This window comes from Oncorhynchus gorbuscha, linkage group LG03, assembly GCF_021184085.1.
Source record: "Oncorhynchus gorbuscha isolate QuinsamMale2020 ecotype Even-year linkage group LG03, OgorEven_v1.0, whole genome shotgun sequence".
In the NCBI taxonomy this organism is placed as follows: domain Eukaryota; kingdom Metazoa; phylum Chordata; class Actinopteri; order Salmoniformes; family Salmonidae; genus Oncorhynchus; species Oncorhynchus gorbuscha.
Window position 1 is genome coordinate 12,716,261 of NC_060175.1, and position 72,089 is coordinate 12,788,349.

General features: G+C 43.1%; 2 protein-coding genes across 2 annotated transcripts; both read left to right on the top strand.

Moving 5' to 3' along the window:
- Positions 1 to 30,901: 30,901 nt before the first annotated feature.
- On the top strand, positions 30,902 to 41,270 carry LOC124016366 (protein-glutamine gamma-glutamyltransferase 2-like). Its single transcript, XM_046331929.1, has 12 exons — positions 30,902 to 30,917; positions 31,196 to 31,447; positions 32,892 to 33,010; positions 33,347 to 33,475; positions 36,572 to 36,749; positions 37,031 to 37,166; positions 37,253 to 37,362; positions 37,528 to 37,770; positions 38,051 to 38,344; positions 38,978 to 39,141; positions 39,758 to 39,891; positions 40,786 to 41,270. Exons 1-12 carry the CDS (start codon positions 30,902 to 30,904, stop codon positions 40,976 to 40,978), a joined length of 1,968 nt encoding a protein of 655 aa, XP_046187885.1. The 3' UTR covers positions 40,979 to 41,270.
- Positions 41,271 to 67,365: 26,095 nt separating this feature from the next.
- LOC124018506 (ankyrin repeat domain-containing protein 60-like) lies at positions 67,366 to 68,592 on the top strand. Its single transcript, XM_046333840.1, has 2 exons — positions 67,366 to 67,711; positions 67,991 to 68,592. Exons 1-2 carry the CDS (start codon positions 67,456 to 67,458, stop codon positions 68,146 to 68,148), a joined length of 414 nt encoding a protein of 137 aa, XP_046189796.1. The 5' UTR covers positions 67,366 to 67,455; the 3' UTR covers positions 68,149 to 68,592.
- The last annotated feature ends 3,497 nt before the right edge of the window (positions 68,593 to 72,089 follow it).

The window sequence follows — 72,089 nt, forward strand, 5'->3', positions numbered from 1 at the left end:
TAGAAGGCATCATGTTAATGTTACTACTTAGCTTCGGCTGTTGGAGGTCCTGACGAATCGTGTCCAGATAAAGCGTCCGGAGTGAAAAAGTTGAGGAAAAAATACATAAATATATGAACGGTAATTAAAAAGTGAAAACCGTTGGTTATTACTGCATTGTCGGAACTAGAAGCACAAGCATTTCGCTACACTCGCATTAACATCTGCTAACCATGTGTATGTGACAAATAAAATTAGATTTGATTTGATTTTGACTTGTTTTAAGGGCATTACATCAAAGTTGGATCCGCCTGTAGTGTGGTTTTCCACTTTAATTTTGAGTGTGACTCCAAATCCAGACCTCCATGGGTTGATAAATTTGATTTCCATTGATAATTTGTGTGATTTTGTTGTCAGCACATTTAACTATGTAAAGAAAAAAGTATTTAATAAGAATATTTCATTCATTCAGATCTAGGATGTGTTATTTTAGTGTTCCCTTTATTTTTTTGAGCAGTGTATATTTAGTTGGGCCTGGACCCCAGGAATAGTAGCTGAAGCCTTAGCAGGAACTAATGGGGATCATAATAAATACAATACATGTCGTCATTATTAAATGTTTCCCAGTCTTCCTCTTCATCAGGATGGTGAGAAGCTTGCTGAATGGTAAGAAGCATGTAGGAATGATATTACAGGGATATACAGTACCAGTCAAAAAGTTGACACACCTACTCACTCATTCCAGGGTTTCTTTATTTGTACTATTTTCTACATTGTAGGATAATAGTGAAGACGTCAAAACTCTGAAATAACACATATGGAATCATGTAGTATATTTAAAAAAATATTTTTTTTACATTTGACATTCTTCAAAGTAGCCACCTGTCACGTGTGCTCCCTCCGGCCTCTAGGTCACCAGGGTGCTCGATATAGCGCACACCTGTCACCATGGTTACACACACCTGCGTGTTGTCAAACTCACCTGGACTCCATCACATCCCCGATTACCTTTTCCAACAGTCTTGAAGGAGTTCCCACATATGGTGAGCTGCTTTTCCTTACATGTCGAACCCCAGTTGCCACTGGCATCAGCTAATGAGGATCCTAATAAAATCAAATAAAACCTGTTGTGCAGCGATAGCCAGCTCCTCATAGCTGGTTGATGCATGGATTGAAATAAGAGTTCCTATAAACCCATGTTGCACAACACTTGTATAGGCTAATTGCATGAGAAAACAGGCCTCACTTTACAACCGGAGTAGCCTACCTGGCTGGCATTTAAATGAACCACGCCCTCCATTTGCTATTTAAGTACATATGGATTATGTGTATTTTTCCCCCTCCCCTGCACCTGTTCTGACAGGTGCTTGATGGCTTATTCTAAACCAAAACGAATTTAACACATCTATTACGTAATATACATAACAAGATTAAACTGAGAATATAGTCTGATGGGGGACAATATTAGCACTTGTAAATGATGCCTAGTGTCTGCAGTCTAAGACATGCATTTTTTTTTACAACTTTTTCAAATCATAGTGGCAGGCATCATGTCATACATTGGCCTTCATGTTCTAATGTTTCTATCACAAAGTGGCCAAATTATTCTTAAGGGTAGCCTATAGCCTACAATAGCCTATAGTGCTTAGAGAAGCCCAGTCATTTGCACAATCGCGTGTGAAAACTGGCCACTATGTTGAAGAGGATACCAGCTTTCTCTTGCTGTTATATTTATTGATCAAATGTTGAAATGAAGCACATTAATCCGTCTTTACAACCGGAGCAGCCTATCTGTCATGCAGGTGAAAGAGGACCCAAAAGCGACTTAACAGAAACAGAGTTTATTCAAGTCCAAACAGGGAATAACAGAAATCCTCTAGTCTGTAGAGGGGAATAACAGGAGAAGCGGCCACAGACTGCAGGTCGCTTCGGGTAGGCGCAGGCCGTAGTTGACAGAGACACCTGCTCACACGCAGCATCTGATGAAGGCAAAAAACACGACAGGACAGGGCGATACACAATCACAGCAAAAACACGACAGGACAGGGCGAAACGCAATCACAGCATGGTGAATACTAAACAAGGAACCGACGGGACAGGAACGGAACACAAAGGAATAAATAGGGACTCTAATCAGGGAAAGGATCGGGAACAGGTGTGGGAAGACTAAATGATGATTAGGGAATAGGAACAGCTGGGAGCAGGAACGGAACGATAGAGAGAAGAGAGAGCGAGAGAGTGAGAGAGGAGGGGGAGAGAGAGGGATAGAAAGAGGGAAAGAACCAAATAAGACCAGCAGAGGGAAACGAATAGAATGGGGAGCACAGGGACAAGACATGATAATAAATGACAAACATGACAGTACCCCCCACTCACCGAGCGCCTCCTGGCGCACTCGAGGAGGAATCCTGGCGGCAACGGAGGAAATCATCGATGAGTGAACGGTCCAGCACGTCCCGAGACGGAACCCAACTCCTCTCCTCAGGACCGTAACCCTCCCAATCCACTAAGTATTGGTGACCCCGTCCCCGAGAACGCATGTCCATGATCTTATGTACCTTGTAAATAGGTGCGCTCTCGACAAGGACGGGAGGGGGAGGGAAGACGAACGGGGTGCGAAGAAAGGGCTTAACACAGGAGACATGGAAGACAGGATGGACGCGACGAAGATGTCGCGGAAGAAGCAGTCGCACAGCGGACAGGATTGACGACCTGGGAGACACGGAACGGACCAATGAACCGCGGAGTCAACTTACGAGAAGCTGTCGTAAGAGGAAGGTTGCGAGTGGAAAGCCACACTCTCTGGCCGCAACAATACCTTGGACTCTTAATCCTGCGTTTTGGCGGCTCTCACCGTCTGTGCCCTGTAACGGCAAAGTGCAGACCTCACCCTCCTCCAGGTGCGCTCACAACGTTGGACAAACGCTTGAGCGGAGGGAACGCTGGACTCGGCAAGCTGGGATGAGAACAGAGGAGGCTGGTAACCCAGACTACTCTGAAACGGAGATAACCCGGTAGCAGACGAAGGAAGCGAATTGTGAGCGTATTCTGCCCAGGGGAGCTGTTCTGCCCAAGACGCAGGGTTTCTGAAAGAAAGGCTGCGTAGTATGCGACCAATCGTCTGATTGGCCCTCTCTGCTTGACCGTTAGACTGGGGATGAAACCCGGAAGAGAGACTGACGGACGCACCAATCAAACGACAGAACTCCCTCCAAAACTGTGACGTGAATTGCGGGCCTCTGTCTGAAACGGCGTCCTAACGGGAGGCCATGAATTCTGAATACATTCTCAATAATGATTTGTGCCGTCTCCTTAGCGGAAGGAAGTTTAGCGAGGGGAATGAAATGTGCCGCCTTAGAGAACCTATCGACAACCGTCAGAATCACAGTCTTCCCCGCAGACAAAGGCAGACCGGTAATGAAGTCTAAGGCAATGTGAGACCATGGTCGAGAAGGAATGGGGAGCGGTCTGAGACGACCGGCAGGAGGAGAGTTACCCGACTTAGTCTGCGCGCAGTCCGAACAAGCAGCCACGAAACGGCGCGTGTCACGCTCCTGAGTCGGCCACCAAAAGCGCTGGCGAATAGACGCAAGAGTGCCTCGAACACCGGGATGACCAGCTAACTTGGCAGAGTGAGCCCACTGAAGAACAGCCAGACGAGTGGAAACAGGAACGAAAAGGAGGTTACTAGGACAAGCGCGCGGCGACGCAGTGTGCGTGAGTGCTTGCTTAACCTGTCTTTCAATTCCCAGACTGTTAACCCGACAACACGCCCATAAGGAAGAATCCCCTCGGGATCAGTAGAAGCCACAGAAGAACTAAACAGACGGGATAAGGCATCAGGCTTGGTGTTCTTGCTACCCGGACGGTAAGAAATCACAAACTCGAAACGAGCGAAAAACAACGCCCAACGAGCTTGACGGGCATTAAGTCGTTTGGCAGAACGGATGTACTCAAGGTTCTTATGGTCTGTCCAAACGACAAAAGGAACGGTCGCCCCCTCCAACCACTGTCGCCATTCGCCTAGGGCTAAGCGGATGGCGAGCAGTTCACGGTTACCCACATCATAGTTGCGCTCAGATGGCGACAGGCGATGAGAAAAATAAGCGCAAGGATGAACCTTTATCGTCAGACTGGAAGCGCTGGGATAGAATGGCTCCCACGCCTACCTCTGAAGCGTCAACCTCGACAATGAATTGTCTAGTGACGTCAGGAGTAACGAGGATAGGAGCGGACGTAAAACGTTCTTTAGAAGATCAAAAGCTCCCTGGGCGGAACCGGACCACTTAAAACACGTCTTGACAGAAGTAAGAGCTGTGAGAGGGGCAGCAACTTGACCGAAATTACGAATGAAACGCCGATAGAAATTAGCGAAACCTAAAAAGCGCTGCAACTCGACACGTGACCTTGGAACGGGCCAATCACTGACAGCTTGGACCTTAGCGGAATCCATCTGAATGCCTTCAGCGGAAATAACGGAACCGAGAAAAGTAACGGAGGAGACATGAAAAGAGCACTTCTCAGCCTTTACGTAGAGACAATTCTCTAAAAGGCGCTGTAGAACACGTCGAACGTGCTGAACATGAATCTCGAGTGACGGAGAAAAAATCAGGATATCGTCAAGATAGACAAAAACAAAAATGTTCAGCATGTCTCTCAGAACATCATTAACTAATGCCTGAAAAACAGCTGGCGCATTGGCGAGACCGAACGGCAGAACCCGGTACTCAAAATGCCTAACGGAGTGTTAAACGCCGTTTTCCACTCGTCCCCCTCTCTGATGCGCACGAGATGGTAAGCGTTACGAAGGTCCAACTTAGTAAAGCACCTGGCTCCCTGCAGAATCTCGAAGGCTGATGACATAAGGGGAAGCGGATAACGATTCTTAACCGTTATGTCATTCAGCCCTCGATAATCCACGCAGGGGCGCAGAGTACCGTCCTTCTTCTTAACAAAAAAGAACCCCGCCCCGGCCGGAGAAGAAGAAGGCACTATGGTACCGGCGTCAAGAGACACAGACAAATAATCCTCGAGAGCCTTACGTTCGGGAGCCGACAGAGAGTATAGTCTACCTCGAGGAGGAGTGGTCCCCGGAAGGAGATCAATACTACAATCATACGACCGGTGAGGAGGAAGGGAGTTGGCTCGGGACCGACTGAAGACCGTGCGCAGATCATGATATTCCTCCGGCACTCCTGTCAAATCGCCAGGTTCCTCCTGAGAAGTAGGGACAGAAGAAACGGGAGGGATGGCAGACATTAAACACTTCACATGACAAGAAACGTTCCAGGATAGGATAGAATTACTAGACCAATTAATAGAAGGATTATGACATACTAGCCAGGGATGACCCAAAACAACAGGTGTAAACGGTGAACGGAAAATCAAAAAAGAAATAGTCTCACTGTGGTTACCAGATACTGTGAGGGTTAAAGGTAGTGTCTCAAATCTGATACTGGGAAGATGACTACCATCTAAGGCGAACATGGGCGTAGGCTTCTCTAACTCTCTGAAAGGAATGTCATGTTTCCGAACCCATGCTTCGTCCATGAAACAACCCTCAGCCCCAGAGTCTATCAAGGCACTACATGTAGCACCCGAACCGGTCCAGCGTAGATGGACCGACAAAGTAGTACAGGATTTTGATGGAGAGACTTGAGTAGTTGCGCTCACCTGTAGCCCTCCGCTTACAGATGAGCTCTGGCTTTTACTGGACATGAATTAACAAATGTCCAGCAACTCCGCAATAGAGGCACAGGCGGTTGGTGATCCTCCGTTCCCTCTCCTTAGTCGAGATGCGAATCCCTCCCAGCTGCATGGGCTCAGTCTCAAAGCCAGAGGAGGGAGATGGTTGCGATGCGGAGCAGGAAACACCGTTGATGCGAGCTCTCTTCCACGAGCCCGGTGACGAAGATCTACCCGTCGTTCTATGCGGATGGCGAGAGCAATCAAAGAGTCCACATCTGAAGGAACCTCCCGGGAGAGAATCTCATCCTTAACCACTGCGTGGAGTCCCTCCAGAAAACGAGCGAGCAGCGCCGGCTCGTTCCACTCACTAGAGGCAGCAAGAGTGCGAAACTCAATAGAATAATCCGTTATGGACCGTTCACCTTGGCATAAGGAAGCCAGGGCCCTAGAAGCCTCCCCACCAAAAACTGAACGGTCAAAAACCCGAATCATCTCCTCTTTAAAGTTCTGGAACTTGTTAGAGCAATCAGCCCTTGCCTCCCAGATAGCTGTGCCCCATTCTCGAGCCCGGCCAGTAAGGAGTGAAATGACGTAAGCAACCCGAGCTCTCTCTCTAGAGTATGTGTTGGGTTGGAGAGAGAACACAATCTCACACTGCGTGAGAAAGGAGCGGCACTCAGTGGGCTGCCCGGAGTAGCAAGGTGGGTTATTAACCCTAGGTTCTGGAGGCTCGGCAGGCCAGGAAGTAACAGGTGGCACGAGACGTAGACTCTGGAACTGTCCAGAGAGGTCGGAAACCTGAGCGGCCAGGTTCTCCACGGCATGGCGAGCAGCAGACAATTCCTGCTCGTGTCTGCCGAGCATGGCTCCTTGGATCTCGACGGCAGTGTAACGAGCGTCTGAAGTCGCTGGGTCCATTCCTTGGTCGGTTCCTTCTGTCATGCAGGTGAAAGAGGACCCAAAAGCGACTTAACAGAAACAGAGTTTATTCAAGTCCAAACAGGGAATAACAGAAATCCTCTAGTCTGTAGGGGAATAACAGGAGAAGCGGCCACAGACTGCAGGTCGCTTCGGGTAGGCGCAGGCCGTAGTTGACAGAGACACCTGCTCACACGCAGCATCTGATGAAAGAGGGAAAGAACCAAATAAGACCAGCAGAGGGAAACGAATAGAATGGGGAGCACAGGGACAAGACATGATAATAAATGACAAACATGACACTATCTGGCAGATGAACATTTGACCACAGGAAGTGCTTACTCCATTCTCTGTTCCAGTGCAGGCTAAAGATTACTTTTTTTGTGGGCCTAAATAAATAAATAATTCCACAAATATTAATACTATAGCCTATATGTAAAGACTAGATTAAACTGAAAATAGACTGATAGTAATATGATCAAGTGCTTGTCATATTGTGAGAGACTGGGTGTGCAGCCTGTGGGAGAAAAGGCAGAATACATTTCTTTCATGCAACTTTTTTCAAATCATCGTTAAAGTCGCCTCATGCAGCTATATGTTCTGATTTCTAAAACATTCTAAGGTTTGTATAACAACTAATGTTGCATAAATAACTCCATATCAAGCATATGGGAGGACCTGTTTAAAATGATCCCTTTGTTAACCGCTCAACACAGCACTCCCTCTGAAAATATCCTATTTTATTCAGCTACGGTATGTTCAATTGTATTATTCTTACTATAAAAGAATGCCAAATCTAAGCAAATCGTATCTGCTAAATGAACTAGTGTAGCCCACAGACATATGGCATAGCCAGATCAGGGCCTAACATGTGGAAGACTCAGGACATGATATTGTGTTCTAGATTTATTTTGATGGTGTAGGCTATATTAAATGGATTCATTTGACTTGATAAAATGTACATGTTCCAAAGGTCTGCATCTGTGGCTTGTAAATATGTTTATGTTAATTAATGGTCAATTACCGTGAGACTGGTGCACAAAATGACATGACTGCCCTATTGCCATAAGGATAAACTCATGGCTGTGCCCGTCGTGTTCGTTCATCCAGAAAACCACTGCAAATCAAATCACATTTTATTGGTCACATACACTTGGTTAGCAGATGTTTATGCTAGTGTAGTGAAATGCGTGTGCTTCTAGTTCTTGTCTATTGTCCTATAGCCCATCCCAGCCTTGTGCAGGTCTACAATTTTATCCCTGATGTCCTTACTTACCTCTCCGGTTTTGGCCATTGTGGAGAGGACGGAGTCTGTTTGATTGAGTGTTTGGAAAGGTGTCTTTTATACAGGTAACGAGTTCAAACAGGTGCAGTTAATACAGGTAATGAGTGGAGAACAGGAGGGATTCTTAAAGAAAAACTAACAGGTCTGTGAGTGCCAGAATTCTTACTGGTTGGTAGGTGATCAAATACTTATTTCATGCAATAAAACGCAAATTAATTACTTAAAAATCATACAATGTGATTTTTGTTTAAGATTCCGTCTCTCACAGTTGAAGTGTACCTATGATAAAAATTACAGACCTCTACATGCTTTGTAAGTAGGAAAACCTGTCAAATATGCAATGTATCAAATACTTGTTCTCCCCACTGTATATATGAGATGAGTAATGTAAGATATGTAAACACTATTAAAGTGGCACAATTTAAAATGACTAGTGATCCATTTATTAAAGTGGCCAATGATTTGAGTCTGTATGGAGGCATCAGCCTCTCTGTGTTAGTGATGGCTGTTTAACAGTCTGATGGCCTTGGGATAGAAGCTGTTTTTCAGTCTCCCGGTCCCAGCTTTGATGCACCTGTACTGACCTCGCCTTCTGGATAGTGTGATACTGGATACTGACCTCGCCTTCTCGATAGCCTTCTGTCTGTGGGTGTGGACCATTTCAGTTTTAAGTTCAGTGAACTTAAAACTTTCCACCTTCTCAACGACTGTCCCAACAATGTGGATAGGGGGTGCTCCCTCTGCTGTTTCCTGAAGTCCATTATCATCTCCTTTGTTTTGTTGATGTTGAGTTAGAGGTTCTTTTCCTGAAACCACACTCCGAGTGCCCTCACCTCCTCCCTGTAGACTGTCTCGTCGTTGTTGGTAATCAAGCCCACTACTGTTGTGCCGTCTGAAAACTTGATGATTGAGTTCGAGACGTGCATGGCCTTAAAGTCATGGGTGAACAGGGAGTACAGGAGGGGGCTGAGCATGCACCCTTGTGGGGCCCCAGCGTTTAGGATCAGTGAAGTGGAGATATTGTTTCCTACCTTCATCACCTGGGGGTGGCCCATCAGGAAGTCCAGGACCCAATTGCACAGGGCGGGGTTGAGACCCAGGGCCTCAAGCTTAATGATGAGCTTGGAGGGTACCATGGTGTTGTCACGACTTCCACCGAAGGTGGTTCCTCTCCTTGTTCGGGCGGTGCTCAGCGGTCGGAGTCGCTGGCCTACTAGCCATCACCGGCCTACTAACCATCACTGATCCATGTTTCCTTTTCCGTTTGTCTTTGGTTCATTCACACCTGGTTTTCATTTGCTTTCATTTCTGTGTGTATATTTACCCCTGTTTCCCCGCTTAGGTTTGTGCAGGATTATTTTTCTTGTTGCTTATGGAGGCTTTCCTCAGTGTATTTCGCGTGTGGTTATTATAGTTAGATCCGTTGTGTTTTTGCACCTTACTATTAGTACTATTAGTTTCCATTGCCTTGTTTTGGGGTATTGTACTGTACTGTGTTTGTGGACTTGCCCTGATTAAAATATACGCTACACTGACATCCCTGCTCTCCTGCGTTTGACTCCTCACCCACCTTCAGTTCATAAATGCAACAGGTGTTGAATGCTGAGCTGTAGTGAATGAACAGCATTCTTACATAGGTATTCTTCTTGTCCGGATGGGATAGGGCAGTGTGCAGTCTGATGGCGATTGTATCATCTATGGAAATTTTGGGGTGGTATGCAAAATGATGTGGGTCTAGAGTGGCTGGTAAGGTGGAGGTGATATGGTCCTTAACTAGCCTCTCAAAGCACTTGACAGAAATTAGTGCTATGGGGCGATAGTTCAGTTATCTTTGCCTTCTTGGTACAGGAACAATGGTGGCCATCTTGAAGCATGTGGGGACAGTAGACTGGGATAGGGTGCAATTGAATATGTCCATAAACACACCAGCCAGGTCTGCGCATGCTCTGAGGACACGGCTAGGGATGCCGTCTGGGCCTGCAGCCTTGTGAGGGTTAACACGTTTAAATGTCTTATTCCTGTCGGCCACGAAGAAGGAGAGGGGGCCTGCAGTCCTTGGTAGCGGGCCGAGTCGGTGGCACTGTATTATCCTCAAAGCGGCCAAAGAAGGTGTTTAGTTTGTCTGGAAGCAAGATGTCAGTGTCCGCGACGTAGCTGGTTTTCTTTTTGTAGTCCGTAATTGCCTGTAGACCCTGCCACATACGTCTCGTATCTGAGCCGTTGAATTGCAACTCCACTTTGTCCCTATACCGACAATTTGCTAGTTTGATTGCTTTGCGGAGAGAATAACTACACTGTTTATATTCTGCCATATTCCCAGATATCTTACCATGGTTGAATGCGCTGGTTCACGCTTTCAGTTTTGTGCGAATACCGCCATCTACCCCCATGGTTTCTGGTTAGGGTAGGTTTTAATAGTCACAGTGGGTAAAACCTCTCCAATGCACTTCCTTATAAACTCACTCACCGTGTCAGCGAATAAATGTATGTTATTCTTAGAGGCTTCCCGGAACATTTCCCTGTCCGCATGATCAAAATAATCTTGAAGCATGGATCCCGATTGGTCCAGCATTGAATGGTTTTGGCTCACTGGTACATCCTGTTTGAGTTTCTGCCTATAGGACGGTAGGAGCAAAATGGAGTCGTGGTCAGATTTGCCGAAGGGAGGGCCTTTTATGCATTGCGGAAGTTAGAATAGCAGTGGTCCAGTGTATTGCCCGCACGAGTGCTAGAGTCAAACCGCTTTGTTAAAATCCCCAGCTACAATAAATGCAGCCTCGGGATATATGGTTTCCACTTTACATAGAGTCCAGTGATTTTCCTTGAGGGCAGTCGAGGTATCTGCTTGGGGGGGATATACACAGCTGTGACTGTAATCGAAGAGAATTCTCTTGGGAGATAATGTGGTCGGCATTTGATTGTAAGCAATTCTAGGTCAGGTGAACAGAAGGACTTGAGTTCCTGTATGTTCTTATGATTAAACCATGAGTCGTTAATCATGATGCACACACCCTGCATGTCTGTGCCTGTCGTTGTCGTCCAGCCAGATAACCTCCATGTCTGTGCCTGTCGTGTTCTTCCATCCAGATAACCTCTGCATGTTTGTGCCTGTCACGGTTGTCCATCCAGATAACCAGGCAGCAGTGCTGGGGCTCTTGGCCTCCCATATCGGGGTGGTGAAGGATGCCATAGAGGAGATGGAACTGGAGCCCTCACTCTCTCACTAATGACATATTGATTTTACTTCTCACCAATTTTCCTTCAGGAAAATTACCCTTTTCTAGCTGTAGTTCTTGCTAGCTAAGAATGGTTGTACACTTTTGACATTTCTACATTTGTATTTTCACTGAGTTCCTGCTGTCATCTCATCTCTCCATATGTCCATTTGTATCCTACTATTCTCATGTGCATCCCAATCATTTCTTATATTGTCTGAAGTGTACACTCATTCACTACTACTCACATATCTTCTTTAAGCATTGTATTGGTGGAGACAAGGGCTCGATGGAGTGTTCTTATACCAGTAATTTTATGCTGGTGAGTCTCTGATAAACTTCTACGCAGACGACACCATTCTATATACTTCTGACCCTTCTTTGGACACTGTGTTAACAACCCTCCAGACGAGCTTCAATGCCATACAACTCTCCTTCCGTGGCCTCCAACTGCTCTTAAATACAAGTAAAACTAAATACATGCTCTTCAACCGATCGCTGCCTGCACCTGCCCATCCGTCCAGCATCACTACTCTGGACGGTTCTGACTTAGAATATGTGGACAACTACAAATACCTAGGTGTCTGGTTAGACTGTAAACTCTCCTTCCAGACTCACATCAAACATCTCCAATCCAAAGTTAAATCTAGAATTGGCTTCCTATTTTGCAACAAAGCATCCTTCACTCATGCTGCCAAACAAACCCTCATAAAACTGACCATCCTACCGATCCTCGACTTCGGCGATGTCATTTACAAAATAGCCTCCAACACCCTACTCAATAAATTGGATGCAGTCTATCACAGTGCCATCCGTTTTGGCACCAAAGCCCCATATACTACCCACCACTGCGACCTGTAGCGCTCTCGTTGCCTGGCCCTCGCTTCATACTCGTTGCCAAACCCACTGGCTCCAGGTCATCTACAAGATCCTGCTAGGTAAAGTCCCCCCTTAACTCGCTGGTTACCATAGCAGCACCCACCTGTAGCACGCGCTCCAGCAGGTATATCTCTCTGGTCACCCTCAAAAACAATTCTTCCTTTGGCCGCCTCTCCTTCCAGTTCTCTGCTGCCAATGACTGGAACGAACTACAAAAATCTCTGAAACTGGAAACTCATCTCCCTCACTACCTTTAAGCACCAGCTGTCAGAGCAGCTCACAGATTGCTGCACCTGTACATAGCCCATCTATAATTTAGCCCAAACAACTACCTCTTCCCCTACTGTATTTATTTAATTTGCTCCTTTGCACCCCGTTATTTTTATCTCTACTTTGCACATTCTTCCATTGCAAATCTACCATTCCAATGTTTTACTTGCTATATTGTATTTACTTCACCACCATGGCCTATTTTTTGCCTTTACCTCCCTTATCTCACCTCATTTGCTCACATCGTATATAGACTTATTTTTCTACTGTATTATTGACTGTATGTTTTTGTAACTCTGTGTTGTTGTATGTGTCGAACTGCTTTGCTTTATCTTGGCCAGGTCCCAATTGTAAATGAGAACTTGTTCTCAACTTGCCTACCTGGTTAAATTTACATTTACATTTAAGTCATTTAGCAGACGCTCTTATCCAGAGCGACTTACATAAAGGTGAAATAAAATTAAAATGAATAAAAAAGGATTATTGAACCAGTTCTTAAAAAATAAAGACTTGATTCTATACAAAATAGCCTTATTGTCCCATCCTATGACCAATAAGCATACTATATACTCAATTCACATCACAAATAGTACAGTTAGTGCGGTTATTATGGGTATTCGACACAGCCAATCATCATTCATTCCGTTAAACCTAGTTAGCAACTTCCTTCAAACTGCATGCAGAGACATAAAACTGGTATCCATGTGTTCATCTGACTCTGGGGAAGTAGATAAAGGGCTTCATTGTGAAAATCCCCCAAGTATCACTTTAAGTTTCAGTTTTTGCTTAAAAGGACGACTACACTTCCTGATTTGGTCTCGTTTTAGATTTGGTTCATTAAGAAGTATTAGCGGCCATGACTGAATTTAAAAATGAGTTGGTTTCAGGGTGTGGTTTGATGTGTGTGTGTGTGTGTGTGTGTGTGTGTGTGTGTGTGTGTGTGTGTGTGTGTGTGTGTGTGTGTGTGTGTGTGTGTGTGTGTGTGTGTGTGTGTGTGTGTGTGTGTGTGTGTGTGTGTGTGTGTGTGTGTGTGTGTGTGTGTGTGTGTGTGTGTGTGTGTGTGTGTGTGTGTGTTCCCAGGAGGGAAGAGTTAGCAAAATAATTAGCTTCAGCCAGTTGGTGTGCAACCGTGGTAGAGTTGGTTTGTCAAGCTCCGGGGCAAGTTAGGGACCATCAATAAATTACACAATGGAAATTGGACAGTATTTTCATGTTGCACACCTTTTAGTTGTCTCATTAAATGCTTTCAATATTTGTATATACATTTCTACAATTTATAGTTGGTTTAAGGTTTTTAAGTCAAAGTTTTTCAATTTGGAGTTATTGACATAAAAAAAATTGTAGCATGTACATTGTGTAATTTACTGATGGTCCCTTGCTTCAGTGGCTTGCGGAAGTATTCACTCCCTTGTCATTTTTCCTATTTTGTTGCCTTACAACCTGGGATTAAAATGGATTTTTGGGGGGTTTGTAACATTTGATTTACACAACATGCCTACCACTTTGAAGATGTGGAGGTCCTGGATTGGCGTGGTTACACGTGGTCTGCAGTTGTAGGGCCAGTTGGACATACTTCCAAATTCTCTAAAACGACATTGGCGGTGGCTTATGGCAGAGAAATGAACATTCAATTTTCTGGCAACAACTCTGGTGGACAGTCCTGCAGTCAGCATGCCAATTGCACGCTCCCTCAAAACTTGAGACATCTGTGACATTGTGTTGTGTGACAAAACTGCACATTTTAGAGTGGCTCTTTATTGTCCCCAGCACAAGGTGTACCTGTGTAATGATCATGTTATTTAATCAGCTTATTGATATGCCACACCTGTCAGGTGGATGGATTTTCTTGGCGAAGGAGAATTGTTCACAAACAGGGATGTGTAAACCAATTTGACATCCATGTATATTGTGGGATCTTTTATTTCAACTCATGAAATCAACACTTTACATGTTGTTTTTATATTTTTATTCAGTATAGATTCTGTTTCTATGACATGTCCTACTAGTAACTTAGGAACGATACACTCTGTCTGTTTGTCATCATTGCAGGTGTGTGAACTGGCTATGGTGCTGAAGGGAGTGTTGGGTATCATAAGGTGAGTACAGTAGTGCTGCTTAACCCACCTGTTTGTCTGCGTGTCAGCCACACAGGGACTTGTGTTTTTAACTGTCGCCTACTGAATCATCCACTTGGTAGGGCGTATCTATTAATCCTCTTCAGGAAGGACATGACAGAACTGGCTAGTAGTGTCAGACAGTACGATAACAGAACTGGCTAGTAGTGTCAGACAGTACGATGACAGAACTGGCTAGTAGTGTCAGACAGTACGATAACAGAACTGGCTGGTAGTGTCAGACAGTACGATGACAGAACTGGCTAGTAGTGTCAGACAGTACAATGACAGAACTGGCTAGTAGTGTCAGACAGTACGATGACAGAACTGGCTAGTAGTGTCAGACAGTACGATGACAGAACTGGCTAGTAATGTCAGACAGTACGATGACAGAACTGGCTACCAGTGGTGTAAAGTACTTAGGTAAAAATACTGTACTTTACAATGTATATTTTTGATAACTTTTACTTCACTACATTCCTACAGAAAATAATGCACTTTTTACTCCATACATTTTCCCGTGACACCCAAAAGTACTCGTTACATTTTGAATGTAAAATGGTCCAATTCATGCACATCAAGAGAACAACCCTGGTCATCCCTACTGCACCTGATCTGGTTGACTCACTAAACACAAATGCTTCATTTGTAAATTGTGTGTTGGAGTGTCCCCCTTGGCTATGAGTGTTTTGTTTTTTATCATAAATATTATGCAGTCTGGTTTGAAATTATTTCAAATTTTACTTTTGATACTTAAGTATATTTAAAACCAAATACTTTAAGACTTTTACTTCAATCCTTTTCTATTAAGGTATCTTTACTTTTACTCAAGTATGACAACTGGGTATTTTTCCACCACTGCTGACTACTACTGTCAGACAGTACAATGCCAAAACTGGCTACTACTGTCACAGTACAATGGCAGGCCTTGGATGAACAACAGGCTACAGAAAGCCAGTAGTTCCTGTTGCATCATGGTTGTGGGCAGAAAGCCAGCCATTGCACCCTCATGAGCGAAATAATGAAATCACATCACCTCTCACTTAAACTCTGGCCGTGTCTCAATGTAATTTTAGCCTTTTGTTTTCCTTCAAGGTGACACTCTTCTCCTCCTTCCTCTACTGGTACACAGCCCTCTCCCTCTCTCTTCTCCTCCCTCTATTGGTACACATCCCTCTCTCTTCTCCTCCCTCTACCAGTACACAGCCCTCTCCCTCTCTCTTCTCCTCCCTCTACTGGTACACATCCCTCTCCCTCTCTCTTCTCCTCCCTCTACCGGTACACATCCCTCTCCCTCTCTCTTCTCCTCCCTCTACCGGTACACAGCACTCTCCCTCTCTCTTCTCATCCCTCTCCCTCTCTTCTTCTCCCTCTACTGGTACACAGCCCTCTCCCTCTCTTCTTCTCCTCCCTCTACTGGTACACAGCCCTCTCCCTCTCTCTTCTCCTCCCTCTACTGGTACACAGCCCTCTCTCTCTTCTCCTCCCTCTACTGGTACCCAGCCCTCTCTCTCTCTCTCTTCTCCTCCCTCTACTGGTACACAGCCCTCTCTCTCTCTCTCTTCTCCTCCCTCTACTGGTACACAGCCCTCTCTCTCTCTCTCTCTTCTCCTCCCTCTACTGGTACACAGCCCTCTCTCTCTCTCTTCTCCTCCCTCTACTGGTACACAGCCCTCTCCCTCTCTCTTCTCCTCCCTCTACTGGTACACAGCCCTCTCCCTCTCTCTTCTCCTCCCTCTACTGGTAGACAGCCCTCTCCCTCTCTCTTCTCCTCCCTCTACCAGTACACAGCCCTCTCTCTCCTCCTCCCTCTACTGGTACACAGCCTTCTCCCTTCTCCTCCCTCTACCAGTACACAGCCCTCTCTCTCTCCTCCTCCCTCTACTGGTACACAGCCCTCTCCCTCGCTCTTCTTCTCCTTCCTCTACTGGTACACCAGTGGAGGCTGGTGACGTGATCAATTTAGGAGGATGGGAGATCTACGGTATAGGTGCTGAATGCACAGAGATGTCAAAGTGTGTTTCAAAAATCATCAAAGAGTAATTATTTTAATCTAAAACATTTAATAAAGACATTTTATAGTACAATATTATTGGGATTTTGATGAGAGGGCTACTTACAGTGTTTGGAAGGGATCACAGCAGTGATTGAATGAGGGTATGAGGCATGAGTTGAGGTGTTCAGAGGCTTGACTTCAGTGCAGGACATGATTTGTCTGGGAATACAAAAAAACAATAACACAACACACGACACAGTTCGACAAAAGAGCTAAGAAAGAGTTAGTCCAAGCAAGGAGTAAAATCATTGACATATAATACTGTGATTGTGTTTGTGTATGTGATGGACTCTACATACAGTAATGAGAGAAAATTGACAGGGGTACTCATAGTGCTTGGAGGGGAAACAGTCAATGTGCCAGTGGATGAGCGGGGCACATGAGACATGGCTTCAGTTCTTGTCAGGAGGTAGTTGACAATGGTAGTGAAGGGGTCATCACCTCTTAAATCAGGGAACAGGAGGGGACTTAGCTGGAAATACAAATAGCTGATACGTTCCATTACAACTGCGCCATCATAGGTTTGGACAAGTTTCTCCGTGAAGTTAAACACAGAGTTGGCATCTTGCCCACTTGACACATCAAAGTAGCCCAATAAACATTCCTGAATAACGCCCTGACCCACACCCTGATCATCCACATACCTGATGATAACTGACAACTGCAAGCAGGCTGGTGGCACCATAGGTCCCAGATTGGGGGGGGGGGGGTTCTCCCCTAGGGACTGGAGTTTTTCCTTATCTGGTAATCTAACCAGGAAAACTCTGGACCCTATGACAGTGATTAATCAGTTGTAAAAAGGTTTTATCTGGGTTATGATTGGACCAGTGTTTCCTAATCCCGTCACATGGTTTTAAAAAAACTGAAGGAAAAAAACTCCTGGCCTTTCATCCTGGAGCGCTGAACACCCTGTCAAACAGCACCAACCTTATACTTGTTCATATTCATAATATTTAGACTAGATTAGGAAGGGGATTTCCTCTTCACAGACACAGAGACAACAACTGATAGACAATACAACTCACAGGACTGAGCTTGCTTTATGCATGTTGCAATCATGCAGTTCTATGCAATTCTAGGCCTTATTTTTAAATGAGCTCATGTATGTCATCACTATTATGTTGATTGATTCATTCCAGTAAATAATTTGGGATTGAAAACGTATAGGCAGCCTAGCCAGCCCAATTTTGAATATAAACCAAATTTGATCACATTCACATTTTCTCCTGACACACAAATGGACTATAATAATAATAATAATATATGCCATTTAGCAGACGCTTTTATCCAAAGCGACTTACAGTCATGTGTGTATACATTCTACGTATGGGTGGTCCCGGGGATTGAACCCACTACCCTTGCGTTACAAGCGCCATGCTCTACCAACTGAGCTACAGAAGGACCATAAATGCATAATGTTACCAATTAGTTTACCCTGAACAAATGGACAGCGCACATAGGCTGTATGCATCTGCTCTTATTAGTAACCTACAGATCATGAGTTTTTGCGTTTTCATCTTTGTTAAATAAATACCTGAGGAAAGTGGAAAGCCTACTTGAGCGCACACGGAAAAAAAGCCACGCATCAACCTCTTTTTAATCAAACTTTTAATGGATAATGCGATGGAAGCTATAAAATCATTCGTAATTGATTTCGACATCCCAGAAAAGAGAGTAGAAAAATCGATATGTTCAGCAAGTAAAGTTACGTGCAATTACCTCTGCAAGCTCATTGTAGTTTCCCTTGTCGGCGGAACGTTCCCTCTCGTAGTGTCCTCTAAAAGCACATTCTTTCAGGCCCCCAAAAATGCAGTGGTGTTGATAAACCGCTTGAGAACATCCCTGTTTCTTCTAACTTTCTCGATGTGTCGCACAGTTTGAATATGCAGACCTCAGTCATGATCGATGCACTTTTTACCCCAAAACTTGAATCAGATGTGGGCATTTATATGCTGCCTTCTGAACGATCAATGTTCTTCAGGTCGCTGTACCCCTCCTTCGCCCAAGGCTCAGCAAAGCAATTTTTTTATTTTTTTATTTAACCTTTATTTTACTAGGCAAGTCAGTTAAGAACAAATTCTTATTTTCAATGGCGGCCTAGGAACAGTGGTGTCATGGTCTTCCTCCTCTTCATCTGAAGAGGAGAGGCGAGAAGGATCAGAGGACCAATATGCGGCGTGGTATGTGTTCATAGTGAATTTTAATAAAGAGAACACTGAACACTGCAACACTATATAAAAGAGTAACAAAACAATAAACCAACGACGACCGTGAAGCTACAAATGAGACCTGTGCTGAAACAAGCCACTAACATAGACAATCACCCACAAACAAACAGTGCAACCCAGGCTACCTAAGTATGATTCTCAATCAGAGACAACTAATGACACCTGCCTCTGATTGAGAACTATACTAGGCCAAAACATAGACAATTACAAATCATAGAAAATCAAACATAGACTGCCCACCCAACTCACGCCCTGACCATACTAAATAAATACAAAACAAAGGAAACAAAGGTCAGAACGTGACAAGTGGGTTAACTGCCTGTTCAGGGGTAGAATGACAGATTTGTACCTTGTCAGCTAGGGGATTTGAACTTGCAACCTTTCGGTTACTAGTCCAACGCTCTAACAACTAGGCTACCCTGCCACCCCAATAAAGGTGGGTTGATGAAAGACTTCTTGTTTAGCAGCTAACGTTATACTTTTGATACCAGTTGGTATTGAACGCCATGCACCTCTTCATCCTTCTTCAGGAAAGAGAGATCACCCCTCGCTTTTTAATTTGCACCGTGTATCCCAGAGAATGAACTGGGTTTTGTTTGCCTTGCCATATTATTCAACCATGCTTTTGAACATCTTGGCACGTTCTGTTAGAACCCTCACTAATTCTCTGATTGGATGGCACAATCCCAAAACAACTTTTTCCTACCAGGTTCATGCTGTTTGGGGTTTTAGGCTGGGTCTGATCCAAATTTGCACCGTGTATCTATGATTAATGCTCTGTGGCACAATCCCAAAACAACTGGTTCATTCTCTGACAACATGTCAGTTTATACTGCAAAAGTTTTGATTGGTTGGAGGACGTTCTCCGGAAGTGGTCATAATTACCATGGTTGTCTATGGAAAGGGGTGAGGCCTTCAAAAGGTTTTGTATTGAAGTCAATGTGGGCAGAGGAGGACTGAAGATAGCTGTCACCCGGCTACACCAAGGTGCTTCCCCAGATCGTGCTGTTGAAGTTACTGCCGACCTTCATTGCAAAACAGTGTATTTTAATCAATTATTTGGTGACATATGAAAACCCTGAAAATATTTTTTACAGTTTCATCTAAAAAGGCTAACTTTTTTCAATGACAAACATACATTTTGCTTCATGAGTGTATGTATATTTACAGATTCATTCATCTTTTATTTTGTATTTTAGTGGGACATACAGCCAGATACTAACAGTGGCATAAGCCTGTTTGGAAAACTTTCTTTGAGTAACAGACTTGAATTCTGAAAGAACAATAAGTTAATCAGGATATTTAAGCAAATTATGCATTTTATTTTATTTGACTATTTAAAATGCATGAAGAAGCCACACCACTCAACAATACATGTACCACAATTACAGAGGATCACATAGACAAAGTCAAGCCTTGTTCCCATTGTGGTCCATTATGAAGGAACAAGATTTCTGTGTACTTCTGCTGCCCACACTTGAATCACTTGACTTTTTGCAGATTATTGTTCAACAATTTGACTATCAACAGTAATAAACCACCATGCTATATAAAGTGATTTTATTAAATCTCATTGAAATGCACAATGTATCAACAACAACAAATATGTACTGGCCTTAGCCTTACTGTACTGGCCTTAGCCTTACTGTACTGGCCTTAGCCTTACTGTACTGGCCTTAGCCTTACTGTACTGGCCTTAGCCTTACACTCAAACATAGTGGGTGGAGGATATAATGGAATTAAACAGCATATAATTAAAGGACAGGGATTCGTGAACTTTTTCAGCCTGGGATCCTAATGAGAAATTCTGTGTTTTCCTAGGACCCAAGCTTATGAAAACATGCTATACGTAAATATCGGTACATTTAATTTCCCTTATGCCTAAAACAAATGCAATATAGACAAAAACAAATAACAATGAAATTAAATACCCATATAAATAGCCATTCATGTTTATTTTTCCGCATTAAAAACTCTCTTACATATCTGTCCTGGTTGGAAATGTTGCTGTTAAAATACAATAAAACTCATTGATCACATCACACAGATGTATAACATAACACACACAGGAAGATGTACAGAAGGCCTGATCATTTTTCATCTGCACTGTTACTGAGGGTTGCACTATCAAAAAACCTGTAGAAAGTACAGTTGAAAAAAAGGTCTAGGTTGGAACTGTTGCTGTTAAAATACAATAAATCATTTTTATTCTGAACAGATGTAGACCAGAAAAAATACACAGTCCTAATGAGAGGTTTTCAACAATCATGTCTATTCTGGGATAGGTTTTTGACTGTGCAACCCTGAGGTCATACTCAGCATTGAGTCTGTTTCTGAGTTGAGGTATGTGGTGCCAAACTGGACCAGAACATCTACTGTTTTCTCAGTCAGGCAGGAAACCTCGTCCTGCTATCGCTGAGCAACCCAGAACTGTGTTTGCCTCAAAAAGCATCTTGCTTCAATCAGTTTATTCCAGTTAAGAATAAAAATGATTACTTGTATTTTAACAGCAACAGTTCCAACCTAAACTTGTTTTCAACAATAATTTAAACAGTAGGATGTACAGTAGGCCTGATAATTTAATCTTCATAGTGAAACTCGGCATTGTAAGCAATAATGTATTTATACTGAATGTAAGTGTCATTTTAACACCTCAAAGAAGAGGATTTCACTTCAGGTACCGAGACCCAAAAGTGCAGTTTACCGTGACCCGTCGAAGAAAGTCAAGTTCAGTCTTGGTGCCAGGCTGCGTGAAACGGGAGAGATGTTCGTTGTGCCCGACTGCCACCACAATATGAGCATCAGAGAGCTAAAAAAACACCATGGAATTAGTGGTTGGGATTCCCACAGACTTCCAGAGAGTATGCTACCTGGATAATGGTAAAATAAATACCTTTGATGTCATTTGCTGGTTTAACTGTTGACATATTTTAATGAGAACTGGGGAGATGTTGTCGATTAATTGATTAGATATTTATTCATAGATTTTTATTGGGTTTAATGAAGTTAGAATCACGGACCTTATGTATCTCAAACGTAGGCTAGCAGTGACAGGCCCGTCATGGTGAACATTTTATTGAGGGTGTTTTCCAGTTAGACTAATTATTTAATGATATGCTTCTCTGACCAAAAAGAATGGGAGAAACTCCCCAAATACAGGTGTGCCAAGCTTGTAGCATGATACCCAATGATAATCGAGGCTGTAATTCCTGCCAAAGGTGCTTCAACAATGTACTGAGGAAAGGGTCTGGTCCTTTAACGAGAAGAATGCGAGGAACTCCCCAAATACAGGTGTGCCAACCTTGTAGCGTCATACCCAAGGAGACTCGAGGCTGTAATCGCTACCAAAGGTGCTTCAGCAAGGTACTGACTAAAGGGTCTGAATACTGATGGAAATGTGATATTTCCATTTTTTATTACAAGCAAAAATGTAAAAAAATACCGTTTTTGCTTTGTTGTTATGGGGTACTGTGTGTGGATTGATGAGGGAAAAAAAGTATTTAATCAATTTTAGAATAAGGCTGTACCGTAACAAAACGTGTACAAAGTCAGGGGGTCTGAATCCTTTCTGAATGCATTGTTTACGACGACACCACTATTCACTGTAATGACATCGTCCCTGGAACTACTGTCACCCTGATGATCTGGCCTTATGATGGATGGTCTGAGCTTGTGATCGCTGCAGCTACTGGGGATGTATTCAAGGTGATGTGGCTTGAAAGAAGAACCTAGAATAGTCTACAGCAGTCCTACACAGAGACTCTCTATGTCTCAGGTCATTATTGATCATAGTAACAAAAAATAACCATCATCACCTAATAACAATAATGCATTTCTTTACCAGACTTGCTGAAAGATCCTCCTTATTTGATCTAATGTGGCTAGCCTGTAATTACTGCACATCTAAACAGCATCTCACAGCTGTTATTACAACCTGTAGACCTTATTTACTTCAGTCTTCCCTTTTTTTAGGATGAACATTTCCATCGACTTTTCACACATATAAATTATCTTTATTTCATGTAGCTCAAGAGTGTGATGTCCAAACCAGCACCGCCACATTCCTCCCATCTCAGTGCTATGGGTTCTATGAGTGGATCTCCTTCCTGGCTCTCTCACCGTCTCTTCTCTGCTCTGTTCATCAGTGCCCACCATGGACACATGCCCTCTGTCCGCTTCCTGCTCCAACAAGGTACCCACCACCGTAGAGGCAAAACATCTGGATATCACCGGCACACTGGAAAAACCTTGTATCTCACTTGGGGTGATTTTGATAAATATTATTTTGACATAAATGTAGACATCCCTCACAGAGGCATGATGCCAATATGGGGCACAGGGGCAGGTGCCCCCTCAGATATTTAACAAATAAACATGTAATACTCTCTGTTATACTACTAGCCACTTAGCAATTTTATGAAGTTGGCTTTAGCTAGCACAGATAGGTTCCCGATTTCCCAGCTTTCAAGAAGCCAATTCAGCCTATCAATCAAGTAAGAGTAGCTAGCTTGTGTACTGTAACTATCTTAGCTGGCATGCCTGCTGGCAAGGTTGGTAGACTTCAGAAAAGGAAGCAGTAATAAAACAAATATTAATATAATTAATATAAATCATTCTAAATTGCCTAGTGAACTACAATTAATGTATAGCAATAGGTCTGTTATTATTTTTAATTCCTGGCAATTTAACTTTTTGGAGATACAGGGTTTTCCCGGTACGCTGACAACACCTGGGTCATGTTAATTAGGCGGAAAACGTTTCAAGCCAGTCCCTCCTTGTTTCAGACTGGTTTCTTTCTTCCTGCCAAACAAATGTGACCCTGTTATCTCTGTCGGGACCCATGTTAAGGGCCAGACTCCCCCGGGGCGCGGGGCCCTCCACGTGGCCGCCACCGAGGGCCAGTTGCAGTCCATCCAGGAGCTACTGGTGCCCCACACCAACTGGAGGACGCTGAGGGCATGACGGCTCTGAGAACCGCCATGCGCTGGGACCAGAGGAAGAGCACCCGTCAGCTCTTCCTCTTCCACTGGCAGGAGCGTGCACAGGGTCGTGCGCCTCAAGCCTCACCTGGATGAGACAGAGCTGTTCGCCCTGGGGCGCTGTAGCTGTGGGGGGGGGGGCAGGGTGGAAGTCAGACAGAACACAGCCATGAGGGCCCAGGCAAGGAGGGCGTGGATGGGGGATGCGTGACCAGAACTGCCTGTCAAGATTATGGCAGACGGCCAAGAGTCTGGTCCTGGAGAGCCGTGTACACAGGATTTTATTCCAGCACAGCACCAACACACCAGTTCCTGACTACTCTGGATTGAATCGTATGAGCAGTCGGATCATTTGAATCGGATGTGTTAGTGTTGTGTTGGAACAAAAGCCTGCTAACAGACAATGTTTCCCCCTTGTTCATTTAGTCAGAAGTTTGCCTACCTCTCCTACGTCGGACGTTGAGTAAGTGCTTTCGCAATGGTTCCGAGCAGCAAAACTCCCTTCATGAAATTATCAAGAAGCAGAAAAGTAGATGAACTGACATTTATAATCAAGATAAACCAGTGAAAAAAAGGTGCAGCAAAAAGGTGTAATCACATTAGTCAGAGATGGGGAATAAGATGTCTTGAGCAACCTGGATGATAGAATGTGACACTGCTTATTGGTGAATACAAGTAGAAACCAGAGAGATGAGAACAAAGTACCTTTAATGTTTAAAGTACCTTTAAAAAAATGTTTTTTTTAAGTTTAACGTACCTTTAACGTTTAAATGATTGTAGTTATGAACTGTTCTATCAAACAAATGTATTGCCGTTCCACCATGGCAACATTCAGTGCCTTCGGAAAGTATTCAGACACCTTTACTTTTTTTCACAGCCTTTTTCTAAAATGTATTAAGTTCTTTTTTTCCACATCAATCTACACACAGTACTTAATAATGACAAAGCAACGTTTTGCAAATGTATTTTAAAAAACAGATTCCTTATCTGTAGGTACATAATTATTCAGACTCTTTGCTATGAGACTCAAAATTGAGCTCATGTGCATCCTGTTTCCATTGATCATCCTTCAGATGTTTTTACAACTTGATTGGAGTCCCCCTGTGGTAAATTAAATTGGACATGATTTGGAAAGGCAGACACCTGTTTATATAAAGTTGACAGTGCATGTCAGAGCAAAAACCAAGCTATGAGGTAGAATGAATTGTCCGTAGAACTCGGAGACAGGATTGTGTCGAGGCACAGATCTGGGAAAGGCTACCAAAACATTTCTGCAGCATAGAATGTCCCCAAGAATACAGTGGCCTCCATCACTCTTAAATAGAAGTTTGGAACCACCAAGCCTCTTCCTAGAGCTGGCCAACCGGCCAAATTGTGCAATCGGGGGAGAAGGGCCTTGGTCAGGCAGGTGACCAAGAAGCCGATGGTCACTCTGACACAGCTCCAGAGTTCCTCTGTGGAGATGGGTGAACCTTCCAGAAGGACAACCATCTCTGCAGCATTCCACCAATCAGGCCTTTATGGTAGAGTGGCCAGACAAAAGCCACTCCTCAGTAAAAGGCACATGACAGCCCACTTGGAGTTTTCCAAAAGGCACCGAAAGGACTCTGACCATGACAAACAAGATTCTCTGGTCTAATGAAACCAAGATTGAACTCTTTGGCCTGAATGCCAAGCGTCACATCTGGAAGAAAACAGGCACCATCCCTATGGTGAAGCATGGTGGTGGCAGCATCATGCTGTGGGGATGTTTTTCAGCGGTAGGGACTGAGAGACTAGTCAGGATCGAAGCAAAGATGAACGGATTAAAGTACAGAGAGATCCTTTATGAAAACCTGCTCCAGAGCGCTCAGGACCTCAGACTGGGGGCAAATGTTCACCTTCCAACAGGACAACGACCCTAAGCACAGTCAAGACAACGCACGAGTGGCTTCAAGATAAGTCTCTGAATGTCCTTGAGTGGCCCAGCCACAGCCCGGACTTGAACCTGATCAAACATCTCTGGAGGGACCTGAAAATAGCTGTGCATCGACGCTCCCCATCCAACTTGACAGAGCTTGAGAAGATCTGCAGAGAAGAATGGGAGAACCTCCCCAAATACAGGTGTGCCAAGCTTGTAGCGTCATACCCAAGAAGACTCAAGGCTGTAATCACTGTGAAAGGTGCTTCAACAAAGTACTGAGTAAATTGCTAAATACTTATGTAAATGTGATATTTGTCACGCCTTGGTCATTGTATCTTGTGTTTTTGTTATATGTTTGGGTAGGCCAGGGTGTGACATGGGTTTATATGTTGTATTTCGTATTGGGGTTTGTATTAATTGGGAGTGTGTATTATTAGGGGTGTGTCTAGTTAGGCTTGGCTGCCTGAGGCGATTCCTAATTGGAGTCAGCTGATTCTTGTTGTCTCGGATTGGGAACCGTATTTAGGTAGCCTGAGTGCGCGTTGTATTTCGTGGGTGATTGTACCTGTCTCTGTGTTAGTCACCAGATAGGCTGTAATTAGTTTCACTCGTTTGTTGTTTTTGTATTTTCAGTTATTTCATGTACCACATTATCTTCATTAAAAGTCATGAGTAACCTACACGCTGCATTTCGGTCTGACTCTCTTCAAACAACAGACGAACTTCGTTACAATATTTCAGTTTTTATTTATTTATACTTTTTTTTATAGTGTTTTTGCTTTGTCACTATGTGGCATTGCTTGTAGATTGATGAGGGGGAAAACAATGTAATCCATTTTAGATTAAGGCTGTAACGTAACAGAATGTGGAAAAAGTCAAGGGGTCTAAATGCTTTCCGAATGCACTGTATACAGGGAACTGAGACTAGTATTCATCTTTGATGTGTCATTTGCCCTGTGTAGAAATCAAGATGTATATAGATTTCAATAGTGTCTATTTCTGATAGTCACAATACTCTTGCATACATGTTAATATATTCTGCATGTCAATACATTGTACTTTAAAAAATGTTTTGTGTGTTTTTATTTTTATGACATAGTAGCTAGTACTGCAACGTTGAGGAAGAGAATCCAAGCAAGCATTTCACTGTACTGTTTACACCTGTTGTATTCTGGACAGATACACTGATTGGATCTGAAATAGATGCCACTTTGGCAAATAGGAGGTCTAAATGTCCATTTGAGCCAGAATCATTGAAGGGGAATGACGTTAAGGTCTGAAAGGCATGAAGATTATGATCACTTGCTCAAACATTTTAAATAGCTATTTTCACCTATACACAGGGGAGGAACAAGAAAGACCAGACTACTGCAATTATTTGTGTTTCGGTTATCAGTAAATACAAATCCCCTCCCCAATGGGGCAACCTCAGAGCAGGCTCAAATTGTGTGACTGCTCAAGTCTCTTAGCCTGGGCAATAGCGTAACCCTTAATTTCAATCCCAAATGTACGATGACTGTATCCTGTTTTGTATCAGTGTACTGTGGGATAACCACCTTTGAGCCTCAAGATGACACTCATGATAGTAGTAGTCACTGGTGCTGGTTCACTGCCATGCTGATTGTCTGTGGTTAAAGGCACCACATGAGAGAAACACACACTGAACAATGTAATACAACTCACACAGTCAAGAGGGTGCTAAATACAGCAGTTCAATCCCAACGCAGCACATAAACTCACATGTCTGGTTTAACGTAGATGCTGATGTAGTGATGATGACTATCTAATGACACATTTTCCTTAAAGTAAAAAAAAGGTGTGTACATTTGTAACTGTGTGATGTTTGAGACATTCTTATGACACGGGTAGGGCTCCCTTTAAAAGCCCTGGCATCCTTTCATTACTTACACTACTGCAGTACTACAACAAGCAACTCAATCCACTTACCAACACAACCACATGAGAGACAGCTTCAATGGGTTTTGGTAAGTCAATTAACACTGCTCGTTGCAAGATTTTTCAGATGCTGAAAAATGTGGATATTGCATTGTCAAGGTAGCCTATGTCATGTTTAGTGACAGAGGGTAATATAGTACAGTGAATGGGTAATTGGGTAACTTGACTTGTAGAATGGAACTTTTTTCTTACAAAGGAAGATCATCCTTGTTGTTGTTTGTTCATCTGTTAAATTAATATGATTTCTGACTGCTTTTATTATTCATGAGTCATTAAAGAAAATATGAAAAGTTGGCCTGTAATGTAATGCATAGATCAGGTATTCCCAAATTGGGGTACGCCAAAAAAAAAAAATGTGATTCACATAAAAAATTTAAAAATACTAAAAAATAACATTTTCAAACAGTACATTTATGTTTTCCAAAAGTGCTATTCATTTGGGTGAGGTTTTTTTCTCGGCTAAGTAGCCTCGTTTCACTGCCAAAAATAAAATTAAACCATCTAGTGTTCAGCGAAATAACAACACAATGTCAAATACAGGTAGCCTTGTCAAATAATTAACATCCAATCACATTAACTGTTACTCTCTTGCGGGAAACCTTCACTCTTGTGCAGACATTTAGAAACAAAACATGACAATTTGAAAAATAAGCCACAGGAGTTTTTTTGAGTAGTTAGACATGTATAAAAGCAACAGATACGATGAATAAGAAGAGGCTAGAAGCGTTTTATATGGCGAGCTACCAAGTGGCTAGGACAGGATAGCCCCATACTATTGTGTAGGACTTAATTCTTCCTGCTGCCGCGGATATGGCTGGGACAATGCTGGGGAAAAAAGCCCAAAAAACTGTACAGACAATCACTTTATCAAACAATACTGTTTCACAACGCATCAGTGACATGGCAGGAGATGTCACTGAGACATCACAGGGGCAGGGTAGCCCAGTGGTTAGAGTGCTAGACTAGTAACCGGAAGGTTGCAAGTTCAAACCCCCAAGCCGACAAGGTACAAATCTGTCGTTCTGCCCCTGAACAGGCAGTTAACCCACTGTTCCTAGGCTGTCGTTGAAAATAAGAATATGTTCTTAACTGACTTGCCTGGTTAAATAAAGGTAAAATATATTTTTTTAAATTACTGTTTCACATACAAGCCAGTGAATTATATGCGTTACAGCTGGATGAGTCAACAGACGTAGCGGGCCTGGCACAGCTCCTGGTATATGTCTGTTACAGCTGGATGAGTCAACAGACGTAGCGGGCCTGGCACAGCTCCTGGTATATGTCTGTTACAGCTGGATGAGTCAACAGGCCTGGCACAGCTCCTGGTATATGTCTGTTACAGCTGGATGAGTCAACAGGCCTGGCACAGCTCCTGGTATATGTCTGTTACAGCTGGATGAGTCAACAGGCATGGCACAGCTCCTGGTATATGTCTGTTACAGCTGGATGAGTCAACAGGCCTGGCACAGCTCCTGGTATATGTTCATTACGTTTATGGGGGTTCAATTAAGGAATACATCCTCTTCTGCAAACCACTGGAAACCAGGACAACATGAGAGGAAATGGTTAACTGTGTTAAAGCAAGGCCCCTGAACTCTTGTGTATTTTTTGCATTATGCAATGATATGGGCAGCGACCATGTAACGCTTTTACAACATACAGAAGTGCGCTGGTTATCAAGGGGCAAAGTATCTACATGTTTTTTTTTTAAATTGAGAGACAAGCACTGCAAGATTTCTGGATAGGGCTGAGCTCAGAGTTTCTTGCCTTGGCAAATCGTGCTGTTAAGACACTGATGCCCTCTGCAACCACGTACCTATGTGAGAGTGGATTCTCAGCCCTCGCTAGCATGAAAACTAAATACAGGCACAGACCGTGTGTGGAAAATGATTTAAGACTGAGGCTCTCTCCAATACAACCCAACATTGCAGAGTTATGTGCAGCCTTTCAAGCACACCCTTCTCATTAACCTGTGGTGAGTTATTCACAGATTTTGATGAACAAATAAGGTTTTATATGTACGATGGCTAAATAAAGAGCACAATTATTGATAATGATTATATTATTATTTGTGCCCTGGTCCTATAAGAGCTCTTTGTCACTTCCCTCGAGCTGGTTTGTGACAAAAACTCACACTCATTCTTATGTTTAATAAATGTATCATATAGTGTGTACGTGGCAGGCTTACAATGATGGCAAAAAACAACATTTGAGAGTGCGCTGCCCTTGGTGCTAGGGGGTAACAGATGGAGGTTGAATGTTTGAAAGGATACGGGAATATAAAACGTTTGGAAACCACTGGCAAAGATAAGCAAACTAGAAAAATAGATGTTTCACTTGAATTATTGTCATAGGTTCCTCATACCATTTCATACTGGCCCATCGTTGTCTTTTACATAGAGATCATATGGTCTTTCGCCTATTTCTTTCTGCATATTTATTATGCATTCTGCATGGTGAAAGGCTACAAGTGTTTTTTCTATGTGATCTAAACTAGCCCAACTGACAGTCTGTTTCTGCTATGTTGCTGTCAGGCAAAAATGTGATAAACAAACATTGGGCAAGAAAACGTCAAACATAGAAACAGACACCCACACTAGAACAACAACAAAAATTTATATTAATCAGGAAAAATTGAAAATCAGGATTTTGACTAAGGGATAATTCAGTTTCAAATCTATATATTTATTTATTTATTTATTTCTTGCAGACGTTGGTAAAATAGATCTCAACTGTGAGAAGAACAACACAGCCCACAACACCAATGACATCTCAGTGAACAGACTGATAGTCAGGAGAGGCCAGTCCTTCCTGGTCACCTTTGAACTCCATGACCCCTCAAGGCCCACAGCAGACTTACTGGAGCTGACGGTGGAGACAGGTGAGCTATCTAGAATATAACATTTTATTTATCGCTGCTATTTATTAGGACAGTATTATTACATGCTGTAATAATGACATTAGAACTAATCCTTGTATACGTTGTACATACCTGAGTTGGGGTCAATTCAATCTAATCTAAAGACTGAATTGCACCACTGACAGGATTTGAGATACCTCCACTTGAACTGTATATGTACTCCTGACATCAAAGTTACGCTGACAGAAAATATTGAATCTTATTGGACAAATACACAGTGTACATAACATTAAGAACACCTGGTCTTTCCATGAATAACGCTACACTATGATCCCTTATTGAATCCACTTCAATCAGTGTAGATGAAAGGGAGGAGAGGGTTAAAGAAGGATTTTTAAGCCTTGAGACAACAGAGACATGGTTTGTGTATGTGTGCCATTCAGAGGGAGAATGGGCAAGACAATAGATTTAAGTGCCTTTGAACAGGGTATGGTAGTAGGTGCCAAGCGCACCGGTTTGAGTGTGTCAAGAACTGCAGTGCTGCTGGGTTTTTCACACTAAACAGTTTCCCATGTGTATCAAGAATGGTTCACCACCTAAAATACATCCAGCCTACTTGACACAACAGTGAGAAGCATTGACATTAACATGGACCAGAATCCCTGAGGAACGCTTTCGACACCATGTAGTGTTCATGCCCCGACGAATTGAGGCTGGTCTGAGGGCAAATGGGGACAACTCAATATTAGGAAGGTGTTCCTAATTCTTTGTACTCCCAGTGTATAGGTCATCACTGTTTCTGAAAGTTTTCATCAATTTAATTCCTACTGAACACAACCCACAACATTCTCCCTTCTCCATCCAGGACCCCAGCCTTCGGAGGCATTAGGGACCAGGTCAGTGTTCGGGCTACCTGAGGGCTGTGGGAAGGGTTCCTCCTGGAAGGTCAAGGTTCACCAGGGTTCAGTGCTCCCGGCGGGTTCAATCACCCTGGACATCACCAGCCCAGCAGATGCCCCAGTGGGAGAGTACAGCCTGTCTGTAAAGACCAGCGCCACCGCCTCAGTGGGCAGCAGTCTGGGAAAGCTCCTTCTGCTGTTTAATCCCTGGTGCCAAGGTAAAGACAATTCAATTCAAAACAGCTTTATTATCCCACATGGGGCATTCTGGGACATATAATGAAGTATAAAGCATTCCTAAAAATGTTAACTAGAACTGTGATAAATTCATCTTTTTAATCACATAAAGGACAACAAATGTGGTGAATGCATCAACACAGCCATGGTAACACACAGTCATTATTTGATACAGTATCCAGAGGGTGTCAAATGCTGCATTCCTGAATGTTCTTATCAGTTTAACTGCTGGAAATGGCTAACTTTACAGAGAGCGTTGTAACCCATGTCTCTGTATGGGTTGGAAAGACGCCTCATAACTGTTTTGGGACATAATAGAACACAGATACAAACAATGGGCCACAACATCCAGAGCCACATTATATGAATGACAGTCTGTGGTTATGAATGCGGTTCTCTAATATCAAAATGGTTGCATTGCTGTTGAAACCATGTGATGAGTTCATTGGTAGCACAGCCTATTAGCACAGCTTGGTAGCACAGCCTGGTAGCACAGCTTGGTAGCACTGCCTTGCATCACACCCTGGCAGCACAGCTTGGAAGCACACCCAGGTAGAACAGCTTGGTAGCACAGCCTTGCAGCACAGCTTGGTATCACAGCCTGGTAGCACAGCTTGGTAGCACAGCCTTGCAGCACAGCTTGGTAGCACAGTCTGGTAGCACAGCCTATTAGTACAGCTTGGTAGCACAGCTTAGTAACACATCCTGGTAACAGCTTGGTAGCACAGCCTATTAGCACAGCTTGGTAGCACAGTCTGGTAGCACAGCCTATTAGTACAGCTTGGTAGCACAGCTTAGTAACACATCCTGGTAACAGCTTGGTAGCACAGCCTATTAGCACAGCTTGGTAGCACATCTTATTATAAAGGCTTGGCAGCACAGCTTGGTAGCACAGCGTGGTAACACATCCTGGAAACAGCCTGCTAACATCCTGCTAACATCCTGGTAACACAGCTTGGTAACATTCTGGTAACACAGCCTGATAACACAGTCTAGTAACACAGTCTGATAACACAGTCTGGTAACATCCTGGTAACAGCCTGGTAACATCCTGGTAATATCCTGGTAGCACAGCTTGGTAGCACAGACTTGTAGTACAGCTTGGTAGCACAGCTTGGTAACACTTCCTGGTAACACATCCTGGTAACAGCCTGCTAACATCCTGATAATACAGTCTGGTAATATCCTGGTTACACAGCTTGGTAACACTACATTCTAGCATAGGAGACAGTGGTCATAACACAGTAACAGCATGATAACATGTTAAAGATACTCGCAATTAAAACATTGTCCAGACACCCTTTCATTTAACAATAACAAATAACAATGTATTTTTTATTTATCCTTTATTTAACCATTCAAGTCAGTGGAACAAATTCTTATAATTGATGTTTTAAAACGTCTGTATTTTGATGCGGGCTGTAGAGGACTGGGTGCATCTACCTGAGGAGGAGGAGAGGCAGGAGTATGTGATGAGAGAACAAGGCCTGGTGTACAAAGGTTCTGACAAATACATCAGCTCTATGGCGTGGAACTTCGGACAGGTACACAGAACAAACAAAGCAGTATTGTACCGTTGAAAAGTACTAGCTAGCTGCTCATAACATATAGGGCTTGTTTCCTGGATACAGATTAAATATATTCCTCAACTAAAAAATGTATTTTTACTCAGGAGAAGTCCAGGACTAATCTGTTGTCCAGGAAACCGACCAAGTGTCACACAATATCTTTGTCTTAGTCTACATGATTGACTAGAGTCCTGTGTGGCTCCATTGGTAAAGCATCTGTTAAGTGACTAAATTGTAAGTTGTTATAGACAAGACATTTTAGAAATTGTTGTCGGTTGCTAGCTACCCTACCCTAATGTATTGTTTCTCCAGTTTGAAGACGATATAGTGGACATTTGCCTGAAGCTGCTTGACGCGAATCCTAAGTGTCTGAGTGACCCCGCCAAGGACTTCTCTGCTCGTTGCAACCCCATCTATGTCAGTAGGGTGGTCAGTGCCATGGTAAGATTGGAGATCTGACCCACACTAGTAACAGTGACAACATTATTTAACCCCACTAGTAACAGTAAACAGGTTTCCATCCAACCTTTTTATGCAAGTAAAGTACATGTCAGATAAAACATTTTATGACATTTCATGAAAGTGCTGATGGAAAATGTGTCAGTCAACTTTACGAAGGTACACACAGACTACATTACATACATGTTCATTAAATACAATTGATGGCCATAATCACCCCCAGACACTGTTATGCAGGTGAATGAGGACCCAAAAGCGACTTGGCGAAAACAGAGTTTTTAATCCAGTAAAGATACTTTACAAAACAAAAAGCATAATACTCCTCGTAAAGACGAGAACAGACTGAAGACTGGATCAAGAACTGCAGGTTGCCTCGGGAAGGCACTTGAACCTAGCAGACTCAGACACCTGCTCACCACGCAGCATCTGAGGGAAACACGACACGACAGGGCAATACATAGACACAGCACGGTGAATATAGACAAGGATCCGACAGGGCAGGAACGGAAAACAAGGAGAGAAATAGGGACTCTAATCAGGGAAAAGGATCGGGAACAGGTGTGGGAAGACTAAATGATTGATTAGGGGAATAGGAACAGCTGGGAGCAGGAACGGAACGATAGAGAGAAGAGAGAGCGAGAGAGTGAGAGAGGGAGGGGGAGAGAGAGGGATAGAAAGAGGGAAAGAACCTAATAAGACCAGCAGAGGGAAACGAATAGAAGGGGAAGCACAGGGACAAGACATGATAATCAATGACAAAACATGACAGACACACCTTCTAATTTGATGGGTCATGTAATAATCTGGCCGAAGTGGAGACTTTTGTTTAGACATGTAGCTAGCTAGGTAGCTTGCTAAACAATGCACTAGTATAACCCCAACTCAAACTACTACCAATACAAACATTGTCATAGCTGTAGAATGAATCTGCAGGTAGCTAAAGCTAACAAAATAGGTTCAATGTTAGCTAGCTAAAAATAGGGTATAATTAGCAATGCAAATGGATTTCTGATTTGAATAAATTTACTATGCAGATTATATACATAGCGTTGCTAGCGAGCCAGCAAGCTAACGTTTAGTAGCTAACTAACAGAACGCTTTAACTTGCAACGACAACAACTTTATTACAAAATTAGAAAACTTTTTCTGGGAAATGTAGCTAGACTCTTACCCATATATATGGATGAATGCTTCACGGCAGACCCGAGACATTTAACTCGGTTATGTTTTTAGCTACATCTTGTTTGGCCAGATTTGTGTCAAGTCAATCCAGTTCACACTGACAGTGGCGTATACAGTAAGTCGCCCATCACTTTTCCTACTGACCTGGCGATAGCGCCTGATAAATTCAGGACATCAATGTTGTTGAGATTTGTAGTTCTCAAAGGCTAACATTATATGTATCAAAAACGGTGCAGTAGAAATGACTGTCAACACATTCTGAACAGCTCATGTCATAGACAGAAGCATGCTACATGGCAGACCAATCCAAGCTCAGGTCCAGCCCATATATTATCTAAGCCAATCATGGCTAGCGTGAAGGTTCCTGACTTTTTCCATGGCTAAACCAACTGGGCTCGTAAATTAACAATTGTATTCGTATTTATGGATGGAATACAAGTTTCTAATTAAGGAATATGAAAGTTCACATGTTCTAGAAGTAATTTCTGCCCCCAAAAATGTATTTTGATAAAACAAATTATGTTTACGTTAAAATGCTGCTACTGTGAAGTAGTGACGTGCGACATGCACCAAGTTTCCTGAAACGAGTCACAATGAATTTAACAGCAAAAGTTTTTTTTTTTTATCTCATCACACACATATTATTATCTGAAAGAAAAGTCAATTTAATGGAAACACATCACTGGTGGGAAAATGCGCGCATATTGTTTTTATGCTTTTATGATTAAAGAAAATGTGCATTAATATCTGTCGCCAATTGGATGGAAAGCCTAGCTAATGCCAACATTATTGATTTAACATTGACAATATTATTGACCCCCACTAGTAACAGTGACAACATTATTGAACAGCACTCGTAACAGTGACATTAATGAACCCCACTAGTAACAGTGATAACATTATTGAACCAAAGTAGTCAGTGACAACATTAATGAACCCCACTAGTAACAGTGACAACATTATTGAACCAAAGTAGTCAGTGACAACATTATTGAACCCCACGAGTAACAGTGACAACATTAATAAACCCCACTAGTAACAGTGACATTATTGAACCCCACTAGTAACAGTGACATTATTGAACCCCACTAGTAAGAGTGAAATTATTGAACCCCACTAGTAACAGTGACATTAATGAACCCCACTAGTAAACGTGACAGCATTATTGAACCCCACTAGTAACAGTGACAACATTATTGAACCCCACTAGTAACAGTGACAACATTATTGAACCCCACTAGTACCCGTGACAACATTATTGAACCCCACTAATAACAGTGACATTCGTTGGGGCGGCAGCGTAGCCTAGTGGTTAGAGCGTTTGACTAGTAACTGGAAGGTTGTGAGTTCAAACCCCAGAGCTGACAAGGTACAAATCTGTCGTTCTGCCCCTGAACAGGCAGTTAACCCACTGTTCCCAGGCCGTCATTGAAAATAAGAACTGACTTGCCTGGTTAAATAAAGGTTAAAAAAAATAAAAATCATCATTTACATTTAAGTCATTTAGCAGACACTCTTATCCAGAGCGACTTACAAATTGGTGCATTCACCTTATGACATCCAGTGGAACAGCCACTTTACAATAGTGCATCAGCTCATAGTTCTGTTTAAACAGCACAAGAAAATCCATTGGTTTATTTCTGGCCTTGTTCACTATAAATGGGTCCAGTGCCACTAATTAAGGCATTGTTACACATATAGGACTGGTTTCCCAGACCCAGATTAAATCTAGTCCTGGACTAAAAATAACTTTCCATGCTGAACATGCTTTTTAGTCCAAGGATATGCTCAATCTAGATCCAGGAAAGCAACTACATTTTAGATTGTACAAAAACACATTCACTCAGCCAAATGACAGTTCTGGAATCTAATTGGAACATTCTTTTCCTTGCCCAGATCAACGCTAACGATGACAGAGGTGTCCTGATGGGGCGGTGGGATGGTCAATACGATGGTGGCATGTCCCCCACTCACTGGAACGGCAGTGTGGAGGTACTAAGGAGGTGGCTCAAATATGGTGGTAATCCAGTCAAGTATGGCCAGTGTTGGGTGTTCGCCGCTGTAATGTGCACAGGTAGGCTATCACTGTCCAATCTCTCTTCAATTATTATTTTAGTCAATCAATCAATACCATGGTATTTAAATAGCACTGACTATTGCATGCACTCAGACCCAGGGCTGTGATTGGTTTTTGAGAGGGATGGCAAGATTACCCACCATTTGTGTACGATTCACCTCTGACCAGAGGAGAGAGGCTGGTGTCAATGCCTTTGATGTGTTTATTTTAGTTAACAAATATGCTTTGAACATGCTGTTTCAGTTAACCAGTATGCCTGAAATGTATTTCCATGTCAGTACTGAGGTGTTTGGGAATCCCATGTCGAGTGGTTACCAACTTCCAGTCAGCCCACGACACCGACAAAAACCTGACAATTGACGACTTCTTCTCCGACTATGGAGTCAGACCCAAACAGAGCCCCGACAGTGTATGGTAAGTGCAACGTGAGGTCATTGTGGCTACAGTATGAAGAGTGATGCCAATAGCATGAAGTTTTGAAGACTGTTTTTTCTGCTCAGGAACTACCATGTTTGGGTGGAAGCCTGGATGACACGGCCCGATCTCTCAGCAGGCTCCTTATACGATGGCTGGCAGGCTGTGGACCCCACTCCTCAGGAGAAAAGCACGGGTACGGTCCAACTTCCATCTCATCTCACGCCATCTTACATAATAACACAGGTTGTATGTATTGTATGTTGTGTTATTGTGCAGATGGTTCTGAGTTTGTATCCTGGGTCTGGGAGACATGAAGGGAACTCCCTGTAATACGCTCATGTTGTTTTCTCCCCCCCAGGTGTTTACTGCTGCGGCCCTGCTCCAGTCAAGGCCATACTGCAGGGTCACGTTGACCTCAAATACGATGTGCCCTTTGTCTTCGCCGAAGTCAACGCCGACCGTGTAACCTGGATGGTGTTCGCTGACGGCTCCAAGAAAAATATCTTCACGGACAGTGTGTCCGTAGGCCAGAGCATCAGCACCAAGGCAGTGGGCAGTGACAAGAGAGTGGACATCACAGCCAACTATAAACATGCAGAGGGTTGGTATTGAATGAACCGAGAGTCTGACTATATCAAGATTGAACTGTTATCAGTTGATTTCGGAAATAATGCAGCATTGCAAGGGTTATGCCTATCATAAGGGTATAAGTGTATTTTATATATTTGAGAACTACGGTTGGTCTGGGAAAAAGTTCTGTACTTTTTTAAGAGATGAGTCAGAAAGGTGCTGTGTCTACGTGTCACGATAATTCTCCCAGGTGAGTGAGAGCAACTGCTTGAGTCACCAGGTACTCATCCAAAATGTTGCATTTCAAACAGGCACGGAAAAGGAGAGGGATGTGTACAATCAAGCTGTCAATCAAAGAGTCAATATACCCGAAGAGGATTCAAACGGGATCCATGACGACAAACCTGCTGTTTCCATGAAGATTGTGGAGCTGACCAAGCCGGTCAGCGGCAAAGACATTGACCTCGAGCTTGTACTGAACAGCAATGACAATGAAACTCGGACACTAGTGATCAATGTCAACGTTCAGGCCATGAGATACAACGGGATCCCATCCTCCCAGATACAGACCGAATTGAAAGAACAGAAGCTCCTTCCCAACCAAGGTAGAGTGAAAATGTTTCAAACTCTTTCCATGAGTAGGCCTACAATGTTTAACTAACACAGTAGTGCACACAGGGAGGGATTTAGCTATTCACCTTCATAATTCTTGGTCAACATCCTTGGTATGACGTGTATATCAGTCTCAATGATGGTTGGTGTGATTCAGGAGTGCATATAGTTAGAGTTTAACTGGTCAATTTAACAAAGCTGTAAAGTCTCATGTATAGCTGCCATAGTGTTGTAGCAAATCAACTGACATTAACTCTTATGGCTGATCAGGTTGCTAATGTTGAACTGAGGACGCTACAGAATGTTAGGGTTGCTAACGTGGTACTGAGGATGATACAGAATGTTAGGGTTGCTAACGTGGTACTGAGGATGATACAGAATGTTAGGGTTGCTAACGTGGTACTGAGGATGATACAGAATGTTAGGGTTGCTAACGTTGTACTGAGGATTATACAGAATGTTAGGGTTGCTAACGTGGTACTGAGGATTATACAGAATGTTAACGTTGCTAACGTTGTACTGAGGATTATACAGAATGTTAAGGTTGCTACTGTTGTACTGAGGACACCACAGAATGTTAGCATTTGTGATACCTTGACAATCAAATGCATTGTCTCTGTTGGCAGATCTGACTATACCCATCCACATCCCCTTCTCTGTGTATGGTGAGAAAATGCGGGAGAGCAACAGCATCAAGGTTTCGGCTGTGGTCACAGACAAGGACAAGAGTGGGGCAGTGTACATCACAGAGAAAGACCTTGTGCCAGAGAGCCCTTTGCTCACCATCAAAGTGAGTACAGCATATTCCCAACATTGTCATTTCGCAGTCTGTCAGATCCTTCAGCCACTCCAATAACCCACTTAGAACAGCTCAACTTTCTCTGAGTGACATTCATTGGGGCCATTAGTGAACGAGCCCCAATGGTTTTTACATAGTCTTGGGTTACCATTTTAATTTATAGGTGGCAAACACACTATTTATTTATTTGTTTATTTTTAACCTTTATTTAACCAGGCAAGTCAGTTAAGAACAAATTCTTATTTTCAATGACAGCCTAGGAACAGTGGGTTAACTGCCTGTTCAGGGGCAGAACGACCTTGTCAGCTCAGGGGTTTGAATTTGCAACCTTCTGGTTCCTAGTCCAACTCTCTAACCACTAGGCTACCCTGCCGCCCCAAGCGAGAATAGCAATTTGCAAGGATATTAACGGTTGCCCTGTGAATAAACGTGTTGTGAAGATGAAAATCTAAAGTGTTAGATTGTCATCTGAACAGTTGATCTATTAAATACAATGTCAATATCAGTAACAGCCATTAAACTGGAGATGGGGTTCATTCAGTGTGATAGTTCCAATATAATATACTACTTAACAACTGTTTTTATCTGAATGTGTGTTCTCTTTTAGACCATTGGATCTGAATTGCAGTATAGTGACATGACGGCAGAGGTTGTGTTTGAGAACCCTCTATCCGAAGGTCTAAGAGACTGCTTCATAACAGTGACCGGCAGTGGCTTGCTGACTGAAACAATGGAAGCCAGGTAGGCCCTGACATTTCTCTGATGTCCTTACTAGCCGGTTTCAGTTTGTCATAAAACCTGAAACCATCCCACTGTGCAAAAACTGGTTGAATCAACATTATTTCCATGTAATTTCAACCCAAAAAAATCAGTTTGATGATGTTGAATCAACATGGAAAACATTGGATTTAAAAGTCAACTTTTAACCGTTTTTGTTGATTTCTAATTCACATTAGTTGATAACTCAACCAAATGTAAATCAGAACTAGATGTTGAACTGACGTCTGTGCCCTGTGAACTGTGTCCAGATTTGAATCCTGGATGTGGACCCAGTTTTTGCCAAGTGGGATGGATTCAGGTTTTTATTACAAACCAGAACTTTGCTCGTCAAGTTGACAATTTAGCTCTTAATCTCAGAAACCCAGACCTAACATCTCAGGTAATTGTGTAAAATGCTTGATTAGGTTCTGGAGGAAAAATGTTGACAACGGATACTAATGAGACTAGTGAAGTCACCAGCCCCCTAAACAGAAATTCTCAGCCAATCCTCCCTTCTGAAAACTTTCAGCTTGAAATAATTGCTTGAAATCCACGCCCAAACTTTCAGCACCACCTCCACCCGATCCTGATATGTCCAGATATCTAGTGAGGACACCAAAGCACCGGAAATACGGTTCCTTGTTTGTTGTGGCATGAGTCTTTTGACAGATAATTCAATACAATTTATGTTACGTAGTCTGTTCAAAATAAATTATTTAGCTCTTGGCTAAACTAGAAAGGACACGCATTCATGGGCTGTTCATGTGGTTAAAGCTTAGGGATTTTCCATCTGAAATATTTTATACTACCTTGTGTGTTGAAGTTTAGAGATCTAAAGCTTCCTTGAGGTATAATTTGTTTCACGTGTCTCCTCAGAATGCCTTTCCTAAAACAAGGTCAACGACTACGTGTGAAGATGCCCTTCACTCCATACAGACCCGGTCCTAAGAAGCTAGTGGCCGGCTTCAACTGTGATCAATTCAGGGACATTAAGGCAAGCTGCAATGTGTACATCAAACCGTCACCAGTGTTGCCCCCCCCACTGCCGTTGTTAGTAAAGCCCTTGTGAGAATAACTCTAACTCAAATAGGCTCTCCAATTTATACCTTATTTTCCTGTTATATCCTATATCAATTAGGATATAACGTTAGGCCAACGAGACAGTGTCCGAGTTCTATAATTCTCTGGTAGAATGTCTATTTCGTCTCACTCAACCGTTAGCTATTTTCTAGTTCTGCTATTTTTGACCCCCAGTCTGTTGATAGGTAATGCCTGTAGTTTTTGTGTTTATAGATTTTCATAACAACAATAACAAATTTGATATCGGACGACAATAAATGTTCATGATGTCATGGCGACAACTGTTGATACACATAGTATAAACCAGCCTTTAGTCTTGAAATCTTTGGTTGTTTAGTACATGGGAATCCTTAAAGAGATAGGTGAGACTAAGGCTTAAGAGGATGTGAACGATGCTGAATGGGTGCAGACAAAGAAGAGCTCCTCAATAGTAGTACTGTGGAGGGTCATTTTCTCAAAAGTGAGATTAGTTTATCAACTTTCAAAGCAGAATTACTTTCCCATTGTTCTTCAACTGTAGTGTATGATATACCATTTTCTAATTATGAGTCTCTAGTTTTATCTATGTCCCCAAAAAATGTTTTTCAAAAGACTGAATCAAGCTGGTGGGTCACACATGAAGATGAAACATGTTCAGGCCTACTGTACAATTTACAGGCTTGACTTTGTCTATGTAATCCTCTGTAATTGTGGTGCATGTATTGTTGACTGGTGTGGCTTCTTCATGCATTTTGAATGGTCAAATAAAATAAAATGCATAACTTGCATAAATATCCTGACTAACTTATTGTTCTTTCAGAATTCAAGTCTGTCACTCAAAGAAAGATTTCCAAACAGGCTTATGTCACTGTTAGTATCTGGCTGTATGTCCCACTAAAATACAAAACATCTGGCTGTATGTCCCACTAAAATACAAAGCATCTGGCTGTATGTCCCACTAAAATACAAAGCATCTGGCTGTATGTCCCACTAAAATACAAAGCATCTGGCTGTATGTCCCACTACAATACAAAGCATCTGGCTGTATGTCCCACTACAATACAAAGCATCTGGCTGTATGTCATCTGAGATTCCTAAAGATTGGAAAGCGGCCACGGTCCTCCCCCTCTTCAATGGGGGAGACACTCTAGACCCAAAATTGTTACAGACCTAAATCCATCCTAACGTGCCTTTCTAAAGTCTTCGAAAGCCAAGTGAACAAACAGATCACTGACCATTTTGAATCCCACCGTACCTTCTCCGCTATGCAATCTGGTTTCCGAGCTGGTCACAGGTGCACCTCAGCCATGCTCAAGGTCCTTAACGACATCATAACCGCCATCGATAAAAGACAGTACTGTGCAGCCGTCTTCATTGACCTGGCCAAGGCTTTCGAATCTGTCAATCACCGTATTCTTATCGGCAGACTCAACAGCCTTGGGTTCTCTAATGACTGCCTCGCCTGGTTCACTAACTACTTCTCTGATAGAGTTCAGTGTGTCAAATTGGAGGGCCTGTTGTCCGGACCTCTGGCAGTCTCTATGGGGGTGCCACAGTTTTCAATTCTCGGGCCGACTCTTTTCTCTGTATATATCAATGATGTTGCTTTTGCTGCATGTGATTCTTTGATCCACCTCTATGCAGACGACACCATTCTGTATACATCTGGCCCTTCTTTGGACACTGTGTTAACAAACCTCCAGACGAGCTTCAATGCCTAACAACACTCCTTCCATGGCCTCCAACTGCTCTTAAACGCTAGTAAAACTAAATGCATCCTCTTCAACCGATAGCTGCCCGCACCCGCCAGCCTATCTTGCATCACTACTCTGGACGGTTCTGACTTAGAATATGTGAACAATTATAAATACCTAGCTGTCTGGATAGATTGTAAACTCTCCTTCCAGACTCACATTAAGCATCTCCAATTCAAAAGTAAATCTAGAATCAGCTTCCTATTTCGCAACAAAGCCTCTTTCACTCATGCTGCCAAACATACCCTCGTAAAACTGACTATCTTGCCGATCCTTGACTTCGGCGATGTCATTTACAAAATAGCCTCGAACACTCTACTTAGCAAATTGGATGCAGTCTATCACAGTGCCATCCATTTTGTCACCAAAGCCCCATATACTACCCACCATTGTGATCTGTATGCTCTTGTTAGCTGGTCCTCACTACATATTCATTGCCAAACCCACTGGCTCCAGATCATCTATAACTGTTTGCTAGGTAAAGCTCCTCCTTATCTCAGCTCACTGGTCAACATAGCAACACCCACCCGTAGCACATGCTCCAGCAGGATATTTCACTGGTCATCCCCAAAACCAACACCTCCTGTGGCCGCCTTTCCTTCCTTCCAGTTCTCTGCTGCCAATGACTGGAACGAATTGCAAAAGTTGGAGACTTATATCTCCCTCACTAACTTTAAGCTTTAGCTGTCAGAGCAGCTTACCGATCGCTGCAGCTGTACACAGCCCATCTGTAAATAGCCCATCTGTACACAGCCCATCTGTAAATAGCCCATCTGTACACAGCCCATCCAACCAACTAACTACCTTATCTTTCTGTTCTTTTTCACACCAGTATATTTTTACTTGCACATTCTATTCTACACATATATCACTCCAGTGTAAATTGCTGAATTGTAATTACTTCGCCACTATAGGCCTATTTTTTGCCTTACCTCCTTACATCACGTATACAGATTGTTCCATTGTGTTATTGACTGTACTTTTGTTCATCCCATGTGTAACTCTGTGTTGTTTTTGTCGCACTGGCCAGGTTGCAGTTTTACCTGGATAAATAAAGGTGAAATAAATCAAATGAAAATGTAAAAAAATGTTCCACTGAAATACGAAGTGTCTGGCTGTATGATGTCCCTGTAAAATACTAAAGCATCTGGCTGTATGATGTCCCTGTAAAATACTAAAGCATCTGGCTGTATGATGTCCCTGTAAAATACTAAAGCATCTGGCTGTATGATGTCCCTGTAAAATACTAAAGCATCTGGCTGTATGATGTCCCTGTAAAATACTAAAGCATCTGGCTGTATGATGTCCCTGTAAAATACTAAAGCATCTGGCTGTATGATGTCCCTGTAAAATACTAAAGCATCTGGCTGTATGATGTCCCTGTAAAATACTAAAGCATCTGGCTGTATGATGTCCCTGTAAAATACTAAAGCATCTGGCTGTATGATGTCCCTGTAAAATACTAAAGCATCTGGCTGTATGATGTCCCTGTAAAATACTAAAGCATCTGGCTGTATGATGTCCCTGTAAAATACTAAAGCATCTGGCTGTATGATGTCCCTGTAAAATACTAAAGCATCTGGCTGTATGATGTCCCTGTAAAATACTAAAGCATCTGGCTGTATGATGTCCCTGTAAAATACTAAAGCATCTGGCTGTATGATGTCCCTGTAAAATACTAAAGCATCTGGCTGTATGATGTCCCTGTAAAATACTAAAGCATCTGGCTGTATGATGTCCCTGTAAAATACAACATAAAAGTGGTAAAGGATAAATGACTCTGTAAATATTCATGCACTCATGAAGCAAAATGTTTGTTAGTCAAATATTTGTCTTGCAGTAATGTAATATATCTGCTGTTAAAATGATATAGAGCATGTGTGTACACAAGAGGGAAGAACACACACTTCAGTAACATTCAACAAAGTCCCAGTCCATTGAGCTCAGGGTCAGAGAAAAGACCCCCAGTCCTCTTCACACACCTCTTTGTTTTCATTCACCTCATACACACGTACCCACACTGCCACTCATCATCTAGCTGGACCCTTGAATCAGAGCTTTGATCTTCTGTAGGTTGTGATCCACAGCAACGTCCAAAAACTGCACCCAGTTCAGGTCTGCTTCTAAACACACGTGACTGGCCCTGAGGAGGAAGGAGGAGGAGAAGAGAGAGGGAGAGGGCTGTGTACCAGTAGAGGAAGGAGAAGAGAGGGATAGAGAGAGAGAGAGGACTGTGTACCAGTAGAGGAAGGAGAAAAGAGGGAGAGGGCTGTGTACCAGTAGAAAGAGGAGAAGAGAGGGACAGGGCTGTGTACCAGTATAGGAAGGAGAAGAGAGGGAGAGGGCTGTGGAGCAGTATAGGAAGGAGAAGAGAGAGAGAGGACTGTGTACCAGTAGAGGGAGGAGAAGAGAGGGACAGGGCTGTGTACCAGTATAGGAAGGAGAAGAGAGGGAGAGTGCTGTGGACCAGTATAGGAAGGAGAAGAGAGAGAGGACTGTGTACCAGTAGAGGGAGGAGAAGAGAGGGAGAGGGCTGTGTACCAGTAGAGGAAGGAGAAGAGGGGGAGAGGGCTGTGTACCAGTAGAGGAAGGAGAAGAGAGGGAGAGGGCTGTGTACCAGTAGAGGAAGACGAAGAGAGGGAGAGGGCTGTGGACCAGTATAGGAAGGAGAAGAGAGGGAGAGGGCTGTGGACCAGTAGAGGAAGGAGAAGAGAGGTAGAGGGCTGTGGACCAGTAGTGGAAGGAGAAGAGAGGGAGAGGGCTGTGTACTAGTAGAGGAAGGCAAACCTGCCAAGAGAGGGCCACCCACCAAAACGCACGGACCAGGCAAGGAAGGAATTAATCAGAGATGCAACAAAGAGACCAAAGATAACCCTGAAGGAGCTGCAAAGCTCCACAGCGGAGATTGGAGTGTCTGTCCATAGGACCACTTGAAGCTGAACACACGACAGAGCTAGGCTTTACGGAAGAGTGGCCATAAAAAATCAATTGCTTTAATTTAAGAAAAAAATAAGCAAACACGTTTGGTGTTCGCCAAAAGGAATGTGTGAGACTCCCCAAACATCTGGTCAGATGAGACTAAAATTTAGCTCTTTGGCCATCAAGGAAAGCGCTATGTCTGGCACAAACATCTCCCATCACCCCAAGAACATAATCCCCACAGTGAAGCATGGTGGTGGGCAGCATCATGCTGTGGGGATGTTTTTCATCGGCAGGGACTGGGTTCTGGTCAGAATTGAAGAAATGATGGAAGGGCGCTAAATACATGGGAGTTCTTGAGGGAAACCTGTTTCAGTCTTCCAGAGATTTGAGACTGGGACGGAGGTTCACCTTCCATCAGGACAATGACCTTAAGCATACTGCTACATCAACACTTGAGTGGTTTAAGGGGAAACATTTAAATGTCTTGGAATGGCAGAGTCCAAAGCTCAGACCTCAATCCAATTGAGAATCTGTGGTATGACTTAAAGATTGCTGTACACAAGCGGAACCCATCCAAATTGAAGGAGCTGGAGCAGTTTTGCCTTGAAGAATGGGCAAAAATCCCAATGGCTAAACGTGCCAAGCTTAGAGACATACCCAAAGAGACTTGCAGCTGCAATTCTTGCAAAAGGTATCTCTAACAAAGTATTGACTTTGGGGGGGTGAATAGTTATGCACACTCAAGGTTTTTGTCTTATTACTTGTTTGTTTCACAATCAAAAATATTTTTGCATCTTCATAGTGGTAGTTGTGTAAATGTTGTGTAAATCAAATGAAAGAAACCCCCCATAATGCATTTGAATTCCAAGTTGTAAGGCAACAAAATGGGAAAAATCCCAAGGGGGTGAATACTTGGCAAAATAGAATGTATGTGTCATGTTTTGTCATATATTGTCATGTCTTGTCCTTGTGCTTCCCCTTCTGTTCGTTTCCCCCTGCTGGTCTTATTAGGTTCTTTCCCTCTTTCTATCCCTCTCTCTCCCCCTCCCTCTCTCCCTCTCTCGCTCTCTCTCTCTCTATTGTTCCGTTCCTGCTCCCAGCTGTTCCTCATTCTCCTAACTACCTCATTTACTCTTTCACACCTGTCCCCTATTTGCCCTCTGATTAGAGTCCCTATTTCTCCCTCTGTTTTCCGCTTCTGTCCTTATCGGATCCTTGTTTGATGTTTGCTGTTCTGTGTCCTTGTTCCACCCTGTCGTGTTTTTGCCTTCTTCAGATGCTGCGTGTGAGCAGGTGTCTATGTCAGCTACGGCCTGTGCCTTCCCGAAGCGACCTGCAGTCTGTGGTCGCGTCTCCAGTCGTTCCTCTCTACTGACGAGAGGATTTCAGTTTTCCTGTTTTGTATTTACCTAAGAATATCCAGGATTATCGTTTTTGTTAAAGACTGGAATAAAGACTCTGTTTCTGTTAAGTCGCTTTTGGGTCCTCATTCACCTGCATAACAGAATGTAACAATGTAACAAAATATTTGAGCTAACGAATAACCGAGCGAAGAAGGTGTTCAAGCCTGTCAGGAAGCCAGACGTTGGTGTCCTCGACGTGGCTGGTTTTCCTTTTATAATCCGTGATTGTCTGTAGACCCTGCCACATACGTCTCATGTCTGAGCCATTGAACTGGGACTCAACTTTGTCCCTATACCAATGTTTAGTCTACATGATTGCTTTGCGGAGGGAAGAACTACACTGTTTGTATTCTTCCATATTTCCAGTCTTCTTGCCCTGGTTAAATGTGGTGGTTCGCGCTTTCAGTTTTGTGCGAAATCTCCCATCTATCCACAGTTTTTGGTTTGGGTAGGTTTTAATAGTCACTGTGGGTACAACCCTGAAAAATTAATTCACCATATGTGTCTATTATATTCTGAAGCTACACTGAACATATCCCAGTGATCAAAACAATCTTGAAGCGTGATTTCCGATTGGTCAGCGTTGAATAGTCCTCACCCCAGGTGCTTCCTGTTTGAGTTTCTGCCAATAGGAGGGGAGGAGCAAGATGGAATCGTGGTCTGATTTGCGGGGGAGAGCATTATATGCATTCCGGAAGGTAGAATAACAATGGTTGAGAGTTTTAGCAGCTGTTATTCCTTGTCCTAACAGTTGACACAATTTTGGTAACGTTCACTTGTTTGACACTTTGTCATACCTTTGTTTGGTTGTAGTGCGTAACAGTCTACGGTTCTCTTTTTGTTCCCATCTTCTTGACATTTTTCAGCACTGTTGTACTCCACCATGGCTGTGTAGGTGCTGAATTTTGCACAGAGGGAGATAGCTCCTGTTTCACTTTGTTCATGGTGCGACCAGAATTGTTTTCTTTACAAGCCAACTTATTTTCCAATGACAGTGAAGTGAAGAAATTGTCCATGGTGACATTCGTCCCCTTGCCAGTATAAGGTTCCATAAGCCTCATCACCACATTCTCCCACACTCTCTCACCTGCTGCCTCATGTGGATATCTTTCCAGATATTGAAAGCAGTTCAACAAGTACATTTGCGCACGCTCTCGCTGTCTAGCCTGTATTCCCTGTAGGCTAGAGTAGACTGATAAGAACGCTCATCAACCGCTCATCAACTCACCCATTCTCCCCCTTTCTCCCCCTTTCTCCCCAACATACTTTACTTAATTTATTTAATCTGTTGTTATATTTGTGAAATTAGTTTAGATTCAGTTTCATTATCGGGGTGATTATCAGCTGGGCACTGCACTTTCAACTGTTGGAAGAAGGAGTGGAGCAGGACCTACTGTTGGGAAGAGTGGAGCAGGCCCAATTGTTGGGAGAAAAAGGAGCAGAGCAGGCTCTACTGTTAGGAGAAGAAGGAGCGGCGCAGGCCCTAATGTTGGGAGAAGAAGAAGCGTTGCAGGCACTACTTTTGGTAGAAGAAGGAGCGGAGCAGGCCCTACTGTTGGGAGGTGAAGGAGAGGAGCAGGCACCACTGTTGGGAGGAGAAGGAGCGTAACAGCCCCTACTGTTGAGAGAAGGAGCGGAGCAGGCCCTACAGTTGGGAGAAGAAGGAGCGGAGCAGGCCCTACTGTTGAGAGAAGAAGAAGCGTTGCAGGCACTACTTTTGGTAGAAGAAGGAGCGGAGCAGGCCCTACAGTTGGGAGAAGAAGGAGCGGAGCAGGCCCTACTGTTGGGAGAAAGAGGAGCGAAGCAGGCGTTACTGTTGGAAACCATATATCCTGAGGCTGCATTCATTGTATCATTGTACAAACCACTGCTTTTAACCAGTGCGAGGTGACCGTAAACATGACCGAATACAAACGCTGTAGCTATTCCCTCCACAAGGCAATCAAACAAGCTAAGCATCAGTATAGAGACAAAGTAGAGTCACAATTCAACAGCTCAGACACAGGAGGTATGTGTCAGGGTCTACAGTCAATCATGGATTTCAAAAAGAAAACCAGCCCCGTCGCGGACCAGGATGTCTTGCTCCCAGACAGACTAAGTAACTTTTTTGCCCGCTTTGAGGACAATACAATGCCACTGACACGGCCCGCAACCAAAACCTGTGGACTCTCCTTCACTGCACCCGAAGTGAGTAAAACATTTAAGCGTGTTAACCGTCGCAAGGCTGCAGGCCCAGACGGCAACCCCAGCCACGTCCTCAGAACATGCGCAGACCAGCTGGCTGGTGTGTTAATGGACATATTCAATCAATCCTTATCCCAGTCTGCTGTTCCCACATGCTTCAAGAGGGCCACCATTGTCCCTGTTCCCAAGAAAGCTAAGGTAACTGAGCTAAACGACTACCGTCCCGTAGCACTCACTTCTGTCATCATGACGTGCTTTGAGAGACTAGTCAAGGACCATATCACCTCCACCCCACCTGACACCCTAGACCCACTCCAATTTGCTTATCGCCCAAATAGGTCCACAGACAACGCAATCACAACCACACTGCACACTGCCCTAACCCATCTGGACAAGAGGAATAGTGAGAATGCTGTTCATCGACGACAGCTCAGCATTTAACATCTAGTACCCTCCAAACTCGTCATCAAGCTTGAGACACCTGGGTCTCGACCCAGCCCTGTGCAACTGGGTACTGGACTTCCTGACGGGCAGCCCCCATGTGGTGAGGGTAGGTAACAACATCTCCACCCCGCTGATCCTCAACACTGGGGCACCGCAAGGGTGCGTTCTGAGCCCTCTCCTGTACTCCCTGTTCACCCACGACTGCGTGGCCATGCACGCCTCCAACTCAATCATCAAGTTTGCAGACGACACTACAGTGGTAGGCTTGATTACCAACAACGACGAGACGGCCTGCAAGGAGGAGGTGAGGTCCCTCGGAGTGTGGTGTCAGGAAAATAATCTCACACTCAAAGTTAACAAAACAAAGGTGATGATTGTGGCCTTCAGGGAACAGCAGAGGGAGCACCCCCCTATCCACATCGACGGGACAGTAGTGGAGAGGGTAGTAAGTTTTAAGTTCCTCGGCGTACACATCACGGACAAACTGAATTGGTCCACCCACACAGACAGCATTGTGAAAAATGTGCAGCAGCGCTTTTTCAACCTCAGGAGGCTGAAGAAATTTGCAAAAGCTTTCACAAACTTCTACAGATGCACAATCGAGAGCATCCTGGAGGGCTGTATCACCGCCTGGTACGGCAACTGCTCCGCCCACAACCGTAAGGCTCACCAGAGGGAAGAGGTCTGCACAACGCATTACCGGGGGCAAACTACCTGCCCTCACGGACACCTACACCACCCGATGTCACAGGAAGGTCATAAAGATCATCAAGGACAACAACCATCTGAGCCACTGCCTGTTTACCCTGCTATCATCCAGAAGGCGAGGTCAGTACAGGTGCATCAAAGCAGGAACCGAGAGACTGAAAAACAGCTTCTATCTCAAGGCCATCAGACTGTTAAACAGCCACCACTAACATTGAGTGGCTGCTGCCAACACACTGACTCAACTCCAGCCACTTTAATAATGAAAATTGATGAAAATTGATGGAAAAATATATCACTAGCCACTTTAAACAATGCTACTTAATATAATGTTTACAGACCCTACATTACTCATCTCATATGTATATGTATATACTGTACTCTATATCATCTACTGCATCTTTATGTAATACATGTATCACTAGCCACTTTAAACTATGCCACTTAGTTTACATACCCTACATTACTCATCTCATATGTATATACTGTACTCGATACCATCTACTGCATCTTGCCTATGCCGTTCTGTACCATCACTCATTCATATATCTTCTTATGTACATAATCTTTATCCCTTTACACTTGTGTGTATAAGGTAGTTGTTGTGGAATTGTTAGGTTAGATTACTCGTTGGTTATTACTGCATTGTCGGAACTAGAAGCACAAGCACTTCGCTCATTAACATTTCTTCGGGCTCGGCATCCCGCCAGCGGAACACCTGCCGATAACTTCCAGTGAAATTGGAGGGTGCGCAATTCAAATAAATAATCATAAAAATTATGGATATTAAACATTTAGCTACATACAAGTGTCTTATATCGGTTAAAAGCTTAAATTATTGTACATCTATCTGATTTTTTACAGCAAAAGCATGCCATGCGATTGTTTGAGGACGGCACCCCACATCAAATCAAATCAAATTTTATTTGTCACATACACATGGTTAGCAGATGTTAATGCGAGTGTAGCGAAATGCTTGTGCTTCTAGTTCCGACAATGCAGTGATAACCAACAAGTAATCTAACTAACAATTCCAAAACTACTGTCTTATACACAGTGTAAGGGGATAAGGAACATGTACATAAGGATATATGAATGAGTGATGGTACAGAGCAGCATACAGTAGATGGTATCGAGTACAGTATATACATATGAGATCAGTGTGTAGACAAAGTAAACAAAGTGGCATAGTTAAAGTGGCTAGTGATACATGTGTTACATAAGGATGCAGTCGATGATGTAGAGTACAGTATATACATATGCATATGAGATGAATAATGTAGGGTAAGTAACATTATATAAGGTAGCATTGTTTAAAGTGGCTAGTGATATATTTACATCATTTCCCATCAATTCCCATTATTAAAATGGCTGGAGTTGGGTCAGTGTCAATGACAGTGTGTTGGCAGCAGCCACTCAGTGTTAGTGGTGGCTGTTTAACAGTCTGATGGCCTTGAGATAGAAGCTGTTTTTCAGTCTCTCGGTCCCAGCTTTGATGCACCTGTACTGACCTCGCCTTCTGGATGATAGCGGGGTGAACAGGCAGTGGTTCGGGTGGTTGATGTCCTTGATGATCTTTATGGCCTTCCTGTAACAACGGGTGGTGTAGGTGTCCTGGAGGGCAGGTAGTTTGCCCCCGGTGATGCGTTGTGCAGTCCTCACTACCCTCTGGAGAGCCTTACGGTTGAGGGCGGAGCAGTTGCCGTACCAGGCGGTGATACAGCCCGCCAGGATGCTCTCGATTGTGCATCTGTAGAAGTTTGTGAGTGCTTTTGGTGACAAGCCGAATTTCTTCAGCATCCTGAGGTTGAATAGGCGCTGCTGCGCCTTCTTCACGACGCTGTCAGTGTGAGTGGACCAATTCAGTTTGTCTGTGATGTGTATGCCGAGGAACTTAAAACTAGCTACCCTCTCCACTACTGTTCCATCGATGTAGATAGGGGGGTGTTCCCTCTGCTGTTTCCTGAAGTCCACAATCATCTCCTTAGTTTTGTTGACGTTGAGTGTGAGGTTATTTTCCTGACACCACACTCCGAGGGCCCTCACCTCCTCCCTGTAGGCCGTCTCGTCGTTGTTGGTAATCAAGCCTACCACTGTTGTGTCGTCCGCAAACTTGATGATTGAGTTGGAGGCGTTCGTGGCCACGCAGTCGTGGGTGAACAGGGAGTACAGGAGAGGGCTCAGAACGCACCCTTGTGGGGCCCCCGTGTTGAGGATCAGCGGGGAGGAGATGTTGTTGCCTACCCTCACCACCTGGGGGCGGCCCGTCAGGAAGTCCAGTACCCAGTTGCACAGGGCATCACATCAACATATTCATCAACACATCACAGGGCATCACATCAACATATTCCACCGGCACAGGCTTCATAAAATCACAAATAGCAATTAAATATTCACTTACTTTTTAAAAATCTTCTTCTGATTTGCATTCCAAAGGGTCCCAACTACTACATGTAGTGTCGTTTTGTTAGATAAAATCCTTCTTTATATCCCAAAAAGTCAGTTTAGTTGGTGCCATCGGTTTGACTAATCCACTCGTTCAACACGCAGAGAAAGGAATCCAAAAAGCTATCGCTAAACTATGTTAAAACAAGTCAAAATACGTTTCTATCTAATCCTCAGGTACCCTAAAATGTAATTAAACTATAATAATTTCATACGGAAAGAATTATGTTCAATAGGAAAATGATATTAGCAGGCGCGCGAACAAACTGCTTTCCAACTCCCAGTACTAAAACTAATTTTTCTTCCTCATTTGGGAAGAAACAAGCCTGGAACTTTGAACAAAGACTTTTGACATGTAGTGGAAGCCATAGGAAATGCAATCTGGGAGCTGGATTTGAATATGCCCCTATATCTTCCATTGTAAGAGCATATGCTCTCAAAAAAAAAGGAATTCCGGTTGATATTTCTTTGGATTTTCTCCTAACATATCGATTGTGTCATACATTAATTTAACATTTTTACAAACGCCAAAGTGTTTTCTATCCAATGGTTCCAATTATATGCATATCCTGGCTTCTGGGCCTGAGTAAGAGGCAGTTTACTTTGGGCATGTCAGCCAGGTGGAAATTCAGAAATACGTATCACATGGTAAATCTACAGTGGATTTTAAATGTGGATGTCTGACCTACTTGACCTGTGTACTGAGTTCATATGGTTATCACAGAACCAATCTCTCTTTCTCAATAACAACATGTTTAGTTTACAGGTACTCTTGTTACTCTTATTTCATTTGTCTCCACTTTTTTTGTGATACTTGTGCCTTGCGTCACTAATAAATTATAATTTGTTGTCCAGGGGTTTTGTAATGATGAATAATGGTAACTTTGGGGGAAACATGATGAGGGTGTTTCCACCAATTCGGTGCCTTTTGAGACGCGTAACTTTTGGTTTCACCCAATTTTAGCATTTTGTCATAACGAACTCATTTTCCCATTCATTTAGATACCAGCTGGCCGGGCGAGTCTCCCATTTATGTAGATACCAGCTGGCCGGATGAGTCTCCCATTCATTTAGATACCAGCTGGCCGGGTGAGTCTCCCATTCATTTAGATACCAGCTGGCCGGGTGAGTCTCCCATTCATTTAGATCAGGGCTAGTCTTTCTCATTCATCTAGGATCGAGGCCTCCAGATTTCTCCCAATAGAGGGCGCACTTGCCACCAGAGTGTGATGTTATGCACAATTTTAGTATTCCACTTGGATGGGCCTTCCAATGATCACAGGGTTTCATCCAGGTCAGCAGGGTGGATCAGCCAATGAATGATGCTCCTGAGCAGGATGGCTTATGACAATAAATCACTAACATTGGGCCCGTATCCTCAGTATCTCGGCGTAGGAGTGCTGAACTAGAACCAGTTTTGCCTTTTAGATCGTAATAAGATTATATGGACAGATCCTAGATTAGCACTCCTACTCTGAGACAGTTTGAGACTGTTTGTGGATTCAGGTCATGGCCCCCCGTATCTGTTTATACTCTTGTCTACTCCATCAAGCCAAACACAACAATGAATGACAGGTCACTCAGGTTAACATGGCGCTCCATGCTGTCACAAAAGCAGTCGCCCTCTTGGTTTTATTTACTCTGCTCTCCCAATGTATATAGAAGTATTGTTGGACTTCTTTGTGGAGTGAAGATATCAGAGAAAGAAAATGTACCTTTTTTTTTAGAAAGAGCCCGTGTGTGTTGAACAAAACGTCTTCATGTGTGTGTCCACAGGCAGCTGATCTTGATCATGGAGTTGTACAGCCACGATGATGTGTATAACTACCTCAGACAAATAGCACTGACCCTCTGCTCAGACAAAGTGTCAGAGGTCCGGTGGATCTCTTACCAGCTGGTAGGCATGCCATTTGCACTTGAATTTGTTTGGGGGGTGAAATGATGTAACAATGTTTTCTTTATTATTGTTTGACAGCCTCAAGTACTCATATTGTCCTCAATGATATGAGGTCTGCTTGTGTGCACATGTCTGTATTGTGACAATCTTCTGTGGAAGTGAGTCATCTCATCAGTGACCTGCCTTTCTTAAAGAATGGGAAGCACCCAAACATGGTTTCCCTCACAAATGGCTGAAAATATTCCATTGTCTGTGTCAGGACAACAATAGAAAAATAGGAAATGACTATGAAATAACAAAATATTTCAGTTGTGTCTATTACTTTTTCATTTGATAAGCTCAACTCTGCTCAGGCAATAGCAGCCAGCCAACCATCTAACGGTATCTCTGTGCTTCCCATACTCAACAGTCTTTTAGTCATCCTACTTAGCTAGGCTAGTGGCTAGCTGGTAGCTGCCTAAGTATGCTGCAGAGGTGTCTGACAAAATCATTTGACTAGTTCTTTAAAGAAGACATGGCATAATTTCTAGACTGCTTATATCCAGCTCCTATAACTATCAATTGGGTAGAGCTACTTCGCATTCTGTCTCTATCCCTCTCGTCATGTTGTGTACATTACTCTCATGCAGTCTGTTGTGCGGGCTCTGTCCGAGCCAGAAAGAACAGGCGCAATGTATTGTGGTCATTGTATTTAATTACCACGTTTATGCGCTGAACTAGGTTGAATATTTGCTTCATGAAACTACAACTCCCTTCAGCCCAGCATCCCACATACACTATATAGACAAAAGTATGTGGACACGACTTCAAATGAGTGGATTCGGATATTTCAGCCAAACCTATTGCTAAAAGGTGTATAAAATAGAGCACACAGCCATACAATCTCCATAGACAAACATTGACAGTAGAATGGCCTTACTGAAGAGCTCAGTGACTTTCGGCGTGGCACTGTCATAGGATGCCACATTTTCTACAAGTCAGTTTGTCCCGATCAACTGTATGTATTGTTACTGTGAAGTGGCAACGTCTAGGTGCAACAACAGCTCAGCCGCGAAGTGGTAGGCCACACAAGCTCACAGAACGGGACCGCCGAGTATTGTAGCGTGTTAAAATCTGTCTAACACAAAAATGTGAGGAAGACCTGGGAGACACTATTGATGATGATGATGATGAATGGATACAGATGTGTTTGAATGCCGTCATGTTCATATAATCTCAGACATAAATTACTGCAGTTTAAGATCATCAGTAGAATGTACTATATGCCAGTGAAACTGAATATCATGCACTCAGAAATGTAATTCCTCTGCTAGAAGTGTAAAACACAAAAGGGGACATATTTTCATATGTTATGCTATCGTGAAGGCTGACTGAATTCTGGCAAAGAGTATGTACTTTTATCTCAGCACGTCTACAGATTATCCCTTCTCCCTGGTTTTGTTTGCTTGGAAATGTTTGATACTGGTGACAGTTATCTGAAGAAACTGTGTAACTTAGCATTTATAACGGCTAAGACATGCATTGCCATTAATTGGAGGGTTGGTTATCCTCCTACAATGTCACAATAGATGACAGAAATGTCAAGTTATGTATCACTAGATTTGATTTATTACAAGATTTAAAAGTATACTGTACGACAAAGTACACTGTATTGAAAACATGTGCGTCTATAACTTTCTCACTCATCATTATTCATAATTCATTCAGGATTATCCATAATCATGGTAGCATCCACATTCACGGAGACGTTTTTAGAAACAGATTATATTCTTATTTACAATCAAAGTAACCCCCAAATTACCCCAAAAGTGTCATATTACATTGTGTAGAAATGCAGGAAATGGGCCTCCCGACTGGTACAGCGGTCTAAGGCACTGCATCGCACTCCTCTGACACATTTGTGCGGCTGGCTTCCTGGTTAAGCGAGCAGTGTATCAAGAAGCAGCATGGATTAGAAGGGTCGTGTTTCGGAGACAGCGGAAACCGTGATGGGACAAGAGGATAACTACCAATTGGAAAAAGGGGTAAAAATAATAATAGTGCACATTTTTTTTAAATGCAAGAAATTAGCTTTGGATGGCCAACATCCCCACTGACTGAGGACTCCCACTGACAACGCATTGAGCAAACAAAACAACCCTCGAAATAAGAACTGGAATTTCATGGCTCTATTACTGAACTCTCTGTTGAACACAAATATCTGAATGGGAAGAGACTGTCACTGGCAACCATGGTTATAAGGAGGGGATACTATAATATAATGTTGTTTGGTCTGTAACTTACCACCCTCCTCGTAGCAAAAAACACCTGAGCTAATTATAACACACAAAGAAAGCAATCTAATTAAATGCATCCTTATAACATCGCCTAAAATGATGAAAAATATACTAATGTGATTCACCTATACAAGCAATATAACAATGCCGATGTACAAACGATGTCATACTGTATGTAAGGATAAGCGGTTAACCTCTCTGGTACAAGTGGGAAGGTAGCGTCCCACCTCGACAACAGCCAGTGAAATTGAAAGGCGCCAAATTCAAAACAACAGAAATCCCATAATTAAAATTCCTCAAACATACAATTATTATGTACCATTTTAAAGATAAACGTCTTGTAAATCCAACGACAGTATCAGTTTCAAAAAGGCTTTACTGCGATTATGTTAGGTCAGCGCCTCGTCACAGAAAACCATACAGCCATTTTCCAGCCAAGGAGAGGGCTCACAAAAGTCAGAAATAGCTATTAAATTAATCACTAACCTTTGATGATCTTCATCAGATGGCACACATATGACCTCATGTTACACAATACATTTATGTGTTGTTTGATAAAGTTCATATTTATATCCAAAAATCTCAGTTTACATTGGCGCGTTAAGTTCAGAAATGCATTGTCTCAAACTAAGATCCGGTGAAAGTGCAGAGAGCCACATCAAATTACAGAAATACTCATCATAAACATTGATCTAAGATACAAGAACTTAACATACATTTAAAGATAAACCTCTCCTTAATGCAACCGCTGTGTCAGATTTCAAAAAGGCAATCTGTGTGCAGAGTGTGCAGAGAGCACACTTTGTGATTATGTTTTGTCAGCGCCTAGCAACAAAAACCATACAGCCATTTTCCAACCAAGGAGAGGTGTGACACAAAAGTCAGAAATAGTGTTAAAATTAATCACTTACCTTTGATGATCTTCATCTGGTGGCACTCCCAGGTCTCCATGTTACAGAATAAATGTTTGTTTTGTTCGATAATGTCCCTCTTTATCTCCAAAAATCTCTGTTTTGTTTGTGCGTTTAGTTCAGAAATCCAAAGGCACAATGCGCTTTCTCAACATCAAGACAAAAAGTCAAAAAGTTACAATAAAAGTTAGTAGAAACATGTCAAATGATGTTTAAAATTAATCCTCAGGTTGTTTTTGTCATAAATAATCAATAATATTTCAACCGGACAAAAGCTTCGTCAATAGAAAAGGAGAAACAAGAAAGGCAATGTCCACTGTCCACTCATTGAAAGTGCTGTATCTCCCTCATTTTTCAGAGTAAAAGCCTGAAACAATGCCTAAAGACTGGCCACATGTAGAGGAAGCCATAGAGATGGTGAACTGGGTCCTAAGTCTTTGTATGGTGGATAGGTTTTCAATGGAAAAACAGCCTTTCAAAATAATAGTACTTCCTGGTTAGATTTTCCTCAGGTTTTCGCCTTCCATATCATTTACATTACATTTAAGTCATTTAGCAGACGCTCTTATCCAGAGCGACTTACAAATTGGTGCATTCACCTTATGACATCCAGTGGGACAGTCACTTAACAATAGTGCATCTAAAACTTAGGGGGGGGGTGGGGTGAGAGGGATTACTTAACCTATCCTAGGTATTCCTTAAAGAGGTGGGGTTTCAGGTGTCTCCGGAAGGTGGTGATTGACTCCGCTGTCCTGGCGTCGTGAGGGAGTTTGTTCCACCATTGGGGGGGCCAGGGCAGCGAACAGTTTTGACTGGGCTGAGCGGGAGCTGTACTTCCTCAGTGGTAGGGAGGCGAGCAGGCCAGAGGTGGATGAACGCAGTGCCCTTGTTTGGGTGTAGGGCCTGATCAGAGCCTGGAGGTACTGAGGTGCCGTTCCCCTCACAGCTCCGTAGGCAAGCACCATGGTCTTGTAGCGGATGCGAGCTTCAACTGGAAGCCAGTGGAGAGAACGGAGGAGCGAGGTGACGTGAGAGAACTTGGGAAGGTTGAACACCAGACGGGCTGCGGCGTTCTGGATGAGTTGAAGGGGTTTAATGGCACAGGCAGGGAGCCCAGCCAACAGCGAGTTGCAGTAATCCAGACGGGAGATGACAAGTGCCTGGATTAGGACCTGCGCCGCTTCCTGTGTGAGGCAGGGTCGTACTCTGCGGATGTTGTAGAGCATGAACCTACAGGAACGGGCCACCGCCTTGATGTTAGTTGAGAACGACAGGGTGTTGTCCAGGATCACACCAAGGTTCTTGGCGCTCTGGGAGGAGGACACAGTGGAGTTGTCAACCGTGATGGCGAGATCATGGAACGGGCAGTCCTTCCCCGGGAGGAAGAGCAGCTCCGTCTTGCCGAGGTTCAGCTTGAGGTGGTGATCCGTCATCCACACTGATATGTCTGCCAGACATGCAGAGATGCGATTCGCCACCTGGTCATCAGAAGGGGGAAAGGAGAAGATTAATTGTGTGTCGTCTGCATAGCAATGATAAGAGAGACCATGTGAGGTTATGACAGAGCCAAGTGACTTGGTGTATAGCGAGAATAGGAGAGGGCCAAGAACAGAGCCCTGGGGGACACCAGTGGTGAGAGCGCGTGGTGAGGAGACAGATTCTCGCCACGCCACCTGGTAGGAGCGACCTGTCAGGTAGGACGCAATCCAAGCGTGGGCCGCGCCGGAGATGCCCAACTCGGAGAGGGTGGAGAGGAGGATCTGATGGTTCACAGTATCGAAGGCAGCCGATAGATCTAGAAGGATGAGAGCAGAGGAGAGAGAGTTAGCTTTAGCAGTGCGGAGCGCCTCCGTGATACAGAGGAGAGCAGTCTCAGTTGAATGACTAGTCTTGAAACCTGACTGATTTGGATCAAGAAGGTCATTCAGAGAGAGATAGCGGGAGAGCTGGCCAAGGACGGCACGTTCAAGAGTTTTGGAGAGAAAAGAAAGAAGGGATACTGGTCTGTAATTGTTGACATCGGAGGGATCGAGTGTAGGTTTTTTCAGAAGGGGTGCAACTCTCGCTCTCTTGAAGACGGAAGGGACGTAGCCAACGGTCAGGGATGAGTTGATGAGCGAGGTGAGGTAAGGGAGAAGGTCTCCGGAAATGGTCTGGAGAAGAGAGGAGGGGATAGGGTCAAGCGGGCAGGTTGTTGGGCGGCCGGCCGTCACAAGACGCGAGATTTCATCTGGAGAGAGAGGGAGAAAGAGGTCAGAGCATAGGGTAGGGCAGTGTGAGCAGAACCAGCGGTGTCGTTTGACTTAGCAAACGAGGATCGGATGTCGTCGACCTTCTTTTCAAAATGGTTGACGAAGTCATCTGCAGAGAGGGAGGAGGGGGGAGGGGGCGGAGGATTCAGGAGGGAGGAGAAGGTGGCAAAGAGCTTCCTAGGGTTAGAGGCAGAAGCTTGGAATTTAGCGTGGTAGAAAGTGGCTTTAGCAGCAGAGACAGAGGAGGAAAATGTAGAGAGGAGGGAGTGAAAGGATGCCAGGTCCGCAGGGAGGCGAGTTTTCCTCCATTTCCGCTCGGCTGCCCGGAGCCCTGTTCTGTGAGCTCGCAATGAGTCATCGAGCCACGGAGCGGGAGGGAGGACCGAGCCGGCCTGGAGGATAGGGGACATAGAGAGTCAAGGGATGCAGAGAGGGAGGAGAGGAGGGTTGAGGAGGCAGAATCAGGAGATAGGTGGGAGAAGGTTTGAGCGGAGGGAAGAGATGATAGGATGGAAGAGGAGAGAGTAGCGGGGAGAGAGAGCGAAGGTTGGGACGGCGCGATACCATCCGAGTAGGGGCAGTGTGGGAGGTGTTGGATGAGAGCGAGAGGGAAAAGGATACAAGGCAGTGGTCGGAGACTTGGAGGGGAGTTGCAATGAGGTTAGTGGAAGAACAGCATCTAGTAAAGATGAGGTCGAGCGTATTGCCTGCCTTGTGAGTAGGGGGAAGGTGAGAGGGTGAGGTCAAAAGAGGAGAGGAGTGGAAAGAAGGAGGCAGAGAGGAAAGAGTCAAAGGTAGACGTGGGGAGGTTAAAGTCGCCCAGAACTGTGAGAGGTGAGCCGTCCTCAGGAAAGGAGCTTATCAAGGCATCAAGCTCATTGATGAACTCTCCGAGGGAACATGGAGGGCGATAAATGATAAGGATGTTAAGCTTGAAAGGGCTAGTGACTGTGACAGCATGGAATTCAAAGGAGGCGATAGACAGATGGGTAAGGGAGAAAGAGAGAATGACCACTTGGGAGAGATGAGGATCCCGGTGCCACCACCCCGCTGACCAGACGCTCTCGGGGTGTGCGAGAACACGTGGGCGGACGAAGAGAGAGCAGTAGGAGTAGCAGTGTTGTCTGTGGTGATCCATGTTTCCGTCAGGGCCAAGAAGTCGAGGGACTGGAGGGAGGCATGGGCTGAGATGAACTCTGCCTTGTTGACCGCAGATTGGCAGTTCCAGAGGCTACCGGAGACCTGGAACTCCACGTGGGTCGTGCGCGCTGGGACCACCAGATTAGGGTGGCCGCGGCCACGCGGTGAGGAGCGTTTGTATGGTCTGTGCAGAGAGGAGAGAACAGGGATAAACCGACACATAGTTGACAGGCTACAGAAGAGGCTACGCTAATGCAAAGGAGATTGGAATGACAAGTGGACTACACGTCTCGAATGTTCAGAAAGTTAAGCTACGTAGCAAGAATCTTATTGACTAAAATGATTAAAATGATACAGTACTGCTGAAGTAGGCCAGCTGGCAGTGGGTGCGTTGTTGACACTACACTAATCAAGTCGTTCCGTTGAGTGAAATAGTTTCTGCAGTGTTGCTATTCGGGGCTAGCAGGCTAGCTAGCAGTGTTGTTTACGTTACGTTGCGTTAAAAGAACGACAATAGATGGCTAGCGAACCTAGAAAATCGCTCTAGACTACACAATTATCTTTGATACAAAGACGGCTATGTAGCTAGCTAAGTAGCTAGCTACGATCAAACAAATCAAACCGTTGTACTGTAATGAAAATGAAGTGAAAATGTGATACAACCTGTGAATGCGACCGGGTAGTTGAGTTCTATACAGAAGACGTTGGCTAGCGTTGGCTAGCTGTTGGCTAGCTAGCAGAGTCACCTAACCTCGGTAAATTAAGATAATCACTCTAAGACTACACACTCTAAACCTAAACAACACAATTATCTTGGATACGATGATACGATGATACGAAGACAGCAAAGACAGCTATGTAGCTAGCTGACACTAAACTAATCAAGTCGTTCAGTTGAGTGTAACAGTTTCTCCAGTGCAGCTAATCAGTGGACGTTAGCTAGCTGGCTAGTGAAGACTAGTGAAGACTACGTTAGGACGGCGAAATACGATAATTACGCAATTATCTTTTGATACAAAGACGGCTATGTAGCTAGCTGAGAAGAAATTGCTAAGATAAGACAAATCAAACCGTTGTGATATAATGAAATATAATGAAAAAGTTATACTACCCGTTGGAGCGACGTGCAGATGCGACCACTCGCTCCAACCGGAACCGGAACCTTAATCCCATATCAGTTCTGTTATACTCACAGACATTATTGTAACAGTTCTGGAAACATTAGAGTGTTTTCTATTAATATCTACTAATTATATGCATATCCTAGCTTCTCCGCCTGAGTTGCAGGCAGTTTAATTTGGGCACGCTTTTCATCCAAAATTCTGAATCCTGCCCCCTAGTGAAGTTTTAAGAGGCAAGCCGTCATTTTGATCAAGACATGAGTGAGCTGAGGCGGATGTTGCCTATATACCGCTTATTCGTTCAGTACTTTTGAAATGGACAGCGACATAATTCAGAGCATGGGCCATTCTTACAGTATTTTCCCCGTACTCCAAGTCAGAACCGTAGGATAAATAACGGGGGCACATAAGCAGACAATGAATGTAGTGGCTTCCTTTCGTCTTTACCATAGCCACTGCCCAAGCCTGAAGCGGGGTTGTTTGGTACGCATACAGTCCACAGTCAAGGTTTCCAAACAGCCAAACATTCAATGACATCCAGGGATATGGTGCAACAAAAATGTTTATTCTTCTTATATCTAACAAATAAATGAGTCTCCAATCAACTTAAAGCATAGAATACTTGATATGGAAAATACATATTATGACCTGTATGTATATGTCTGTATGTCTGTATGGTCAAAAAACTATACCGCTCCCGCATCTAGCAAGGACTCCCCTCCCGAAGGCCCAACTTCCTGCCTTTATCCTAACACACTTACCACAATACAATGAATAGGCAAGAGGGGGGGCCAAAAACTAAGTTACAGTAACAACAAATGAATATATCTCAATCAGGTAAATATAAATCATAAAGGTACGTACCTAGTATTTCATCATTTACATTCATATTTAATATATTTACACAAATATACATGGAGCTCCATATGTTCGGTCTTTTATACAAATATGTCAAAAATCGGCTCTAACAATGAAAGCTCTTACAATGAGGGTACGTGAGCAGACAATGAAAGCTTTTACAATTGAGGTACGTAAGCAGCTGTTACAATATTAGATGATGACATTTCTCTAAAACAGGCTATAGGCTATATGTGGACCACCAAGTCAGAACAGTTGTACAAACAGTCCCTGCAGTGTATCACACAATTGCCACACTATTTAATGCATGATAATTCTGGCAAGCACGTACCTATTTTCTTCCATTTGTTTGTTGTAAAGGTCGATGGCTCGTATATATAAGGTGTCTTGCTGAGCCAAAATGTTTGATTTCCCCAGTAGTTCGAGTTTAACAGCGTTGTCTATATGTGATGCACAATTCCCATGTTTAGAGACCCTTTCAGACAGATGTTTTAAATCCTTAAAACCAGACTTGGACCACACACACTCTCCATTGAATAGCAGGCAGAGGAATCAAATAGTGATTGCTTTGAGATCCTTGTAGTTAGCCACTGCTTCCTTCCAAACCACTCGTAGTTGAGTTTGTGAGTTCCGACTTGTTGTGTAATGTTTATGGCAAATGAGCACAGAGACGTTTTATCTATAATTTCTCTTCATATGATGAGGATGGAAAAGGATTTGCCAGTAGATTGTCAACGTGATTCATGATGACGACTGCTTGTCTAGCTTGATTGCTAAGATTTTGAAAGTATGATGTTGACATGATCAGTCCAATCAAAGCTAAGGTAGAAAAAAACGTGATTTGACTAAATTGTATCTGTGGCCAATGACCTTCAGCCTTCTTGGACAGGCACTTCTACTGGAAATCTATGGCAGCACCCAAAGGTGCTTGAATGTTCTAGCTCTAACCACTAGGCAGGTAGCCTAGCCACTAGGTAGGTAGCCAAGTACCTAGGAAGGTAGCCTAGCACAGCCTAGTACCTAGGAAGGTAGCTTAGCACAGCCTAGCACCTAGGAAGGTAGCCTAGCACAGCACCTCGGAAGGTAGCCCAGCACCTCGGAAGGTAGCCTAGCACAGCACCTAGGAAGGTAGCCTAGCACAGCACCTAGGAAGGTAGCCTAGTTTTTATTTTATTTTTATTTCACCTTTATTTAACCAGGTAGGCAAGTTGAGAACAAGTTCTCATTTACAATTGCGACCTGGCCAAGATAAAGCAAAGCAGTTTGACAGATACAATGACACAGAGTTACACATGGAGTAAAACAAACATACAGTCAATAATACAGTATAAACAAGTCTATATACAATGTGAGCAAATGAGGTGAGAAGGGAGGTAAAGGCAAAAAAGGCCATGGTGGCAAAGTAAATACAATATAGCAAGTAAAACACTGGAATGGTAGTTTTGCAATGGAAGAATGTACAATGTAGAAATAAAAATAATGGGGTGCAAAGGAGCAAAATAAATAAATTAAATACAGTTGGGAAAGAGGTAGTTGTTTGGGCTAAATTATAGGTGGGCTATGTACAGGTGCAGTAATCTGTGAGCTGCTCTGACAGTTGATGCTTAAAGCTAGTGAGGGAGATGTGTTTCCAGTTTCAGAGATTTTTGTAGTTCGTTCCAGTCATTGGCAGCAGAGAACTGGAAGGAGAGGCGGCCAAAGAAAGAATTGGTTTTGGGGGTGACTAGAGAGATATACCTGCTGGAGCGTGTGCTACAGGTGGGAGATGCTCTGGTGACCAGCGAGCTGAGATAAGGGGGGACTTTACCTAGCAGGGTCTTGTAGATGACATGGAGCCAGTGGGTTTGGTGACGAGTATGAAGCGAGGGCCAGCCAACGAGAGCGTACAGGTCGCAATGGTGGGTAGTATATAGGGATTTGGTGACAAAACGGATGGCATTGTGATAGACTGCATCCAATTTGTTGAGTAGGGTATTGGAGGGTATTGGAGGCTATTTTGTAAATGACATCGCCAAAGTCGAGGATTGGTAGGATGGTCAGTTTTACAAGGGTATGTTTGGCAGCATGAGTGAAGGATGCTTTGTTGCGAAATAGGAAGCCAATTCTAGATTTAACTTTGGATTGGAGATGTTTGATATGGGTCTGGAAGGAGAGTTTACAGTCTAACCAGACACCTAAGTATTTGTAGTTGTCCACGTATTCTAAGTCAGAGCCGTCCTGAGTAGTGATGTTGGACAGGCGGGCAGGTAGCGATCGGTTGAAGATCATGCATTTAGTTTTACTTGTATTTAAGAGCAATTGGAGGCCACGGAAGGAGAGTTGTATGGCATTGAAGCTTGCCTGGAGGGTTGTTAACACAGTGTCCAAAGAAGGGCCAGAAGTATACAGAATGGTGTCGTCTGCGTAGAGGTAGATCAGAGACTCACCAGCAGCAAGAGCGACCTCATTGATGTATACAGAGAAGAGAGTCGGTCCAAGAATTTAACCCTGTGGCACCCCCATAGAGACGGCCAGAGGTCCGGACAGCAGACCCTCCGATTTGACACACTGAACTCTATCAGAGAAGTAGTTGGTGAACCAGGCGAGGCAATCATTTGAGAAACCAAGGCTGTCGAGTCTGCCGATGAGGATGTGGTGATTGACAGAGTCGAAAGCTTTGGCCAGATCAATGAATACGGCTGCACAGTAATGTTTCTTATCGATGGCGGTTAAGATATCGTTTAGGACCTTGAGCGTGGCTGAGGTACACCCATGACCAGCTCTGAAACCAGATTGCATAGCAGAGAAGGTATGGTGAGATTCGAAATGGTCGGTAATCTGTTTGTTGACTTGGCTTTCGAAGACCTTAGAAAGGCATGGTAGGATAGATATAGGTCGGTAGCAGTTTGGGTCAGCCTAGTGGTTAGACCATTGGGCTAGTAACGGAAAGGTTGCTAGATCGAATGCCCAAGCTGACACGTTAAAATTCTGTCGTTCTGCCCCTGAACAGGGCAGTTCCTAGGCCATAATTGAAAATAAGAATATGTTCTTAACGGACTTGCCTAGTTAAATAAATACACAGATTTTGTGGTGACGTATTGTTCCCATGAGTGACAGAACACTGAGCCAATCACAAAGCAACTGGAGAACATTACCAACCCCTACATTCTATATTTTCCGCTGGCTGCCCCACCACCACAGAAAGCACGGAGCAAGGCTGAAACACCTGCATTTCGGAGCTGCCCTACTCCAGAAAGCAAAAAAAGAGGCCATGTTTGTATGCAGCTTTATTAACTCAATATATATATATATTATTTTTTTACATTGTTTGCAAACTTACATGTGACACCAAAAAATAATATAGATTATTATTATTTTTATTTAGTAGGTGTGGCTCCAAACCACTGGTCGGTAAAGCTGAGAAAATGACGAGATCAAACTATTGCGCTCCCACACCTAAAAATCTCCACTTCACCACTGACTATATAGACTATTTCAATTGTCACTGCTGAGACAATCACGTTACAAAGTCAGAAATAAGTTGTTCAGAATTTAAAGTGCGACTCCTGTCGCAAATCCATTAAAAAAAGTGTACCTACCATCTGACCATAATACACCAGGTACTTCCAAGTCAATATAACTAAACTGATACTAAGTATCAGTTGATCATGAAAGATTCGATTTTTTTCAACTGTGTGTATTATTATTATTATTTTTATAATACAGAAATCAACTTACATTGCTACATCAAACATGTCTAACAAAACAAAACACAGGTATTAACAAGAAAATACTCAAAAACACACTAAATATAAATAAAATAATACAAAAAATAAACCATTTTAATTTTAATAAGATAATTCAATTCAATCAGAAAAATGTGTAATGTTGGAATCTTTGTTTGTGTATAAAGTATTTGGCAACAAGAATTTTAAAAATGAACAATCATTTCAGTGGTCTTATCATCATTGCAATAGTAACATAATATCTTTCATGTCAAAAACATAGGCATTTTTTCAACTCTGTGTATGTTACTGTCGCACCTGAGCCGAAAGCGCAACAATGGGACTCTAACGTCTATCACCATAGCAACAGTAATAGTCAGACAACATTCCAAACTGAAGAGAATTCATTAATTCATTCTTTCAGAATTCTAAACCCTCTTTTAATCTGCAAAAATTACTGAGCGCGTTTCTATGAGCAATCCAGTGGCATATTTTTACACCACAAGGAAGAGGATTTCACTTCAGGTACCGAGACCCAAAAGTGCAGTTTACCGTGACCTGTCGAAGAAAGTCAAGTTCAGTCTTGGTGCCAGGCTGCGTGAAACGGGAGAGATGTTCGTTGTGCCCGACTGCCACCACAATATGAGCATCAGAGAGCTAAAAAACACCATGGAATTAGTGGTTGGGATTCCCACAGACTTCCAGAGAGTATGCTACCTGGATAATGGTAAAATAAATACCTTTGACGTCATTTGCTGGTTTAACTGTTGACATATGTTAATGAGAAATGGGGAGATGTTGTCGATTAATTGATTAGATATTTATTCATAGATTTTTAATGGGTTTAATGAAGTTAGAATCACGGACCTTATAAATCTCAAACGTAGGCTAGCAGTGACAGGCCCGTCATGGTGAACATTTTATTGAGGGTGTTTTCCAGTCAGACTAATTATCTAATGATGTGCTTCTCTGACCAGACCTAATGTATACTCTCTCCAACCAACAGGTGACCTATGTGATGACACCACTATCCACTGTAATGACATCGTCCCTGGAACTACTGTCACCCTGATGATCTGGCCTTATGATGGATGGTCTGAGCTTGTGATCGCTGCAGCTACTGGGGATGTATTCAAGGTGATGTGGCTTGAAAGAAGAACCTAGAATAGTCTACAGCAGTCCTACACAGAGACTCTCTATGTCTCAGGTCATTATTGATCATAGTAACAAAAAAAGTAAGGTTCTGAGTGGTGCAGCGGTCTAAGGCACTGCATCTCAGTGCAAGAGGTGTTACTACAGACCCTGGTTCGATTCCAGGCTGTATCACAACCGGCCGGGGTAGGCCGTCATTGTAAATAAGAATTTGTTCTTAACTGACTTGCCTAGTTAAATAAAGGTTAAAAACCATCATCACCTAATAGCAATACTGCATTTCTTTACGAGACTTGCTGAAAGACCCACCATGGACACATGCCTGCTGTGTCGAACGGTTGATTATTTTAAACAATTTACTATTTTTAATTCCTGAAGATGTAACTTTTTGTAGATACCGAGTTTTTCCAGTACGCTGGCAATATCTGTCATGTTAATTTGGCCACGGAAAACATTTGGCTGAAGAAAGCAAAAGTCAAGCCAGTATCTCCTTGTTTCAGTCCGCTGAGGGCATGACAGCTCTGAGAACCGCCATGCGCTGGGGCCAGAGGAAGAGCACCCGGCAGCTCTTCCTCTTCCACTGGCAGGAGCGTGACTCCCAGCTACGTACCTGGCACTGGGGTGCCCATGCCCAGAGATACAGCACCTCCCTGGGGCGCTGTAGCCGTGGGGTGGAGGGCAGGGTGGAAGTGAGGCAGAACACGGCCATGAGGGCCCAGGCAAGGAGGGCGTGGATGGGGGATGCGTGACCAGAGCTGCATGTCAAGAACAGGGCAGATGGCCAAGAGCCTGGTCCTGGAGAGCCATGTACGCAGGATTTTATTCCAGCCCAGCACGAACACACCAGTTCCTAACTAATCTGGATTGAATCGTATGAGCAGTCGGATCATTTGAATCGGATATGTTAGTGTTGGGTTGGAACAAAAGCCTGCTAACAGACAATGTTTCCCCCTTGTTCATTTAGTCAGAAGTTTGCCTACCTCTCCTACGTCGGACGTTGAGTAAGTGTTTTCGCAATGGTTCCGAGCAGCAAAACTCCCTTCATGAAATTATCAAGAAGCAGAAAAGTAGATGAACTGACATTTATAATCAAGATAAACCAGTGAAAAAAAGGTGCAGCAAAAAGGTGTAATCACATTAGTCAGAGATGGGGAATAAGATGTCTTGAGCAACCTGGATGATAGAATGTGACACTGCTTATTGGTGAATACAAGTAGAAACCAGAGAGATGAGAACAAAGTACCTTTAATGTTTAAAGTTTTAATGTTTAAAGTACCTTTACCAGAGAGATAAATCAGAACAATATTGTACAAATATATAAATACTAGAAAAAATGTATATAAATACTGTATGATAAAAGCCAATTCAAAAGGAGTTCAAAACTGTTAAATGGGGAATAAAGTACCTTTAAATCTTAAATGATTGCATTGCTGTCGCACCATCGCAGCAGTGCCTTCGGAAGCCCCTCGACATTTCCACATTTTGTTACTTTACAGCCTTATTCTGAAATTGATTCCATCATTTCCCACCACATCAATCTACATACAATACCCCATAAAGACAAAGCGAAAAAAGGTTTTTAGATTTTTTGCAAATAAATATTTAAAAAATCAGACCCTTTGCTATGAGGCTGTAAATTTAACTCAGGTGCATCCTGTTTCCATTGATCATCCTTGATACAATTTTTCAACTTGATTGGAGTCCACCTGTGGTAAATTCAATTGATTGGAAATTATTTGGAAAGGCACACACCGGTCTATATAAGGTCCCACAGTTGACATTGCGTGTCAGAGCAAAAACCAAACTATGAGGTTGAAGGAATTGTTCCGTAGAGTGCCGAGACAGGATTGTGTCAAGGCAAAGATCTGCGGAAGGGTACCAAAACATTTCTGCAGCATTGAAGGTCCCCAAGAACAGTGGCCTCCATCATTATTAAATGGAAAAGGTTTGAAACCACCAAGACTCTTCTTAGAGCTGGCCACCCGGCCAAACTGAGCAATCGGGGAAGAAGGGCCTTGGTCAGGGAGGTGACCAAGAACCCGATAGTCACTCTGACAGAGCTCCAGAGTTCTGCAGCACTCTACCAATCAGGCCTTTATGCTAGAGTTGCCAGACGGAAACCATTCCTCAGTAAAAGGCACATGACAGCCCGCTTGGAGTTAGCCAAAAGGCTATCTTATTAGATATTTTATTGTCATGTTGCGCGAGTTGGAACTGGTGTTTTTCTGAATCAAATGCTCCAAATAAATGGACATTTTGGAGATATAACGACGGGAATTAATCAAACAAAAGTACCATTTGTGATGTTTATGGGACATATTGGAGTGCCAACAGAAGAAGATCTTCAAAGGTAAGGCATGAATTATATCGTTAGTTCTGAGTTTTGTGTCACGCCTGGCGGGATGAAATATGCTTGTCTGTGTTTGTTTGATGGGGTCCTGTCCTCAGATAATAGCATGGTTTGCTTTCGCTTTAAAGCCTTTTTGAAATCTGACACAGTGGCTCGATTAACAAGAAGTTACGCTTCAATTTGGTGTACTGCACTTGTGATTGTATGAAAGTTAAGTATTTCTAATAATTTTATTTGAATTTGGTGCTCTGCCATTTCACCGGATGTTGTCAAATCGATCCTGTTAAGGGGATTTGATCCCTAAGACGTTTTAAGAGGATCTGCAGAGAATAATGGGAGATACTCTCCAAATACAGCTGTGCCAAGCTTGTAGCGTCATACCCAAGAAGACTTGAGGCTGTAATCACTCCCAAAGGTGCTTCAACAAAGTACAGGGTAAAAGGTCTGAATACTTATGTAAATGTGATATTTAAGTTTTTATTTATTTATACTTTTTTGAAAACCTTTTTTTGCTTTGTCATTATGGGACATTGTGTGTAGATTGATGAGATAAAAAATACTATTTAATACATTTTAGAATAAAGCTTTAATGTAAAATAAATTGGAAAAAGTGAAGGGGTCTGAATACTTTTCAAATGCACTGTACACAGGGGAGTGATGGTCGTATTAATATTTGATGTATCATTTGCCCTGCATAGAAATGTCAATATATTCTTCATGTCAATATATTATCCATGTCAATATATTATCCATGTCAATATATTCTATTGTCAATATATTATCCATGTCAATATATTATCCATGTCAATATATTATCCATGTCAATATATTATCCATGTCAATATATTATCCATGTCAATATCCATGTCAATATATTATCCATGTCAATATATTATCCATGTCAATATATTCTATAATTATTATCCATGTCAATATATTATCCATGTCAATATATTCTACTTGTCAATATATTATCCATGTCAATATATTATCCATGTCAATATATTCTACTTGTCAATATATTATCCATGTCAATATATTATCCATGTCAATATATTATCCATGTCAATATATTATCCATGTCAATATATTATCCATGTCAATATATTATCCATGTCAATATATTATCCATGTCAATATATTCTACTTGTCAATATATTATCCATGTCAATATATTATCCATGTCAATATATTATCCATGTCAATATATTATCCATGTCAATATATTCTACTTGTCAATATATTATCCATGTCAATATATTCTACTTGTCAATATATTATCCATGTCAATATATTATCCATGTCAATATATTATCCATGTCAATATATTCTACTTGTCAATATATTATCCATGTCAATATATTATCCATGTCAATATATTCTACTTGTCAATATATTATCCATGTCAATATATTATCCATGTCAATATATTCTACTTGTCAATATATTATCCATGTCAATATATTATCCATGTCAATATATTATCCATGTCAATATATTATCCATGTCAATATATTATCCATGTCAATATATTATCCATGTCAATATATTATCCATGTCAATATATTCTTTGTCAATATATTATCCATGTCAATATATTATC

Bases quoted from the DNA above. Each gene is read 5' to 3' on its own strand.
- LOC124016366 (XM_046331929.1), top strand. The intron at 36,750-37,030 runs GTAGGCTATCAC...TTTCCATGTCAG, and splicing joins CGCCGCTGTAATGTGCACAG to TACTGAGGTGTTTGGGAATC. The intron at 37,363-37,527 runs GTACGGTCCAAC...TCTCCCCCCCAG, and splicing joins TCCTCAGGAGAAAAGCACGG to GTGTTTACTGCTGCGGCCCT.
- LOC124018506 (XM_046333840.1), top strand. From the start codon at position 67,456: ATGAGCAATCCAGTGGCATATTTTTACACCACAAGGAAGAGGATTTCA. The intron at 67,712-67,990 runs GTAAAATAAATA...TCCAACCAACAG, and splicing joins AGTATGCTACCTGGATAATG to GTGACCTATGTGATGACACC.